Below are 72,089 nucleotides of genomic sequence, written 5' to 3'. Positions count from 1 at the left end.
TCCCCTCACTTCTTCAGCTTGCTGCTTAAATGGCACCTTATCTCAGAGTACTTCCTTAACCACTATATACAAAAGGATTCTATCTCTGCTTTATTTTTCTTTGAAACACTATCACTACATGATATACTAAATATTACACATGCACACAAACATAAAAATTACTCTAATATGAATTCCATGAGAGGAAGATGTTCACTAATCTATTCCCAATGCCTCTTGGCACTAAATACATATTTAAGTATTTGTGAAATAAAAAAAAAAATGCATGCCTTTCATTATGAGTGAAGTCGACCATATTTTCATACATTTACTGACCATTTTGTATTACCCTATTTTGTGAACTGCTATTCACATGCTTTGCCTATTTTCTTTTGGATTCATATTGACAATAATAAGTAACACTTATATGGTGATTAAAGTATGCCAAGAGTTGTTTATTAAATAGGTTTGACACTCTTTACAACTTTTGGAAGTAGGTTCTGTTATCATCCTTATTTTACAGGTGAGAGAATTGAGGCACAGAGAGGTAGAGTGACATCCAAGATCACACAGCTAGTAGATGATGGACCTCAGATTTAAACCCAGTAGTTGGAATATAGACTTTCAACTCTTAACTACTAAACTATTAGTCCTTTGTCTGTCATATTCTAGCATAAATAAATAAATAAATAAATAAACAAACAAATCCATTTATCATTTGATGGTTGTATTTTATTTCATTTTTACCATATGATGATTACTATTATTATGTAATCAAGATTTACAAATTTTATAAATAAAAGTTTTGGATGTTAGGAAATGTATTTCACTAATATATGTATTAGTTAAATATATATGTATTCTGGATATTAGTGTCTGGGTTTTTTGTTTCTTTTTCTGATTATAAAAAATGTAGAGCAAATGCAATGGTTCTGAGACAACAAAAAAAGACTGATAATTTTAAGAAATGAGAATAAGGTCAGAATGGCTTGAATTTTGTTACCAAGGAGGACAGTGGTACAAAATGAGGATAAGGAAAGATATGTACTCAGGGACCAGATCACCTGGAACCTTGTAGACCACAATATAGGATTAGATATTGCCTTAATTGTCATGGCGATCATTTAGAGGAGGTGACAAGAGAATGACTTATGATTTACTATTAATATATAATAATTATCTAATAATAAAACAGTAACTAACACTTCTTTTTTATTATTTTATTTTAATCATTGTTCAAGTACAGTTTTCTCCCTTTTACTCCCAATCCAGCCCACCCTCCCAACCCTCCCCACTTCCCTCCCATTACCACCCTCCCCCTAGTTTTTGTCCATGTGTCCTTTAAATTTGTTCCCACGAACCCTTCCCATTGTCCCCTGAAATTCCCTGTTCTCTCCCTGCGGTCACTGTCAGCCTGTCCTCTGTTTCAGTGTCTTTAGTTATATTTTGCTTGTTTCTTTGTTTTGTTGTTTAGGTTCCTGTTAAAGGTGAGACCATATGGTATTTGTCTTTTCACTGCCTGGCTTGTTTCACTTAGGATAATGCTTTCCAGCTCCATCCATGCTGTTGCAATGGGTAGCAGCTCCTTCTTTCTTTCTGCTGCATAGAATTCCATTGTGTAAATATACCATAGTTTTTTGATCCATTTATCTGCTGAAGGGCATTCACACTATTTCCAGGACTTGCCTATTATAAATTGTGCTGCTATGAACATTGGGGTGCATAGGTTCTTTTGGATTGGGGTTTTAGTATTCTCAGGATAGAGTCCCAGCAGTGGAACTCGTGGATCAAAAGGAAGATCCATTTTTAGTTTTCTGAGGAAGTTCCAAACTGCTTTCCATAGAGGTTGTACCAGCCTTCAGTCCCACCAACAGTGCACTAGGGTCCCCTTTTGTCCACAACCTCTCCAACACTTGTTGTTTGTTGCTTTGTTTATGATGGCCATTCTGACTGGTGTGAGGTGGTATATCATTGTGGTTTTAATTTGCATCTCTCTGATAGCTAGCGATATTGAACATCGTTTCATGTGTCTTTGGATTTTCTGTATGTCCTCCTTGGAGAAGTGTCTGTTCAAGTCCTTTGCCCATTTTTTAATTGGATTCCTGTCTTCTTAGAGTGTAGTCGTGTAAGTTCTTTACATATTTTAGAGATTAAACCCTTATCTGAGGTATCATTGGCAAATATGTTTTCCCATACAGTTGGTTCTCATTTAATTTTCATACTGTTTCCTTTAGCTGTGCAGAAGCCTTTAATTTTGATGAGATCCTGTCTGTTTATTCTTTCCTTTATGTCCCTTGCTCTAGGGGACAAGTCAGTAAAAAAGTTTCTGCGTGAAATATCTGAGATTGTCCTACCTACGTACTCCTCTAGGACTTTAATGGTGTCATGTTTTATATTTAAGTCTTTTATCCACCTTGAATTTATTTTTGTATATGGTGTAAGTTGGTGCTCAAGTTTCATTTTTTTGCACGTGGCTGTCCAGTTCTCCCAACACCATTTGCTGAAGAGGCTATTTTTACTCCATTTTATGTTGCTTCCTCCTTTGTCAAATATTAATTGACCATAGAGGCTTGGGTTTATTTCTGGGCTCTCTGTTCTGTTCCATTGGTCTATGTGCCTGCTTTTATGCCAGTACCAGGTTGTTTTGATTACAGTGGCCTTGTAGTATAGTTTAGTGTCAGGTATTGTGATCCCTCCTACTTTACTCTTCTTTCTCAAAATTGCAGCAGCTATTCAGGGTTGTTTATGATTCCATATAAATTTTTGAAGTGTTTGTTCTATGTCAGTGAAATATGCCATTGGTACTTTAATAGGAATTGCATTGAATGTGTAAATTGCTTTGGGTAGTATGGACATTTTGATGATATTAATTCTTCCAATCCATGAACACGGTATATGTTTCCATTTCTTTGTGTCTTCCTTGATTTCTTTCCTCAGTGTTATGTAGTTTTCTGAATACAGGTCTTTTACCTCTTTCGTTAGGTTTATTCCTAGATATTTTATTTTTCTTTTTGCTATTTCAAATGCGAATTTTTCCCTTGATTTCTGCTTCTGCTGCTTCATTGTTGGTGTACAGAAATGCCTTTGATTTCTGGATATTGACTTTGTATCCCACTGATTTGCCAAACTCATTTATTAGGTCAAGCAATTTTTTTTGTGGAGTCTATAGGATTTTCTATGTATACTACCATGTCATCTGCAAACAGTGACAGTTTTGTTTCCTCCTTTGCGATTTGGATGCTTTTATTTCTTTTCCCTGTCTGATCACTGTGGATAAAACTTCCAGTACTGTATTGAATAGAAGTGGTGAAAGTGGACAGCCTTGTCTTCTTCCTGATCTTAGTGGAAAATATTTTAATTTTTGCCCATTGAGAATGATGTTGGCTGTAGGTCTCTCATATATGGCCCTTATTAGGTGGAGGAATGCTCCCTCTATTCCCACTTTGCTGAGTGTTTTTAACATGAATGGGTGCTGTACCTTATCAAATGCTTTTTCTGCATCTATTGATATGATCATGTGATTTTTGTCTTTGCTTTTGTTTATGTGATGTATTGCATTTACTTTTTTGCGAATATTGTACCATCCTTGCATCCCTGGAATGAATCCCACTTGGTCATGGTGTATGATCTTTTTAATGTATTGTTGGATGCGGTTTGCCAGTATTTTGTTGAGGACTTTAGTGTCAATGTTCATCAGTGATATTGGCCTGAGGTTTTCTTTCTTTCTTGTGTCTTTATCTGGTTTTAGAATTAGGATGATGTTGGCGTCATAAAAAGAGTGTGGGATTCTTCCATCTTTTTGAATTTTTGGAAATAGTCTGTGAAGGATAGGGGTTAGTTCTTCCTTAAATGCTTTGTAGAATTCTGCTGTGAAACCATCTGGCCCAGGGCTTTGTGTGTTGGGAGTTTTTTGATTACTGCTTCAACTTTTTTTGTTGTTATTGGTCTATTCAGGCTTTCTGCTTCTTTTTCACTGAGTTTTGGAAGATATTTTTCTAGAAATTTGTCCATTTCACCTAGGTTTTCAAATTTCTTGTCATACAGTTCTTTGTAGTAATTTCTTACAATCCTTTGTATTTCTGTGGTATCTGTTGTAATCTGTCCTCTTTCATTTCTGATTGTGTTTATTTGGGTCTTCTTGCTTTTTTTCTTGATGCGTCTGCTTAAAGGCTTGTCGATTTTGTTTATCTTTTCAAAGAACCAGCTCTTGGATTCATGGATCCTTAGAATTGTGCTTTTAGTCTCTATGTCATTTAATTCTGCTCTGATCTTGGTTATTTCCTTCCTTCTGCTTGCTCTGGCCTGCCTTTGTTGTTGTTCCTCGAGTTCTTGTAGACATAGGGTCAGGCTGTTTGTTTGGAATGTTTCTAACTTGCTTAGGTGGGCCTGTATCGCTATGAAATTTCCTCTCAGGACTGCCTTGGCTGTGTCCCATAAGTTTTGGGTTGTTGTGAGTTCCTTTTCATTTGTTTCCAGAAACCTTTTGATTTCTTCCCTAATATCATTCTTGACCCATTCATTGTTTAATAGCATGCTATTTAATCTCCATGATTTTGAGTGTTTTTGTTTTTTTTTCCTTGGGGTTGGTTTCTAGCTTCAGTCCCTTGTGGTCCGAGAAAATGCTTGGTATGATTTCAATTTTCTTGAAATTCTTGAGGCTTGTTTTGTGTCCTATCATGTGATCTATCTTTGAGAATATTCCATGTACATTTGAAAAGAATGTATATTTAGCTTCTTTTGGATGGAGGGCTCAGTATATATCAGTAAAGTCCATTTCCTCAAGGGTATTGTTCAATGCCACAATATCTTTGTTGATATTTTGTTTAGAAGGTCTGTCCATTTTTGATAGTGGGGTGTTAAATTCCCCCACTATATGTTTTGCTGTCCATATCTTTCTTGAAGTCCTCTAAGATTTTCTTTATGTATTTTGGTGCTGCTATGTTGGGTGCATGTATATTTACAATATTTATGTCTTCTTGGTGGATTCTGTCCTTGAGTATTATGAAGTGACCTTCTGGGTGTCTCTTTATGGACCTTTTTTGGAAGTCTATTTTGTCTGATATGAGTATTGCTCCACTGGCTTTTTTTTCCTGTCCATTTGTTTGGAAGATTTGTTTCCAGCCCTTCACTTTCAGCCTGTACAGGTCTTTTATCCTGAGGTGGGTCTCTTGTAGGCATTATATATGTGGGTCATTTTTTTCTTTTCCATTCAGCTATCCTATGTCTTTTGATTGGAGCATTTAATCCATTTACACTTAAGGTTATTATTGATAGGTACTTATTCATTGTCTTTTATGTACGAGTGTTCCTCTCTCTATCTCTTTTCCTTCTCTTTCTTAAAGCAGTCCCTTTAGAATCTCTTGCAGAGCTGGTTTGGTGGAGGTGTATTCTTTTAGACTTCTTTTGTCTGGGAAGCTTCTTATTTGGCCTTCTTTCTTGATTGAGAGCCATGCTGGATAAAGTAGCCTTGGTTGCAGACCTCTGGTTCTCATTACTTGGAGTATTTCTTGCTATTCTCTTCTGGCTTGGAGTGTTTCCATTGAGAAGTCAGCTGTTAGCCTTATTGGGGCTCCCTTGTATGTTACTTCCTGCTTCTCCCTCGCTGCCTTTAAGATTCTCTCTTTGTCTTGAAATTTTGCCATTTTAATTATGATGTGTCTTGAGGTGGGCCTCTTTGGGTTCCTCTTGATTGGGACTCTCTGTGTTTCCTGGATTTGTGTGACTTTTTCTCTCATGAAATTAGGGAAGTTTTCCTTCATTACTTTTTCAACTAGGTTTTCGATCCCTTGTTCTTCTCCTTCTCCTTCTGGTATCCCTATTATACGGATATTATTATGTTTCATATTGTTTTGCATGTCTCTTAATCCCTCTTCATTCTTTCTGTGCCTCTTTTCCTTTTCCTGCTCTTTCTGAGTGTTGTTTTCTACTTTGTCTTCTAGCTCGCTGATCTGATCATCTGCTTCATCAATCCTGCTTTTCATTCCTTCTACTGTGTTCCTCAGTTCAGAAATGCCATTCTTCATTTCCTCTTGGCCCTTGTTGAGAGTTTCTATTTCCTTTTTCATGTTTATATAGTTTGGAGTGAGATTGTTGTATCTTCCCTCTAGTTTCTGATAGCTCATTGTGAGTTCATTGAACTTCTGGATAATTATTGTTTTGAACTCAGTATCTGATAGTTCAGTTGCCTCTATTTCATTTAGCATTTTTCCTGAGGCTTCCTCCTTTCCCTTCAATTGGGGATTGTTTCTTTGTTTTCTCATTGTTCGTGGGTTTCTGCTTGTTAGCCTCTGTTTCTTAAATTGATCTGTTCTGGTTCCCTGTAATTATGGTGTGAACATCTGTGGTAGACTATCTCCTTATCTCTTGCTGCTTCTAGGATTCTCTCCTTCATTTTTACCTTGCCTAATGTAATTATGATATGCCTTGGTGTGTTTCTTCTTGGGTCCAACTTCTTTGGGGCTCTCTGAGCTTCCTGGATTTCCTTGAAGTCTATTTCCTTTGCCAGAATGGGGAAGTTCTCCGTTATTATTCAAATACATGCTCAATCTGTTGCTTTTCCTCTTCCCCTTCTAGTACCCCTATAATTCGGATGTTAGAATGTTTAAAGATGTTCTGGAGGTTCCTTAGCTTCTCCTCATTTTTTTTTTTGAATTCTTATATCTTCATTCTTTCCTGCTTGGTTGTTTTTTTCTTCCTTCTGGTCTACTCTATTGTTTTGAGTCCCAGTTTCCTTCCCTTCACTATTGGTTCTCTGTGCAACTTCTTTCATCTCTTTTATGGTAACCTGCATTTTTTCATGTAATTTGCACCCAAAATCAACCAGTTCTGTGAGCTTCCTGATCACTAGTGTTTTGAACTGTGCATCTGATAGATTGGCTATCTCTTGGTCGCTCAAAAGGATGAGTCCTGGGGCATTAATCTGTTCTTCTGTTGGAGACATGTCTCTCTCTCTCTCCTTTTTTTTTTTTTTTTGGTCTGGTCACTCCTGTTATGGTGAGGGGCAGAGCCTTAGGTGTTTACCAGGGCTGGGCACCCCAGTCGCTAGATTGTGACATTGTATGTGGGGGCGGGGACAGGAGGGAACAATGGTGGTAGCTCCGCTCTCTTGGGACCCCAGTACCACCCCGCGATCCTGGGTTGTGCGCTCTGCCCTGGTCCACAATGCCGCCTCACTGGGTCCGCCAGCCGCTGCTCGCGTACTCAGGGTCCACTGCTGCAATCTTGCGCATCCTGGAAGGCTTATGTGCTCCCAGTTGCCTTATGCGCCCAGTTCTCCCTGATCTGCGCGCGCCGGCTCCTCCTCTCCACCCCTCCTACCGGACTGGATGAATGGGTCTTCTTAAACTTCTTGGCTGTCCGACTTCCATTCAGATAAATTCTCTGTCAGTTCTGGGTGTTATTATGCCTCTAAATTGTTGTTGTTCCAATCTTGGTTGTGCGTGGAGGTACGGTGTGTCCGCCTATGCCTCCATCTTGCCGGAAGTCACCGTTACTAACACTTCTTCATTGCTTACTATATCTCAGGTACTATTTTAAAAGTACTTTACTAAGTACTTAAACCCATAACACACTGATAAGGTAGGTACTAATATTATTCTCACTATACAATGAGTCAACTGAGCCACAAAAATATTAAGTACCTTGAATTTCCTTATGTTTACTGTCTACTTCTATATCTGCCCCCATTCAGAATACATCTACCTTCAACAATGAGGTATCTGATGCCTACTTTGTCTAGGCCCCTGACATCCTACTAGTGGTTGGTGAGTCTTCACTGGACTAATGGGAAAGGAAAAATGGCAAACCCACTTAGCACTAGGGCCCATAGGTCTGGGAGTTGGTCAAGTGGGCTCTCCCACCCCATTTGGACCATGCTGAGCCACCATAAACTCAGCAATAGCCAACCTGTTGGCCCATTCATGACAAAAGTAGCCAGCTCAGCAGCCCCTGCTTATCACTGCAGCATGACAAGGTTTTGTACCCACAGTCCCATCCCATATCAGCAACCAGGGAACTGAAGAATGAGCTCATCAGGACCCACCACAGGCTTTCAAGAGATGCCAGCTTTGCAGAGGGAGGCAGCAGGCCTAGTGGTGTGGAAGGTGCAGAAAATGGAGGAGCTCAGGACACCCATGAGTTTCCAATGGCCTGGGCCTTTCTCTGGCTGAAAGAAAGGAAAGACTCAGAGAGAGCAAAGTCTTGCTTGTAAGGGATGACAGCAGATATGTAGGTTACACTGCATCATATCTTAACCAGCCATTTATCCAGTTTTTAGCACATATCACTTCTAGTAGTCTCTTAGTTTCCCTCAGTCTTCAGCAGCTCTGACTGTACCCCTTCAGACTACTTCTCCTTTGATTTACACTTTTGATTGTTTACCCATCTGCTTCATGTCATGAGTTTGAGTCAGCTTCCTCCATGCTGGCACAGCACCTGGCCAGCCACCTATCTTACCCCAGCCTTTTAAGAAAATCCTGGAAACCCCAAATCTGTGTCCAGTGCTGGAGGTTGGTCTTGTAGGATACAGCATGGCCCTGGGGATGAGCTTAGAATGACAATGAAGAAGACATTCTCCAAATTTACTCATCAAAGTGTGGAATTTGATTTCTTGTATTTGTCCTAAGTGTCTCTTTCAATTTTGAAGGGTGGGAAGGGTAGATCTTGCTATATTGTACCAAAACTGGAAGTTAAAAATTATAATCACACTTTTTTATTACTTTTCAAAATTCTGCTCCTTTTAAATTTATTTTTAAAACATTTATTATTTTTTTAGATTTTATTTACTTATTTTAGAGATAGGAGAAGGGAGGGAGAAAAAGAGGGAGAAACATCAATGTGTGGTTGCCCCTCATACACCCCCCATCAGGGAACCGGCTTGCAACCCAGGCATGTGCCCTGATTGGGAATTGAACTGGCAACACTTTGGTTGGCAGGCTGGCACCCAATCCACTTAGCCACACCAGCCAGGGCTAAAACTTTTATTTATTTTTATTGAAATATGTTTGACATAGGATATTGTGTAAGTTTAAGGTACATAAAATGTTGACTTGATACATTTATATATTGTAATATGATTGCCATTGTAATAGTAGTTTGTACCTCATCACATCACATAATTATTATTTCTTTTTATGCTTGGAATAATTAAAATTTAATTTCTTAATAAGTTTGATGATTATAATACAACATTTTTGTCTATATTCAGTATACGGTGCATTAGATCTCTAGGGCTTGTTTACTACTAGTTACAAGTAAATCTTATTCCTTTTAAAGCCACAAAAAGCAATACAGATACATTTATATAACCTATATAGAGAACAATTTAGCATTGTTTAACAAAATTACATGTGTATCCACTATTTTACTCAATAATCTCATTCTAGGAATCCAATCCAAAGATACATGAGCAAAAGTACAAAATGACATACACACAAGGACATTCATTGCAACTATGTGTAGTTACAAGACTGGAAAAAAATCCACAATTAGGGGACCAGTTGAATAAATTATATTGGGGACATAAAATGGAAAGCTGGATAAAGGTGGGTTTTTTTAAATAAAATAAAGTAGAATACTATGGAATGAGATGGAATGCTACATAATGATTAAGAATAATATCTAGGGCCCTGGCTGGTGTGGCTCAGTGGATTGAGTGCCGGCCTGTGAACTTAAAAAAAAAAAAAGAATATTATGTAAGGTATATTGATAAGTGAAAAAAGCAAAGTATAAAAATTGTATATAGTATGCTACATTTGTGTAAGAAAATTGGGGAAATACAATATTTATAGAAATATAAACTTATGATTTATTTATTTTTCTCTTTCTAAAGTATAAATATTCCCTAGCTTTGTCCACTGAAAATACATATCAGCAATGGTAATATGGTGGCAATGATGTCCATGTTGTGGTCTCTAAAATAATTTCTTACCAAACAAAACTAATCCTCCTTGAAGAAATAATTATGTACAGGTCTCTAACAGGACATGTACAAAATGAACGTGGGACATCTTGTTTTGCCAAAAAGCAAGGGAAACATCAAACTAATGTAGTCATGTCAAAAGAACATGGGATCCGAGGGACTTCAGGCAAGATGGAGGAATAGGTGGACGCACCATACCTCCTCGCACAACCAAGACTAGAACAACAATAATTTACAGATAGAATAACACTCAGAACTGATAGAGGATTTATCTGAATGGAAGTTGGACAGCCAAGAAGTTGAAGTAGACCCGTACATCCAGACCGGTAGGAGAAAACGAGCCGGGCGGGTGTGGGGCTGGCGCGGGTCGGCGGCACGTGGAGGTTGGGGAAAATTTGGCGCGAAATCGGTGTGACAGCCATCCAGGGCGCAAGAACACAGCAGTGATCCCTGAGTACGCAAGCTGCGGCTGGCGGACCCAGTGAGGCAGCGATTGTGGACCAGGGCAGAGCTCGCAGCCCAGGATCCCAGAGACGGGTCTGAGCCCAGGAGAATGGAACTACTGCCATTGTTCCCTCCCGTCCCCGCTCCCACCCCCGCCCCCACATATAACGTCACAATCTAGCGACTGGGGTGCCCAGCCCCGGTGAACACCTAAGGCTCTGCCCCCCACCGTAACAGGAGCGACCAGACAAAAAGAGAGAGAGAGAGAGAGAGAGAGAGAGATGGCTCAAATTGAAGAACAAATCAGTGCCCCAGAACTCATCCTTTTGAGTGACCAAGAAATAGCCAATCTATCAGATGCGCAGTTCAAAACACTGGTGATCAGAAAGCTCACGGAATTGGTTGATTTTGGGTGCAATTTAGATGAAAGGATGCAGGTTACCATAAAAGAGATGCAGGAAGATATACGGAGGAGAGCCAATAGTGAAAGGAAGGAATATGAGTCTCAAAACAATACAGTGGACCAGAAGGAAGATAGAATCAACCAAGCAGGAAAGCATGATGAAATAAGAATTCAAAAAATCGAGGAAAAGCTTAAGAGCATTCAGGACACCTTTAAACGTTCCAACATCCGAATTATAGGGGTACCAGAAGGGGAAGGAGAAAAGCAACAAATTGAGCACGTATTTGAACAAATAATAAAGGAGAACTTCCCCATTCTGGCAAAGGAAATAGACTTCCAAGAAATCCAGGAAGCTCAGAGAGCCCCAAAGAAGTTGGACCCAAGAAGAAACACACCAAGGCACATCATAATTACATTACCCAAGGTAAAAATGAAGGAGAGAATCCTAGAAGCAGCAAGAGATAAGGGGACAGTAACCTACAAAGGAGTTCCCATCAGACTGTCAGCTGATTTCTCAAAAGAGACCTTATAGGCAAGAAGGGGCTGGAAAGAAATATTCCAAGTCATGAAAGACAAGGACCTACATCCCAGATTGCTCTATCCAGCAAAGCTCTCATTTAGAATGGAAAGGCAGATAAAGTGCTTCTCAGATAAGGTCAAGTTAAAGGAGTTCATCATCACCAAGCCCTTATTTTATGAAATGCCAAAGGGACTTATCTAAGAAAAGAAGATAAAGAAAAGACATGTATAGTAAAAGGTCAGCAAACTCACAATTATTAACAACCACACCTGAAGCAAAACCAAAAGAAACTAAGTAAACAAGTAGAACAGGAACAGAACCACAGAAATGGAGGGCACATGGAGGGTTAGCAGCAGGGGGGGGGGTGGGAGGAGGAGAGGGGGAAAAGGTATAGAGAATAAGTAGCATAGAATGTAGGTTGAAAATAGATAGGGGGAGGGTAAGAATAGTATGGGAAATGTAGAAGGTAAAGAACTCATAAGTATGACACATGGACATGAACTAAAGGGGGGAAACGTGGGTGGGAGAGGGGGTACAGGGTGGAGGGGAGAGAGGGGGGAAATGGGACAACTGTAATAGCATAATCAATAAAATATAATTTAAAAAAAGAAACCTAAAAAAAAAAAAGAACATGGGATCCAAGATGAAGGGGAGTTCCCACTTGCCTATATTGGGACAATAAGAGCATCAAAAAGAAATCTGCAATAATCAAGCATAAATGTATAAAATACATGAGTTCATAATGACATTAAAAACATTGCTCATCCCTAGATGATGCTGGGCAACAGATTATTGTTACAAAAATTAATAAAAGGAAAAACCAAGAATGTATTCCACCTTTTCTATATGAACTATATTTTAATGTAACCAAATAGTTAATGATATTCCATTTTATGCAACAATTCCAAAGAGCAAATGCAGAAGGAGTGGTAGAATTAGTATATCATCATTTACAATTGCTAATGAAATAATACACATAGGCCATGCTTTCTCAACTCCAGCACTATTGATATTTGGGGCCAGATAACTCTTTATTTGGAAGCTGTCCTATGTTTTTTAAGATTTTTAGCAGCATCTCTGGCCCCTACTTCCTAGATGCCATTAGCATACTCCTTCCCTTGTCATGACAATCAAAAATGTCTTCAGAAATTGTCATATGTCCCGTAGGGGACAAAATCATATCTAGTTGAATACTACTAATCTAGGACAAGTATAATGAATGGATAAAAACGATTAGGTGAAATGATGATGGGGAAATTTATAATGGGGGGATCAATTTGATACCACTTGAACCCACTGATCAATTTTAACATCACTAAGACTAAAACAGCTACATATGTGCCTCCTGATGTGATGCAGTAGGAAGCATACAGTGCCACCTATGGTATTTTGATGGCAAAAATAGAAATAAAACCTAAATCTATTGAAACTATAGCTCTAACTCCCAGTTTATGGTGAACATAGGAGATAGAAAAACAAATTTAGTATCACCACTAAGAAACAATCAACCAAATACAGAATTTGAAATATTTTATAGGAAAAATTATCTATTTTCTTTAATGATAAATGACATTTTAAAGAGGATGAGGAAGTCCATAATATCTGATCTTGAATGTACTAGAAAAATATCTTGGCATCTTGGCAAAAACTAAAAAAACAAGGAAGGGAAACAATAAAAGAGGATGAGAAAAAATGAGAAACTTACAGATTTTTCCCACCTTTATTGCTGTATAATTGACAAATAAAAATTGTATATATTTAAGGTGTACATCATGTTGTTTTGATGTACATGTAAATTTTTAAAAAGAGACTTAAAAGAGATAAAAACCAAAATGCAATGTTACATTTGGTTTGGATCTTACTTTGAAAAAAATCAATTTCAAAAATATTTCTTGAACCAATCAGGAAAATTTGATCATGAATTAGCATTTAGTTATATTCAGGCATTATTGCTAATTAGCAAATCATAATAATAGCATTGTAGTTATGTTAAAAAAATTAGTTTCCTGGCCCTGGATGGTGTTGCTCAGTGGGTTGAGCACCAGTCTGTGAACCCAAAGGTTATGGGTTCAATTCCCAGTCAGGACACATGCTTGGGTTGTGGGCCAGGTCCCCTGTTGGGGGTGTTTGAGAGGCAACCAATTGACATTTCTCTCACACACTGTTGTTTGTCTCCCTCTGTTTCTCCTTCCCTTCCTCTCTCTCTAAAAAATAAGTAAACAAATTATTTTTTTAAATAAATAAATAAAATATTAATAAAAATAAATAATAAAAATAAAATATTAATTTTCTATTACAGATATACACTCACATTGAGTAAGATAATATTATATCTAGGATTTGAGCTAAAAGACTCCAACAAAACTTGGAGTAGGGAGAATACATAAAAAAAGATTGGCAAAATGTTGAAAATTGTTGAAGCTGAGCAAAGAGAATTCATTCTACTAATTTTTATATTTTACATGTATTTAAATTATTTTCATAAGAAAATGAAATTTTAAAACAAAAAGTGAGGCTTCTGCTTCTGGAAAGTTGTAATAGGTGTACTTTTCCCTATTTTTCCAGTTAAGCATAGTTTAAAAAATGGGCATTGTATATACAACAAATATCAGAGGATTCTGAAAAGTAGACAGAAGAAGGCAGACCAGTTATAGACCTCAGAATCCAAGGAACAACACAGCAGTGAGGTCCTTGGCTTTTTCTTTTCTTTTCTTTTCTTTTCTTTTCTTTTCTTTTCTTTTTTCTTTTTTCTTTTCTTTTCTTCTCTTTTCTTTTCCCTAGACTAGGTACTGGAAAAGCTAAAAACCTGAAGACATCAAAGGGCATACAACAACAACAACAACAACAACAAAAACCTCAGCCCTGGCTGGCATAGCTTAGTGGATTGAGCGTGGGCTGCGAACCAAAGTGTTGCAGGTTCGATTCCCAGTCAGGGTGCATGCCTGGGTTGCAGGCCATGACCCCCAGCAACCGCACATTGATGTTTCTCTCTCTCTCTCTTTCTCCCTCCCTTCCCTCTCTAAAAATAAATAAATAAAATCTTTAAAAAAACCTTCAAGAAAAGAATGCCCTCTCTATTCAAAGGACCAAAAAGGAGGACAACCTTGCAAGACAGAAAGTTTTAATAACCACTCTACTCCAACCAAACATTACAGAAAAAAAAAATGCAGTACCACCTATTCCAACAAAAGTCAAGTGAGGAACTTATACTTCCACACTGGTCAGATTGTAAGAAGCCAAAACCTCTGCCAGGACAGAGTCAGAGAAGGGCAACCTGAGTGTCAGAACTTTCATTCCTATTGGGAAGTAACAAGCCCCCTCTCACACAGTGTCAGTGGAGACTATGTGGGAAGTCTGGACTTTATGCCCACCTGGGGTGGTGTCAAAGGATTCCCAGTGGAAAATCAGCACTTTCACCACCATCCAGCTGTAACAAGCACAACCCCAACCATGGTGTCAATGGGGGATATGAGAGGAACTATAACAAGGCATCCCTGCTCGTCTTAGCCAGAGTGGTATCAGCAGAGGCACAGGGGAGTGCCTGCACTCCCACCTTGCCAAGCAGTAATGAGAAGACCCCTCCCAGGCGTCAGTGAAGGCTGAATAAGAAGCCTAGACTTGCACACTACCTGGAAGCAATGAAGTGGTATTCATTCCCTTTCTCCTGCCAGAACAGTGTCAGAAGAAGCATGATAAAAACAAAAGATTTAAACAAGATCCAGAGCTTCATAACATAATACCCAAAATGTTCCGGTTTCAATGAACAATCACTCATCATAGCAAAAACCAGAAAAATCTTCAATAAAAGACACCAACAACAAGATGACATGGAAGTTCATAAAGATGCTTCAACATGCAATTACACTCATAATAGAAACAAATGAAAAGTACAAGTTCTCATCAAAGAAATGGAATGTATGAAAACAAAATAGGGTTTTTAAAACTAAAACATTCAATAACTGAAATTTCAAAAATTAACAGATGGGCTCAACAGCATAATGGAAGAGACAGAGGAAAAAAATCAATGAAACATAAGATAGAACAATAGAAATTATCCAATGTGAACAACAGAAAGAAAATAACCTGGTGGGGGAATGTGGGGAAATGTGGGGAAATGAACAGATCCTGAGGAACTTGTGAGACTATAACAAAAGACTGAACATCTGTGTCATCAAAGTTAGGAAAGGAAAGGATTAAAAAGGTAAAACTAAAAAAATATTGAAAGAAATAATGGCTGAAGTTATCCCAGATGACATTAACCTACATATTCAAGAAGCTAAACCCCAAACTGCATAAACATAAAGAAATCCATGCCATATGAACATGGTTCTTCATTCACAAAAAGTGATTTGTATAAATTAAATATAACCCCCACGTCAGCTATCTTGGCTGGAACTCTGCTATTTCTTGGCCACCATATATTGTCCTGCTGGCACAATGAACCTGATTGGCCAATATTCTTCTTGGCCACTAGGAACCATCCAGCTTGGAAGGATGAAATGGGCAACTGGTTTCATGAAATCACACTGTAGCTCAAGCAAGGTATTTAACCTGAATCTTACAACCTGGAGTTGAAAGCAGTAGAAGATACAGATGCTTTGTTTCTTTCTACCATCATATAGGCCTCTGTGACTTTTATCTAAAAACAAACAAACAAACAAACAAACACAAATTTCATTTTCCCAGTTGTAAATTGATCCTTTTGAAAAATTATTATTTTTCAAAATTTATTTTTCAATTATAGTTTGCATTCAACCAAAAATTATTTTTTGAGTGAAAATTATTGTGGCAGCAGATCAGAATCAGGCAAGCCTCAAGTCAGCAAATATATATATTGGGAAGACCTCCCACAGAATTGAAGAAAACCTCTAACATTTTCACAGTATCCATATGCGTTTGGGGAGCCCTAAGTATGGTAGAAAAATCTGCAGCCAAGAAATGTTATATGGAGGGAACCCACCACCTGAGGAAATTTTGGAGAGTATTTTACTAAAGAGTGGAGGTATAAACGGGATGGGGTTTCCTAAGAAAGATGTATTTTAAGTTTGTTCCTAGGATGAACTCACTTAAAATGAGATTAAGAAAGATTGGAGAGGAGTGGGCAGAAGATTCTAGAACTACATTCTCTTGGGTGAAGACCATGTTATCCCTAGGGTGTGGCAAAAAATCAGTAAGGTTAAAAACAGAGAGAAGGGAATTACATCACCAGAATTTGTGACAGAGCTTTTCCTTTCCATGAGGTGGAAACAGGGAGCTGTAACAAACTAAAAAGTGTGGTACAATACTGATCAATTTTTTTGTGGACAGATGAAAGTGGCAAGTCACTCAGTTTCAGTATTAAAGGTCAAAGGACAACAGCTCTAACAAATGGAAAATTGTAGAAAGATGGAAGATAATCTCAGGGATTCACTAGGGACTCTGCCATAAGAAGTAAATGGAAAGAATCTGTCTGAAACTTGATGAGGTATTTGAGGAGTGCCAAGGCAAGGGACGAACCTCTGTCATTATGGTACACCCACTGGCAGTTGAGCTTCACTAAAAGGATAAGTCTATACATGAGTCTGTTAAGATGACTCAAACAAGAAAGATGATTTGCAAGGTAGACAATAAACCTGCAAGAGGGAGTTGGGACAAAGCAGCCTGAAGCAACCTAAAAAACGTACTCTGCTCAGCGATCCACCGACCCTGAAGTACGATGGACATTTATCATCAAAAATATTGAAGTCCAATGAGTCCAAGAATATTTTCAATGCCAGGAAAGATGTCATAAGAACTGAAAAGTTTTCCAAGTGGCTGATGCAAATGAGCTAAGGTACGGGTCAACAAAACACTGGAGACAAGAGGAAGTTGTAAGGGCCTTTGCTCAGGCAGTTGGTATGGGGATATGTAGGAGGTCAGAGAACATACAGGGAGCATTTAAGAATTGGGCTAATTACAAGGCAATGGTGAATTGAGAGAGAAAGAGAGAGAGATCCTCATGAGAATCATGAAGAAGATATTTTGCTGGTCATCACAATGGCTAGATGCTGTACAGCAACTCTATTCAATTAGTATGGAACCCCTGGGTTTATCAGCCCCAGGAATGGCAACAAACACTAAAAAAAACCCTTCAAAATTCAGCACTTGACCCTAATAATGTGAAATAAGGAAAGATATGATTTCCTAATTATTGCAGCCAAAAGAACAAGAAAGTCAAAATGAAATGGTTGATGCTGATTACTTTCTAGAAACCATCTAGTAAACAAACTTTTGGTGGTGAACTAAATGCATAGGGACTGTGAATCCTTGCAACAAACCAATAACAGTATTTACCTCTTCAGAGAGGAGTGGGAAGAGACTGAGGAAGAATAAGAGGGTGTCAAGTTTTTTTATGTAGTCAAATATACATTTACCACATGATCCTACAATTTCACTCCTAGGTATTTATCCTAGAGAAATAAAATTTACATTCATACAAAAACCTGTACATGAATTTTTATAGAAGTCTAAAACTGGAAACAACCCAAGTGTCCTTCATGGGTGAATGGACAGACTTCAGTATGTTCATACAAGAAAGGGATAATAATTGTCAGCAATACAAGGAAATGCACTATTGATACACATGACAACATGGATGAATCTCAAATGCATTGTTCTGAATAAAAGAAGCCAGAATCACAAGGCTATGTGCTATATAATTTTATTTATATACTGGAAAAGGTAAACTATGAGGATAGAAAACAGATCAATGGTTGTCAACAGGTGGGGGCAGGGGAGAGGTGTTGACTACCAAAGAGCACAAGGGAACTTTTTATAGTATGGAAATGTTCTGTATCTTGATTTTGGTGGTGGTTACACAACTGTATACATTTATCAAAACTCATGTAACCATACTTCTTAAAAGGGTAAAGCTTACTGTATATAAATTATACCTGAATAAACCTGACTAAATTTTTAATCTGATTATCCAAAGAGGCTACATTGGAGAAAATAGGCTGTTCTGGTTCATTCCTGTTTGGACCCGGTTTCAGATCAAGGGCAGAACCCTAACTGTCCCCCCCCCAAAAAGAAACCTCACATGAACTCAACTATCATCTGCAAGAAGAGACCAGTGTCTCTACTCTTTAGGGAGAAAGGGTGTATCCTGAGGCACAAAGATGAGTAATAAATTTTGCCTTCCTGTTATTTCACTTTACATATGAGACTCTGTATTGAAGGAAAAATGGAAGAAGTTGTTTTGGTTCCAAACCATAAATATTTAGAAACATCTGACCATTCTGCCCTCACAAATTTCAAACTAATAAAGCAAGAGTCATGGGTTCCAAGAATGTAATTATTTCCCAAGGCCACACTGGGCTTATTGGGGAAAATACAGAAGGGAATAGATATCTGGAGTTCCCCACTAAATTCTGGGTACAAATCTGATTTATTTTAAAAATTCCTCAACTGTAGGCATTGTTTGTGGGGTGGGAGAATTTGCAGAAGTACATGAAATACCACAGTTAGCACCCAAAATTGAATTGGTTTAAAGTGGGCATGTTTTAGGAACCTCAAGAATTTCTTCTTTTTCTTCTAACCTAACAAAGTCATCAATTTTTGTAATGCTGTTTCAATGCAACTAATTTTGATGAGTCAGCTGGATGGTAAAGCTCATCAAAAGGGTCACATGTGAGCTCAAGTTGGTATAAAGACTATGGCTACCTAAAATTCCAACAGAAACTTTTTTCCAATGCTATTGATATCATAAAAGAAATGAGGACAGTAGTCCAAAAACTGTTGACTTGGAAGTAGAGCTATTGCCAAGGTTCATACATAAACATTCCTGTCTAATTTGGAAACCAAATGGAACTTGAACAACTATTCTCCATTATGGAGATTTCAATCTGTCCATAGGCACTAGTAGTAACCTATGACTATTAACTGAGGGGAGAAATTCTTGAAAAACCCCAAACTTATCCATAGGAAGTTGCTATATTAATATCAATTGATGTCTATGTATCTTTAATAATTATTATTATCCTCTAACTAAATAATCTTGGAGAGAATTACTAACTGCAGGAGTAAACAAAATATACTTTGAGGTTGACTCCTTTCCAAAAGGGAAAGCTGGGTGTGAAATCTAAATAAGTTACCTTGGAAGATAAAATTGGGTCAAGGAGGTTGAAATTGTTGCCTTTGGAATTCCAAAGGAGCAATCCATTTTGAGGATGTCCAGACACCATGGTAACAAACTCAGCCTATTTATTTCTAATAGTCAATAGGCTGTTGGATCAGTTGAATATCGAGTATTTGGTGAACTCTATTTGGTACCACTTCTGCTATTCTTCCTATGAGAAAAGAAAGCAGTCTTACATAACAGGTGCACAGATTTTGGAGCCATTTTTGCCAGTATTCAAATCCTATCTGCCATTTCCTAGCTATGAGAACTTGGGCAGATTATTTAACACCTCTGTGTTTTAATTTCTTCAACAGTAAAGGTAGATATAGTAATAACAATTACTTCATTTTAGCACTGTTGTGAGTAGTGACTTCATAAATGTAAAAGCACTCATAACAAGCAATAGTTCTTATAAGTATTATCTATTAGTATTACTATTTTTATTTCTAGGGGTCCAAAGTATGAAAGTGAGTGGAGAGCCCTGGCTGATGTGGCTCAGTGGATTGAGCACTGGCCTGCGAAACAAAGGGTTGCCAGTTCGATTCTCACTCAGGACACATGCCTGGGTTGCGGACCAGGTCAAATAAAATCTTGAGTGGTTTTTTAAAAAGATTTTATTTATTTTAGAGAGAGGGGAAGGGAGGGAGAAAGAGAGGGAGAGAAACATCAATGTGTGGTTGCCTCTTGTGCACCCCCACACCCACTAGGGGTCTGGCCTACAACCCAGTCATGGTGCCCTAGACTGGGAATCAAACAGGCAACCCTTTGGTTCACAGGCTGGCATTCAATCCACTGAGCCACAGCAGCCAGGGCTAAATAAATAAAATCTCTTTTTTTAAGTGAGTGGAGAAGTAAGACTTGGGAACATTGGATGCCTTGGCCAAAGTGTTCAGTGAAACTCCTAACTAAGATTTCAAAACCAGAGACCTGAGCTGGATCCTCTTCTCTATATTTTTGTTCCTGGCCAATACTATGTGGAGGAGGGAGGGCCAGGGACACCAAGGTACTGCATACATCCCTCTCTGATGGATAGGTCTCAGTTTCCCTTTTATATTTCTGGAAACCCCTGCCATAACTAACCTAAATCAGCATAAGGATCGGTATTAGTTTCCCGGGGGCGGCATAATTAATTACCACAAACTAAGTGGTTTTAAACAACAGAAATTTATTCTGTCTTATTTCTGGGGAATAGATGCTTAAAATCAAGGTGTACAAAGTGCCATTCTTTCTTTGAGGGTGCTAGGGGAGAATATGTTTCATGTCTTTTTCTTACCTTATGGTGTTGCTGGCATTCCTTGCCATTCCTGGGCTTGTAGACACATCACTCTAATCTCTGCCTGTTATCACATGGCATCATCCCTATGTGTCTCTGTCTTTGTGTCTCTTCTCTTCTTAAAAGAATAAGAGTCATATTGGATTAAGGGGCTACCCTAATGACCACATCTGCAAAGATCCCATTTCCAGATAAGGTTAAGTTCCAAGGCATGGAGGATTAAGACTTCAACATATATTTTGGGAGACAGAATTCAACCCATGGCAGGATCTAAGACAATAAATATTTTAGTATACCTGAAATCATGATGCTGTCACACATTGGATGGTGGAAAGAAGTAAATATTGGAGGGGAGGACTGGTTTTCTAGTTTACTAGAATGCTCCCCTCAATGGTCCCAAACCAGCTACTCTAAGAATTTTTTTTCAGGAGACTTCTAGCTGAGGACATAATTTTAGGTAAACTTTGCAAAACACTGCTCAAGTTGGACTCTTCTTAGTGGTAGTTCATAGCTATTCTTGTTGAATTGAAGCCATTCCAATTATGAAGTAGGATGCCCTCAACCACTGCAAACCATCCAATTAAGATATTTTGCTGCTAAGGCAAGAGTGGGGGAGATACTTCCAACTAAGAAATGATGTGGAAAATAGCAAACCTCACAGATATGGATGGACAGTCACACATCTAACATCCCCAACCCTATGGGCATTGTAGAGAGAATGAATCAGATTTAAAGGTTGAACTGCCTAGAGGCTGAAATGTCATAAGGTCTACTTTGGCTAAACTCCTTCCTTTTAGGTTAATTAATTAGCCTGTGGAAGCAAAAACCATACATATTAAGGCCTGACTGACAACTTTGTGTGGAGGCATTAATACATTGGGGTTCCAAGAGTGGGAATCAGAGATAAAACACAATTTGGTAAAGAGTTACAACAGTTAGGTTAGGGTTTTAAATTTTAAAACTATCAGTTATATGATAGAGTCCAGGCCAGGGCTATATTCAGGCCACAGACAAAGCCTGAGAATTGATTGAGAATTAGTCATGTCATATTGTCAGATTCTATTCCTGTTCCTAAACTTGAGTGGGTTGTGGAGGATGAGGAATCCATTCACAATAATGTGCAAGTTTGTACTGAATATATACAAGTGGGATAATAGGATCAATCCGCCCTGGTATGTCCATGCATTGCAGTTAAAGAGGCATGAGCAGAAGTCCTCAACCCTTTTCCTTGGGAGTCAAAACCAGAGACAAATGCAAGAGTTACTCATAGAATGCCATCTGTAGTATACATAAAAATGTATCACTGAAATATCCCGTTACAGGAAGGATAGTTGGCTAATAGCCCCAGTTTCTACCTGTCGGTCCACCACCATATTTGTGTCAAGACCATGCTTCCAAGACAAACGATCGATATTTCTCTCCCTTTCTCTCTCCCTCCCTTTCCCTCTCTCTAGAAATTGCATAGGTAGACCACCTATAGATAAATAAAGTCTTTTAAAAAACAAACAACAAAAAAAAAGACCATGTTTCCCCCAGGTTACCAAAAGTCACTGACTAAGAATGGTGCAAGTACTAGTACTGGCCCATTCTGTGGAACACAAGATTCTTCTAACCAATCTTCCTGGCTCAAACTTTCTTCAAACTGCACTATGGGCCTGGAATCTTTCTAGCCAATCCTTTCTCCTTCCCTCCTTTCACAGGTATCAGAACTGGATTGTAGTCTGAAGGCTCCCCCTGCCTATTTTTGCCTCTTCCTCTTTATAACCCACAGGCATTTCTCCCATTAAATTTCTTGCACATCTAATCCTGTCTTGGCATCTGCCTCTTGGAGGTTTTGAATAGACACAAATTGTATTGTTGATAGGGTCCAAGAAAGCAGATGATTAGATGGAATTTGGGGACTGGATTACTCTCTACCTGCTGGACAAAGAGGATGCCATTCTGAGTTGTAGATAGGAACAGATATTCCTTTTCACAAGATGGTGACCCAAATGCTGAAGATTTCACCTGGGGAAATGCCCAGTAGAAGGGGACACCCTTGCAGGTATGATGATTCTGGCAGTTGAAAGCTAGGTCAACAAAGTTACTAATTTGTGTTTATGTTCTACAAATAGATAATGAGATTGAGTGTTGTTAACAAGCAATTATAAATATAATTGACTAAGTGTAAGAGCCAGAGAATCTTGTTGATATCTTATAAAGATGTCCATTTCTCCTTCTGTAGAAGAGCAGACACATCAGAAGAACAGATGCAGGACTTGAGAGTAAGAGCCTCAAGATGGTTAAATGCTCATCCCAGGCAAGTCTGTCACACTAAAGTCAGAGCCCTGGTTGAAAAAAACCTGGGGCCAGGCAAAACAGAATGGTGACATCTGAATAGATACTCCTAACATGTTGGCTCTGTAGATTTCCCTGGATTCACAGAAATTGCATAGGTAGCCCACCATTCCCTAATAAGAGCTAGGACTTCTCTCATGCTAGAAGATGTCAATGAGTCCTCACCCCACAAAATAAATGGTTTTCCCTTCAAAAACTGCCCTAATATTTTGTCCTGGCTGCCAGGCTAATAACCTGAGTTAAATCCCAGCATACCCCAACTGGAGATATGTTGAGCCTGATAAGAAAAGAAACAGATTATATAGAAGGAGCTGCAAGAATTAGGTAACACATAGTGGAATGAGCCAGATGAGTACCCTTGGGATTGGATTTTAAGGTATTTGATCAAGGCAGCTAAAACATAACATTGAAGAAGCAAGAATTTATCAACTTGAAGATTCTTTCTTGGGAGGTGGATTTAACATCTTGGCTAGAATCCCAGGGATTAAGCAAACTCACTGCTAGGGTGGCTCTTAGATGCTTGGAGTAAGCGTGGGCCCATGCTGAGTGAATTAGAAATGTCTGCATTTCCTGAAGGATGGCAGAAGAAGGAATAAAGAGGCTGACAGAACTGGACATGATGGAATGGATATATCATGTGAGGTCAGCAACACTACCAGACTATGTTCCATGGGAGGCCCAGAAAACTCATTATTCACTAAAGCCATCAGGAATGTACTGGTGAGAAGGGCACCAGCATTACTAAGAAATTCAGCAGTGGCTCTTACCTACCAGCTAAGGCTAAGTGTAAGAGAGATGGTCACAGAGCTGACCTCATTAATGTTCACAGGATCATGGATCCTTGAAGTAATAGAGGCTAGGTGACAACAAATAATGTCAGAAGCTAAAAGGTTGCAGGCACATAATAACTGGCAATACTTTGTCAGAAGAGGAGCCAAGGGGGCTCGTTGTATAGCACTGTGGCATGCTTAGAAGACAAAATAGAGGGGCAGCCAACAAAAGTTCTACTTACATCTGCAACCAGAAAATAACCAGAATAGACAAGGAAGCTGAAGTCAGTTGCCTTAATAAAAATTGTGACTATAAAGGGGCAGCATGAGGGAGATCTTTGTGGTGACAGAATCCTTCTGAACCTTGATTGTGGTGCTTGTGATACAAATATATACATATGATAAATGTCATTGAATGATCTACAAACATGCAAAATAAACAAGTGTGAAAAAGAGGTAAAATCTGCGTTAATATCTGTAGTCTAGTTAATTGTATTGTGACAACTGATTTCCTGGTTTTGACAATGCACTATAAATTATGTAAGATGTCCTCATTGCGGGGAGCTAGGTGATGAGCATGTGGAACCTCTCTCTACTATTTTTGCAACTTCTTGTGAATCTATATGGTTTTCTCAAAAATGAAAAATAAAGAGATTTGAAGCAAAGTTCAACACTCAGAGGCATATTGGCATACGGAGTAATGGCAGCCCTCAGGCTGGAAATGCTGATCTGCATAGCTGTGGTTTATTATGAAGCAATAGGTACCTGAAACATGGTTAAATTGTTGCAATTCCACATTTTTTTAATGCAGAGCAACAACCAAGTGTATTTTGAGCCTAAAGCAATGAAAATACCTACAAGTAGCTCAAACTCTGCTATGTTTTTTTATTGAGATAACAGGATTGTTCAACAGAATTGTTTTTCACAAACCAAGGAAGAAAGTCCACGTGAAAACTTGTAACATGGAAGAAAATCCCTGGAGAGTAGTTAGTCTTCTAAGAAATGTGGCATCACCAACAATCTTGATGGCATAGAGGACAGTATAATGTGGAAAAACATGAATTCCAACTCTGAGCTGAGATGTGATTTAGAATCATCAAGTTATAGATGTGAAGAAATTTTAGAAATACTTTAAAAGCTATTTATATTGCTATATATTATATATATTCATAAGAGCTATATATGAAAAAATACTATGTCTACATAAGAATAACTTTCAATAGGTAAAAATTAAAAATTATAAGTGCAAAGACAACATTATGGCATGATTTCATTGGCAGTCTTTTTACTTTGTTAGTGTAGTGATACCTAAAATAATGGTACACTTTACATTTGATGACATCTTGGATTTGATGGAATACAGTATCTGGGAATAACCCCTGGCCAGCCTGGATGAATATCTTAGCCCCCAACAGCACAGCTCTAACTATGCATTCACTTCTGCCTTTTGCACCTTGAAGGTGTTCATGCCCACATTAGGACCCATATATTGGCCATTCCTGAAATGAGGCAGCTCACCCCAGATAACTTTCACCTCACCATGGCATAGCTCCATTCCAAACTAGAGCCCTAACTTCTGCTCTCCACAACATGAGGCACTTGACCTCTTCAACCTGCTCCAACTCCCATACCATGGACTTTACCTTTCTCCATCAACACCCCACCCAGTTGCTTCAGATTTTGGCCTGTACATAGAAGATATTCACAAATACTAAAGAATCTCCAAGTCACCTCCAGTAGCCAGCAAAAAAGGAAAAAGACCAAGGTTGACTATCATCACCCAACTGCAGAAGCCATCTGAGAGGGGAAACAGGTAGAGTTTTCTTCCTGTGACATCAGTATGATCTTGCACTACCACAAGCTCTGTAAAAGGCTTCTGTTTCCATTCAGGGAAAGAGAATTCTACTGAGGGGGAGGGAGCCCTAGGTCTAGTTGGGAACTGTTGGGGGTACTTCTTGATCCTTGTTGTGGGAAAAGGCTATTTCATGATGGGACAAGCTGACCTGAAACCTTTGGTTTGGCAAAGTTATTTCATGGTGTGAAGGACAGAAACCAGAGCCCTGATCTTTGTGTGATCTGTTTCCATTTATAATTGCTAAAGGGATGCCTCCTGGCCTGCTCTGCAGCTGCTTAATTGTGTTGAAGACTTAGTTTGAAAAGAATACAGGAGAACTTGGGAAAGAAGACATTTTAGAGGGTGCCATTGTACAATTTGGGCAAAATTATAAAATTTTAAATTGGTTTAAAATGAAATATTGCTAATCAACAATTAGGATCTTTCAGTAAATGTGAATGGCTTTTCAATGATTTTTATGAGTCAAGTTAGATGTGTTTTAGGTTTTTATAAAGTTGTTTCCTTGTTGTGGTTCTTTTGATATTTTTTATTTTGATTTCGATTTCCTTTTAAAGGTAAGTAATTTTATTCTGTTCAGTTTTTGAAGTTTTCATAAACCTTTGGAAATTGGCTGAAAATGAATATCTCCTAACAGCAGTTTATACTTTGTAACAATTGACCATGTTCACTTTTAAAGTATTTTAGGTTACTGTTCTAGCCACTTTTGGGGGATGTGAATTTTTAAACATACATTTAAGAGTAAAAGGGGGGATAAATGGTGATGGAAGGAAACTTGACTTGGGGTCATCAACACATAGTACAATATTCAGATAATGTATTCCAGAATTATATACCTGAAACCCATATAATTTTATTAACCAATGTCACCCTAATCAATTCAATAAACATAAAATAAAATGTTTCAATGATTTCTCTTTGTGTATTATTTTCATATTCAATAAACTTTTAATTTGCACAATTTTTATCAGGCTTCGATATTATTTTGATGTCATAATCGTTCTATCAGAATTGAGAATGTGAATATTCCAAGGTGTTCCAATTTGGACATTTAATTAATTTTTAAACCCTGTGTGGCATTTTCTAAGCTTTTTTTTGGGGGGGGGTGGATGATTCCAGCTTTTATTTTTCCTCTTTTCACAAAACAAAGAAATAATAACAATACAGGATTAAAACCACAAAAGTAGTTAAATTGGTAGACCATGTATATAAGAAAAAAATCCAGATAAGACAACAGGCTTATTTACAATGAGGAAACACATGTAAATTAAGGTAGCTTGTAGTTTTCATATGAAACATTAAAAAAAATCAAATGTATGCCTCATGAGGGACTTCCAACCAAGATGGAGGCATAGGTAGACACACTGTGCCTCTTAACACAACCAAAAGAAGGACAACAATTTAAAAACAAAAACCAACCAGAACTGACAGAAAATCAAACTGTATGGAAGTCTGACAACCAAGGAGTTAAAGGAGACACACTCATCCAGACCGGTAGGAGGCGCAGAGACCAGTGCGCAGAGAGGACTCGCAGCAAGGCAGTGGCTGGAGAACTGGGCCAGGAAGGTGGCGGCTGGCAGACCCAGTGCTGGATTGTAGAGCAGGGTGTGCAAGGCTGCAGCCGGGCAGCAAGTCTATGGTGGCGGCTGGTGGAGCTAGCAGTCCCACATTTGCATGCAGATAAACAGGGAGGAATAATTAAGGGGCGAGACAGACCACGCAACCCAGAGCTCCAGCACAGGGAAATAAAGCCTAAAACCACTGATTGAAAACACCTGTGGTGGTTGAGGTGGCAGCAGCGGGAGAAACTCCCAGCCTCACAGGAGAGATCGTTGAAGAGACCCACAGGGTCCTAGAACATACACAAGCCAACCCACATGGGAATCAGCACCAGAATGGCCCTATTTCCTTGTGCAAAGCAGGGGAAGTGACTAAAAGCTGGCAGACAGCTGAGCAAGAGCCATTGTTCCCTCTCAGACCCCTTCCCCACATACAACGTCACAACGCAGTGACGTGGGTTGCCCCTCCCTAGTGAATACCTAAGGCTCTGTCCCTCACTATGAAACAGGTGTATCAAGACAAAAAAAATGGCCCAAATGGAAGAACAGATCAAAGCTCCAGAAAAAAACAACTAAGTGATGAAGAAGTAGCCAGCCTATCAGATGCACAGTTCAAAGCACTGGTAATCAGAATTGGTTGATTTTGGTCACAAATTAGATGAAAAAATGAAGGCTACAATAAGTGAAATGAAGAAAAATACACAGGGATCCAATAGTGATGGAAAGAAAGCTGGATCTCACATCAATGGAGTGGACCAGAAGGGAGAAAGAAACAACCAAACAGGAAAGAATGGAGAAATAAGAATTCAAAAAAATGAGGACAGGCTTAGGAACCTCCAGGACACCTTTAAACATTCCAACATCCCAATTATAGGGGTACCAGAAGGAAAAGAGGAAGAGCAACAAGTGGAAAACTTATCTGAACAAATAGTGAAGGAGAACTTCCCCAAACTGGCAAAGGAAATAGATGTTCAGGAAGTCCAGGAAGCTCAGAGAGTCCCAAAGAAGTTGGACCCAAGGAGGAGCACACCAAGGCACATCATAATTACATTACCCAAGATTAAAATGAAGGACAGAATCCTAGAAGCAGCAAGAGAAAAGGAGACAGTTACCTGTGAAGGAGTTCCCATAAGACTGTCAGCTGATTTCTCAAAAGAGACCTTACAGGCAAGAAGGGGCTGGAAAGAAGTATCCCAAGTCATGAAAGGGGAGGACCTACATCCAAGATTCCTCAATCTAGCAAAGTTTTCATTTAGAATGGAAGGGCAGAGAAAGTGCTCCCCAGATAATGTCAAGTTAAAGGAGTTCATCATCACCAAGCCCTTATTATATGAAATGTTAAAGGGACTTATCTAACAAAAGAAAATAAAAAACATGTACAGTAAAACAACAGCAAACTCACAATTATTAACAACCACATCTAAAACAAAAGCAAAAACAAACTAAGCAAACAACTACACCAGGAACAGAATCATAGAAATGGAGATCACATGGAGGGTTATCAACAGTGGAGTGGGAGGAAGAGAGAGGGGGAAAAGGTACAGAGAATGAGTAGCATAGATGGTAGGTAGAAAATAGACAGGGGGAGGGTAAGAATAGTATGGGAAATATAGAAGCTAAAGAACTTATACATATGACACATGGACATGAACTAAAGGGGGGAATGTAAGTGGGAGAGGGTATACAGGGTGGAGGGGAGTGAAGGGGGAAATGGGAGAACTGTGATAGCATAATCAGTAAACTATATTTTAAAAAATAAAAAACTAAATAAGTAAATAGAGAATGGAAGTACAGATAAAGTGCTTCTCAGATAAGGTCTAGTTAAAGGAGGTCATCATCACCAAGCCCATATTACAGGAAATGTTAAAAGGACTTGTCTAAGAAAAAGAAGATCAAAAATATGAACAGTAAAATTACAGCAAACTCAGAACTATCAACAACCGAACCTAAAAAAAAGCAAAAACAAAGCAAACAGCTAAAACAGAAACAGATTCACAGAAATAGAGATCACATGAAGGGTTATCAATGGAAAGGGAGAGAGGGGAGAATGGGGGGAAAGTTACAGGGAATAAGAAGCATAAATGATGGTACAAATAGACAGGGGGAGGTTAAGAATATAGTATGGGAAATGAAGAAGCCAAAGAACTTATATATATGACCCATGGGCATGAACTAAAGTGGAGGAATGATGGTTGGTCAGGGTACAGCACAGAGGGGAATGAAGGGGAGAAAAAAATTGGACAACTGTAATAGCATAATCAATAAAATATATTTTAAAAATAAATACATTTTCTTATAAAGCAGTGAGGCAAAATTTTCCTGAAAATAAGTTAGAAATAAACTTTCTTGGTATCTGACAATAAGCCCCAAATGTAAAATCAACATGAAAAGTTTTAAGAGTTTTTCATGATGCATAAAAAACAGCACCCTCACTCCTTACTAACATTTAAATAATTGGGTACAAAGGCTGAAAGGTAAATATTGTTGAGTAAAAGTCCCAAGCTCCTTCTTGACACACCCATTTTTCTTTTTTTTTAAGATTTTATTTATTTATTTTTTAGGCAAAGGGGAAGGCAGGGAGAAAGAGATGGAGATAAACATCAATGTATGACTACCTCTCATACCACCCCCACCAGCAACCCAACCCACAACCCAGGCATGTGACCTGAACAGGAATCGAACCAGCAACCCTTTGGTTCGCAGGCCAGTGCTCAATCCACTGAGCCACACCAGCCAGGGCTCTTCTTTTTCTCTTTTTCTTTTTACAGATCCTGTCTCAGGTTTATTTGCACAGATGACAGGAAGACCCCAGCCCCATGCAGACAGCAGCCCAGGGGGCATACCAATCCTTTTGTCCACATGTTGGCAGACGGAGGCCTCTACTGTGGAGACTTCACAGGAGCCTAGGCACCTTTGGAAGCCTGAGACTGAGCTGGAGCTGGAGTCTGAGCCACAGCCACATCTGCAGCCTAGGGCTTGGTTTGAGCCTTGGTTTTGTCCTTTGGCCACCAGAGCCTGAGACCCATGGCAATGCAGGCATGAGAATGTTTCCTGAGCTTGGTGTGAGCAATGTAAGCAAGTCAACTGAGCTTGTGGCTGCTGCCCTTTGGGATCTTGGGCTTAACCTCCTTGGGTTTGACCAAGGCCTTGATAGCCTTGTCACATGAGTTCTTGGCCTTGGCGCTGTTGGCCTGCAACTTCTTCAGGCCCTTCTTGTGCTTCTCGGCAAAGCACATGTTCCTCAGGAACTTGGAGTCTACTTTGTTAAAAGATTCATATCTTTGTTATCGGGATTTCTTGATGCCATTTCTGTGCCATTTTCAGGACTGGTTGTGCATGGTGTGGTTCTCAGACTTGGCCATCTCTGCACCCAAGCCTGCAGCTCTCAAAGCACCTGGGACTGGAGAAGAAAGCACATTTTTCAAATATGTTAGAAACACTGGTAATGAAATGATTGTTGACTCTATGGGTTCCCTGCCACCACCTAATGTATACCTATTTCTTCTGACAAACTGTTCTTCCAGTCAGGCAAGACTGTCCTCAGCAAGGGTCTATACCTCCTGGGCAGCATCTCTGATGAACATAAAGCCCAGGCCTACTCCTGGGTAGTCAGCTTGAGGAGAAGTTCAAGGATCCTGTAGACTCAAATTGGAGGAGACTCTATCCCTGTCCTCTCTGTGCCTCTCTAGCCTGTGATCCTCAAATTAGACTAAGTAAATACCCTGCACCTCAACCTAACCAATAAATGCAAAACACTAGGTCTTTCATGCAATGATATCCCTTCCCTTCATTCATACAAGAGTGAATATAAACCACATGCCTGCTTCCCTGACCCACAAGCTCTCTTTTTCTCCATATCTAAATCTTGATGCCAGATTTTGTTCATATTTGCCAAAGAGAATCCAGTTCCATCAAACAGTGAGCCTCATGGAATTAAACAAAGATTTCCCAAGGGAGATATGTTTGAAGGATTGCTCCAACAGAATTTAGCTAGAAAGTCCCCAGGAGACATTATTTTTTTTCTCCTAAATCTTTCTTTTCAGTCTCCAGAGATCATATTCCTCTCTTTCCTACCACCTGCACCATCTCAGAAACAGCCTTTCATTTTCCTTGGCTTTGTTCCCTTCCTCAGAGATTTTGCCCAGGTTCTCTTGATCTTTCCTCTTATTCTTTCAGGGAAATTTAAGTCTCTTCTAGCTTTTCCCTCCAAACTTGTATACTCCACCTACTACTAAAAAAAGAAAAACCCTCAGATCTGTGACAGATCACATTAAGCCTGATGACCTGGTCCCTAGCTTCCACCCCCTAAAAATCTTCTGCTAATAGGGCCTATCCTCCTTAGAAAGTTGTAGGATAATATATCTAGTTTTCTCTTCTACTACCTACACAACAAAAACCTCCTAGTATAGTTCTGCTGATTTATAGGGAACAAAGCATGTTTTAGGGCACAGTAACTGCAAAAACCATTCATCTGGACCTCATCAGATATTGAATGAGGAGGAAATAAAAATTATGGACCAAGTTGAATGTAAAACATATACGGCATATTTTGACCAAAAGGTGGCCAATGTACCCATGCTGTGAATGAAAATCACTGACTCACACTTGAAACCTAAGAGTCCACAAGGGAATTCAAACCCCTGCAGTTGTGTGTCTACTCTAGCTACCGGAATCAGAAAAGTACAATATTCTCTCAGGTGAAGTTGTATGGTGGCACAGATTACTTTAAGAATGATTAATTTAAAAACTGGTTAGTGGCTAATATAAAAGTACTAAAGTCACATACATGGTAGAACTGACTAAGAATATGAAAGACTATGATGAGGGCAGTGTGTTTGAGTTGTGTTATGAAAAAAAGTAAAAGAAGATAACTTTGAAAGAAAGATGCTGCCTCATATAAGACATTCGCACAGGTGATTCTTAGCTCCCAAGTCTCCCTTGGATTGTAGAAAGGTCATAGGGTCCTAGTCCTGGGAAGGAAAGGGCATGGGAGCCAGCCTAGAAAGATGTGGGCTGGGCCTGTACAACCTGAGAAAAAAAAATTCCTCAGCTATATCCTTCCAGTCTAGAGAAATTGAAGGGCAGAAGAGCAGTCTTGAAAACTGACCTCCCTGAACTGCTATAAAAACTGACAGGGGCTTGTTGTGAATGTCCACCAGTGAGAAAAAAACAATAAAGCTGCTCCTGGGGAAGGGATAAGTTCTGTGCTACAGTAGACTCCATGAGTTTCTGAAAATGGATTGTAGGCATCTCTTCCCAACTCTACATTCTGTTCAAAGACATGTTAGTAGCTTAAAATTTGTCATAGTAGGAATATGTAAACCATGGAAATAGGCAAATGCTACAAATCAGGGTTTTTCTCACTCTGAGAACTGTTTTACCAGCACACTATCACCTGTGGGTATCTGTTTATCTAGAGAGGAGATGGACATCCCCAGTACAAGCCCCTTTGAATGCACAGCGCCCACCTACCCACTACCTGGAGTGAACATCTTTTATTGATTTATTCTGCCTCTGCTGCTCCCCTATTTGTCTTTCTTTTGGTAATAACACCCCCTGTTCTTTTCCTTGGCCCTGATCATTTATAAAATTCTGTTTTACTCCATAGATTTTCATTAGGCCCACTCTTTCTATATATCAAGGCAAGTGGAACATAACTATACAAACTAAATCCAAACTGGCTGCTACATCAGAGCATTTTACTGCAGAACAAGAAAAGTTATGGTTTCACCACCCCCCATCTCCCGTATTAGAATAGGTTACAGCTATTGAGCACCTACTATGTGCAGGTGCTTTAAATTGAATTTCTCCCTCCATCTTCACATCCACTCTAGGAGCTGACTATTATCACCCCTTTAGCTTGGGGACACTGAGACTCAAACAGGCTTCTAAGTGAATAGTTAAAGAACACACCGAGCCAAATATGGAGTCAGAATTTAAACCCAGGGCTGCATGACTCTGAATCTCATGTTCATAATCACTTTGTTGCTCTGCTCTCAACTCATCTATCAGGCACCATGGTAAGAGCACTGTGAGGGAAGGTAGAAAGTGCTTGGAGACCTACATACTCCTTTGCCCAGCCTCGGTCTCATTATACTTCAGACAGTGTGTAGTGAGAGTGCTGAGGGAAAGAGCTAGCTGACACATGGGATTGCCAAGCAACAGCTTATGAAACGAACTCAAACCATGGCAACCAAACACTGCAGACCCAGTAATAGCCTCATTTCATTTACAAGAATAAGAGGAGGGCTTTGTCAACAACCGATGAGATATTGTAAATGAGAAGAGTACAGGCTACACATGTACAAGGAATTATCATTATCAGAATCATCATTATTTTTAAATCCCACAATACCAAATAATCTATGAAAAACATTCCTTGAAAAATAAAGGATTAAATACATCATTATGTAACATATAAACTATGTACACATACATTTTTGAAAAATGTGTATCTCTGCTATCCGAACTCTTAACCAATTGCTCTTTATGTAATAGAGCCATTCATGGGGGTGATAAGGGAGGCTGACACATGAATGCCCTTCATTTAAAAATCAATTTATTTATGAAGAACCTTCTAATTAATTCCTCACAATAACTCTGTGTGCTTGGTATTGTTTTCCCCACTCCAAGGGATTGGGAAATGAGTGTTCATAGGGTGTGCAGTTAATAAAGCACAGATCCAGAACACCTTCCTGCAAAAATGTCATAAGTCTCTGAACCCCCTCAGAAACTGATCACATCTACAACCCCTCTCCCTCGAAAAATGCACAAAAAGCAACTTATACACTGCAGTTTGCCTGTATAGGCATGCCTCATTTTATTGTGCTTTGTTGTGCTTCACAGGTGCTGCATTTTTTTTTTTTTACAAATTGAAGGTGAAACCCTCTATCAGTAAATTACACATAGTTTTATTGTGGTGGCCTGGAACCAAACCCACATCTCCAAGATGTGCCTGTGATTCAGTGGGTTCCTCTTCATGTACATCCATGCAACCCAGCTGGAGGAACAATATTTGCTTTTAACCATGATACACAGTGCTTTCAGGCCATTAAGCATCCCCCAAATTCAGAGGGTTTTTAAGCTAGAAACCATTGAGGGTTAGTAGTTGCAGACAGAAGGGATTGAACATCACTGAGTTGTTAATCATTTTAATCTGCCCCAATTTTAGTCCCTCAAAATTCCATCCTGAACTCATTCTTTGTTCACTCCCTTGGACAGGCATGCATCCACCAGAAATGTTGGGGGGGTGTGGATATTTCTCAGTGAACAGCTGACCCCAGAGCAAGAGGCCAGAGAGAGAATATGTGGAGTGTGTTTTTAAGGCTCAATGGGGTCTAAGATGAGGGATGGGATCCCCTGGCCTTGAATGTCATCAGCAACTCTTGGCCTCCCTTTCTGCCCTCCCTTCAGTCTGTGGGAGGTTTATCTAGTCTGGGATGACTGGAAATCCTTTGTACAGACCACATATTTATCTATTTCTCAGTATTCAAAAAACTTAAACTGCTACAACTTTAAAAGCCTTTCTTTTAGTCCTGTTTTATCTGTGTAAATTTTCTGAAGTCTCTTCTGAAACACAATAGCTGATCTTGGGATCTTTGATTCTATTTGCATTTCTGCAAAATATCTCTACCCTGGGACAGAAACCTTGGACCTGCTGTGTCTGAGGCAGGGCCAGGAGTACAAGGGCAAGCTGGAGCTGGGGGTGAAAAACAAAGGTTAATAATTCACAATGTCAAACTTTAACAAAAAGAAAGCGAAATAAGGTTTTCAATAAAGAGGTAAGTGTTCCAGAGGGGAGAAAAAGACCAAATTAGATATAAAAATTGAGCTTCTGCCTCCTATTTCTCCCCCAAGAGGAAGCTCCATGTAGAAATAGAAGATTTTAATCTAGGTTTTGTTTCCACTGGATGTTCCATCTCCTAGCACCCTAGTCATTATGATCTGGAAGGTATGGTCTTACCCATGCGTTATGTGCGCATTTAAATCTGTATGATAGTGGTGTTTTAAATCTCATTTAAAGTGGTTAAATCTCATTTAACCACTTTAGTGGTTTAAATCTCATTTAAATCTGTATGATAGTGGTGTTATACCTCTGAGTAGATGAGAAATGAGAATGAGAATAAGTAACTTGCTCTTGCTTTCTGCCAAGTCTGATGCTAACAATCACCATGACCTAACAGTTTCTGTGTCCTTGGTTCCTATCAGGGTTGAAAGTTGGGGGAGACAGCCCTGTGCCACCCTCATATTAGAGTGTGTCTGGGGCATAAGGGCCTCTTTGTGGGCTGGGCCCTGGGTCCAGTTGTGTATGAAGTCCAAGACATTACAAGCACAATATGGCCACATGCTATTGGAATCATAATGTCATCTTTAGATATGCATGACTGTGAAGAAAATGACTAATATATCACACCTGGGGCTGTTGTGTTTAGAAAGGCCTGATTTCAAGGTTGGCCCTTTTCTGGCATCTGGGAATTTGGCACTTGCAGGCACAGTACTGGCTACCTAAAGATGTCCATATCCTAATACCTAGAACCTATGAACATGTTACTTTACATGGCAAAAAGGATTTTGCATATGCAATTAAGGTTAATGACTTTGAGGTGAGAAGATTATTCTAGATTATCTGAGTATAATGTAATCATATGAGTCCTTAAAAATGAAGAACTTTTGCCCTGGCCGGGTGGCTAAGTTGGTTGAACATCATCCCATGCCCCATAAGGTTGTGGGTTCAATTTTGGTCAGGGCATATATCTAGGTTGCGAGTTCAATCCCCAGTCAGGGTGTGTGTGAGAGGCAACCCATCAATGTTTTTCTCTCACATCGATGTTTCTCTCTCTCCCCCTTTTCCTTTCTCTCTAAAAATCAATAAACATATCCTCAGGTAAGGAATGAAAAAATAATGAACCTTTCCCAATTGTGGCCAGAGAGAGGAGAAAGTGGAAGAGGGGCCAGAAAGATGATACTTGAGCAGGAGTCAACTAACTGTTCTGACTTTGAAGATGGAGGAAGGAGGTCACAAACCAAGGAATGTGCTGACCTCTAGAAGCTGGGAACAAACTTCAGTTTATGGCCTGCAAGAGAACAGGGACCTCTGAACTGAACTCTGCTAACAACTTGAATGAGCAGGAAATATATCTTCCCTTGGAGCCTCAAGAAAGTAATGCAGCCCTGTTGAAACCTGGATTTTAGCCTGGTAACACCTGTGCTGGACTTCTGACTTACATAACTGTGAGATAATAAATTTGTACAGTTGAAGCCTCTAACTTTGTGATAATTTATCACAGCAGTGGTAGAAAACTAATATAGCACTTGACCTGTTCCCTAATTGATAAGGATGGTTCACTATACCAAACTTGTATGTACAATGTCTTTTATGCTGAATACCTGTTTTCCTTCTGAGAATCTGGAATTTTGGTATGTGCTAGGTATAGGGTTCCTAGTGACCATCCCTCAAGAGATTAGGCACTGAAATGTCTCCCTGGGGCAAAAACATTGCCCACACATTGTGCATTTCTACTGCCAGGAAAGAGTGTGCTTGGTGTACCCTGTCACGGGAGAGTAAGCATAAGGAAGCCTGTGGGTGCATTTCTCCAGATCCCACCTGTCTTTTATTCCTTGCTGATATTATTGTATATCCTGTTGCTGTAATAAACTTTAGCCATGAATACCATCATATATTGACTCCCATGAGTCCCAGTGAATTCACTGAATATGAGTATGGTCTTGGAGACCCCTGAAATGATGAGGGATGACAGGCCACATTTCAAATGGTGAGAGTAAGATCCAAAGTGCTTCAGTCGATGTGACCTGAAGACAAGTCTTTACCTTCCATGTCTCAGGTGACTGTAGAGGCATGGGTCCTTGTACCACTGGCTTCCCTGTTGCTGAGCAACGGTGGTGTTTTTCCAGAGCACAATTTGTGAGGGGTGGTCCAAACAGGAAAGGCCATTATCCATCACAACAGAGGCACGCTGCTCCCTCTGGTGGTCTGTGCCTTTCAACAATTGCCTCTGGAGATGGGGACTTGGCATTCAATGATGGATAAAGCAAATGTTGAAGACACTGGCTGAGCCTACCACTAGACGTAGAAGTTCTATTCCAAAACGCCTTCAGATGCAGCAATCTTGAACAATTTCAGCATCAGAATACTTCATGCATTCCTCCAGGAAATATGTCCTGAGCACAGAATTTTTTCAAGAAAGTAGCTGGTTGGACAGTAAAATCTGTAGGCACACCCTTGATTGTCCTTCCCCTCTGAATGGAGATAATGAATGTAGACAGAACCCTTCTGGAGGGGAGTTAGAAAACCTACATGAAGTTGTAGTTTGGTATGAGTAGAACTACCTCTATTTTGATCTCCCTTGTTTGATAAAACATCCTCAGAGCGGCATCTCTTAGGATTCTCCTGAGATTAGGGGCCCTAAGTCTCAGTGAAAATTTATAACTACATAAGGGAAGGTAGCAAGCTTAATTTGTTTATTAATTCCATCATTCTTTCATTCATGTACTGAGGCACCAAACTAGCTGCTGGGAAACCAGACAGACATGGTCTATTTTTAGAGAGATGGGAAGGGAGGGAGAGAAACATCAATGTGTGACTGCCTCTCACCCACCCCCTACTGGGGACCTGGCTCAAAACTCAGACATGAGCCCTGACTGGTAATCAAACTGGCCACCCTTTTGTTTGCAGGCCAGAGCTCAATCCACTGAACTACACAAGCCAGGGCATATCCAGCCTCTTCTGAATAATCTTTCTAAATTTGGGGAATGTCCAAGTTATGAGTACTGCCTCCCTAAGGTGGAAACCAGGACTGAGCCTAGGTGAGAGGTGTAATCCCTAAGCTCCATCAGTCATGGTCCCCATCAAGACTTTGGGTCAGAAGACAGAAATAGAAGACAATTGTCCGGTGGAACCCATGCCTGCTAAAAACGGTCGAGTATGGCCAAGAGATACCAAGTTTTCACAGGTACCTTTAGTAGCTATCCTAATGGAACAGTCGTGAGTTCAGCCTCAGCAGCAGTTGTTTCCAGTGAAACTGTGATTGCACCAACTTGTGGGTGCCTAGACCCCAAGTGAGATTTTCTCAACTGTTGGAGACATCCTTGAGCTCTACCTAATAGCTACTTTCCAAAAAATCCCTTTTCTACTTAAAGAAGCTAGAATGGATTCTGTGCCTGCAACTGAGAAGCCTGATGGATAAAGAGAGACCCTAAGACAAACAGGAGGCAGTCAATGTGCTTTTTCTCATTGACACTTTTGGGGATGGGTATCTGGATCTGGAAGCAAAGATTACTAGTGTAGAGGGCTATAAGTCTCATCTAGCTACCTATTTATAAAGTTATTTATGTGTTTGTCTATACTCTTCTTAAATTATATTTTATTGATTATGCTATTACAGTTGTCCCAATGTTTATCCCTTTACCCCCACCACCCAGCAACTGTCATGCCATCAGACAATTCCAATATCATTGTTCATGTCCATGGGTCATGTGTATAAGTTCCTTGGCTACTTCATTTCCTATACTGCACATTACAGCCCCATAGCTACTCTGTAACTACCTATTCCCCCACACCTACTTCCCATCTGGCAACTATCAAAACCTTCTTCATATCCACAATTCTGTCTCTGTTCTTGTTTGCTTAGTTTGTTTTTTAGATTCAATTGTTAATATACATGTGTTTATTACCGTTTTATTGTTCACAGTTTTGATCTTCTTTTTCTTAAATAAGTCCCTTTAACATTTCATATATTAATGGTTTGGTGATGATGAACTTTGTTAGTTTTTTCTTGTCTGGGAAGCTCTTTATCTGTCATTTAATTCTTTTTTTAAGTTAAATATTTTATTATTGTTTTATTACAGTTGTCCCATTTTTCCCAGGTTGCTATCCTCCACCCCACCCATTCCCCACTCCCACAGTCAATACCCACCCTGTGGCCCATGCCCATGGGTCATTCATACCTGTTTCTTGACTAAACCCTTCCCCTTCACTCCACCATTATCCCCTTCACACCTCCCTTCTGGTCGCTGTCAGTCTGTTCCTTGTTTCCAAGCCTCTGGGCCTATTTTGCTCATTTGTTTGGTTCATTAGGTTTCTATTATAGGTGAGAACATATGGTATTTGTCTTTTGCCACCTGGCTTATTTCACTTGGTATAATATTCTCCAGTTCTATCCATGCTGTCACAAAAGGTAGGAGTTCCTTCTTTCTGCTGCATAGTATTCCATTGTGTAAATATACCATTGTTTTTTGATCCACTCATTTACCAATGGGTACTTAGGCTGTTTCCAGCACTTGGATATTGTAAATAATGCTGCTTTGAACACAGGGTTACATATGTTCTTTTGAATTGATTTTTCAGGATTCTTAGGGTATAATCCCAGTAGTGAAATCACTGGGTCAAAAGGCAGTTCCATTTTTATTTTATTTTATTTATTTTATTTTTTTTTCCTGGCCCAACCCCCACTTTTAGTTTTTTAAGAAAATTCCATACTGCTTTCCACAGTGATTGCACCAGTCTGCATTCCCACCAACAGTGCACTAGGGTTCATTTTCTCCACACCCCCGCCAGCACTTGTTTGTTGATTTGTTAATGATGGCCATTCTGACTGGTGTGAGATGATATCTCATTGTGGTTTAATCTCTCAGATGGCTAGTGATGCTGAGCATCTTTTCATATGTCTCTGGGCCATCTGCATGTCCTCATTGCAGAAGTGTCTATTCAGGCCCTAGGCCCATTTTTTAAATTGGATTGTTTGTGTTCCTGGTGTTGAGTCATATGAGTTCTTTACGTATTTTGGAGATCAAACCCTTGTCCAAGGTATCAATATGGTTGGATCCGTGTTCATTTTTATTATGTTTTAACCAAGGAGGTAAAAGATTTATAATCAGAAAACCACAGAAAACATAAGAATGAAGTTAAAGAAGATACAAATAAATGAAAGCATATGCTGTGCTCATGGATTGGGAGAAATAACATCATTAAAATGTCCATACTACTCACAGCAATCTATAGATTCAACACAATCCATATTAAAATACCATTGGTATACACACAGATCTAAAATAAATATTTCAAAAACTTACATGGAACAAAAAATGACCCTGAATAGCCTCAGCAATCTCAAGAAAGAACAAAGTAGGAGGGATCCCAATATCTGATATCAAACTATATTACAAGACCACTGTAATCAAAACAGTCTGGTACTGGCATAAGAACAGACACATTGACTAACGAAACAGAATAAAGAGCCCAGAAATAAACCCATGTCTCTACAGCCAATCAATATTTGACAAAGAGGGCAAGAGCATAAAATGGAGCAAAAATAGCCTCTTCAACAAATGATGCTGGGAGAGCTGGAAAAGTGCATGCAAAAAAAAAAAAACAAAAAATAAAAAACTGAAACTAGACCACCAACTTACACCATACACCAGAATAAACTCAACATGAATAAAAGACTTAAATATAAGCCATGACACCATAAAAGTACTAGAGGAGAACATAGTAAAATTTCAGATATCCAACACACCAATATTTTAACCAATATATCTCCTAGGGCAAGAGAAATAAAGGAAAAAATAAACAAATGGGACTACATCAAATTAAAAACCTTCCACTCTTCAATTCTAAATGATAGCTTTGCTGGGTAGAGCAATCTTGGTTGCAGGTCCCTGTTTTTCATGACTTTGAATATTTCTCCCCAATCCCTTCCAGCTTGAAAAGTTTCTATGAGAAATCAGCTGACAGACTTATGGGAACTCCCCTTTAGATAACTATCAGTTAGGTAACTGCCTTTCTCTGGCTACTGTTAAGGTTCTTTCTTTATGTTTAACCTTTGGCATTTTAATTATGATGTGTTTGGAGTTGGCCTTTTTGCATCCATCTTGTTTGGGACTCTCTGTGCTTCCTGGACTTGCATGTCTATTCCCTTCATGAAATTAGGGAGGTTTTCTTTCATTATTTTTTCAAATAGATTTCCAATTTCTTGTTCTTTCTCTTCTCCTCCTGGTACCCCAATGATACTAATGATGGACCATTTGAAGTTGTTCCAGAGGCTGCTTATACTATCCTCATTTGGGGGGATTCTTTTTTCTTCTGTTGTTCTGATTGGTTGTTTTTTGTTTCCTTATGTTCCAAGGTACTGATTTGATTCTTGGCTACATCCACTCTACTGTTGTTTCCCTGTAAACTTTTCTTTATTCCAATTAGTGTATCTTTCATTTCTGAATGGATCTTTTTTGTTGTTGAGGTCCTCACTAACTTCCTTGAGCATCCTTATAACCAGTGTTTTGAACTCTGCATCTGAGAGATTGCTTATCTCCACTTTCTTTAGTTCTTTTTCTTAAGTTTTGATATGTCCTTTCATTTGGGCCATGTTTCTTTGCCTCCTCATTTTGCCATCCTCCCTGTGTTTGTTTCTATGTATTAGGTAGAGCTCCCCATCTTGGAAGCATGGCCTAATGTAGTAGATTCTTATAGCATCCAGTGGCACAGCCTCCCCTGTAACCCAAGCTGGGTGTTCATGGTATGCTCTTTGTGTGAGATGACTACATCCACCTCTTATAGTTGAGCTCTGATTGCTGTTGGCACATCACTGGAAGGGATTTACCCAAGCCAGTCAACTGCAATGACTGGCTGTGACCACGGAACCTCTGTCCTCTATGGAGGATCAGCTGTGCAGGGGCAGGTGGTTGTGCTCAGACATGGTCTGTATCTGTACACTGAGTGCTCAGGCCCCAGGATTTCCCAGGTGGTACAGGTCAAGTTCAACTCCCACTTGTGTTTTGCCTAGGACCACCCTGCATGAGCTATAAAGCAATCTGAAGATGTCTGCTACTTGTGCTGGGCTTGTAGATTCCCAAGTGAAGCCAAGTTGTGAACTTGGCTGGACGCTGCTACTGCTGTGCCTTGGGCCACTTTGCAATAAGTATGGGGGTTGGGGGCTCACTGAGGCTGGCTGTTGCTTGTTTGAGAAGATTTAAGAAGTTGTGAAGCAGGATCCAAGATCAGACATTCATAGGGAAAAGCCACTGTTAACAGCTTGGGTGGGCCCATAATTTTGGTGGGACGGAGCCTTGGGGGATCTCCAGGGTAGAGTAAACAGTGTGAGCTAGGTTGATAGAGGCTCAGATATGGCACCCACCTCCTGACTCTGTGGTTCAGTGGGGGGAGGGTTCAGAAAAGGAGCAATAGCCCCTGCCTACCTTTCTTTATGAGAGAAAGCTGTCCGCCAGCTCTTGCCTTGATGCCAGACACAGTCATTTCTTCCTGTATACCAATAGTGCCTTTCAAGCTGCTACCTTGTTGCAGGAGCTCAGAGGGAGTGAGTCTGGGTAAGTCCTTGTGTGGATTCTTTAAGAGGATCTTCCTGAAACTCTACAAGTGTCTTTAACCAACTCAATCCCCACTGTTTTTGCAGCCAGAAATTATGGGAACTTATCTTCCAGCACTGGAACCCTGGGCTGGAGGTCCTGGTATGGAACTGGGGCTCTTTGCCCCCGAGATATCCCTCTTGAATTTTATCCACCAAATGTTGATGTGGGACCAGCCCATTCCACATCTCTGCCCTTCCTACTAGTCTGGATGAATGTGTTTTCTTTAATTCCATAGGTGTCAGACTTCTATTCAACTTGATTTTTAATGGTTCTGAGTGATGGTTGTTCTATAGTTTAGTTGTAATTTTGATGTGCTTGTACAAGGAGGCAAGCTGCATTTATCTATGCCACCATCTTGACTGGAATTCTATATTCTTTTTGATATTAAAAGTCATAGGTCCAGCACCCCATAAGACCAGAACTCTAATACTTATGCAGAGTGTTAAAAACATGCTTGCTATTAGCATTAATTTCCCTGCATGGCATACACTGACCACAAGATGGCGAAAGAGATGATCACATCAGGTCAACGTATCTTACTCCACACCATTATTGCACTCAAGAAAACATTTATTGAGCACTTACTGTATGCCAGGAACTGTTCCAAGGGCTCAAATACATTAGGTCATTTAATGGTCATAATAAAATCCTATTAAATAGGAGTTATTTCATCTGTGAGGAAAATGAGACACAGAGATATCTGTGTCTGTCTGTCCATCTCTACTTCATCTTTATCTATTTATTTTTTAAATAAGTGTGTTTCCTTTTTTAAAAGATTTTATTTATGTATTTATTTTAGAGAGGGAAGGGAGGGAGAAAGAGAGAGAGAGAGAAACATCAATGTGTGGTTGCTGGGGGTCATGGCCTGCAACCCAGGCATGTGCCCTGACTGGGAATCGAACCTGTGACACTTTGGTTCGCAGCCAACACTCAATCCACTGAGCTATGCCAGCCAGGGCCATCTTTATCTATTTATATATCAATTATCTACCACATTTTACAGTGTATAATGCACACTTTTTGCCCAAATTTTTTAGGGAAAATAAGAATTTGCATTATACATGGTAGTACTAATTCTGTGTCCATATAAATGATTTCAATTATTTTATTTTTGCTTATCCATTAAGAGTATAACTCTAGAAGCCAATAATGACATTTGTATGCAAAATAATAGCATGGAATGCAATAATCAGTTTTTTATATAAACAAAAAATTGAATTAAAAAATTAAAACAATGCCCTGGCTGGTGTGGCTCAGTGGATTGAGTGCCAGCCTGCAAACCAAAAGGTCATCAGTTAGATTCCCAGTCAGGGCACATGCTTAGGTTGCCAGCCAGGTCAGCAGTAGGGGGTGCATGAGAAGCAATGACACAATGATGTTTTTCTCCCTCTCTTTCTCCCTCCCTTTCCCTCTGTATAAAAATAAATAAATTATATTCCAAGCAAACAGACAGGGAAAAAAAGCTGGGGTAGCAATACTTATATCAGAAGAAAATAGACTTCAAAACAAAGGCCATAAAAAAGAGACAGAGAAGGACTCTTCAAAATACTCAAGGGAATAATCCATCAAGAAGACATAAATATTGTAAGCATATATACACCCAATGTAGGAACTCCCAAATACATAAGAAAAATCTTGGAAGAATTCAATAAAAGTATAGACAGGGAGTTCTGGCGAAGATGGAGGATTAGGTAGAAACCCTTCACTTCCTTGCACAACCAAATGGAGGATAAAAGCCAATCTAAAATGAATAAACAACCAGAAGCACCAGAAAATCAAACTTCATGCAACTCCGACAACCAAGGAATTAAAGAAACAGTCAACCAGAACAACCAGACCGGTATGCTGAGAAAGGGATATATGGCCCAAATGAAAGAACAGGGCAAAACTTCAGAAAGGGAGCTAAGCAATGAGGAGATAGTCAACCTATCTGATGGAGAATTTAAAGCCTTGGTAATCAAAATGCTCACAGAACTGATTGAGCTTGGTCAAAAAATGAAAAAACAAATGAAAGATACCCAAAATGAAATAAAGCAAAATATTCAGGGAACCAACAGTGACAGGAAGGAGACCAGGACTCAAAGCAATAATTTGGAACAAAAGGAAGAAATAAACATCCAACTAGAACAATATGAAGAAATGAGAATCGAAAAAAAAATGAAGAGAGGCTGAGGAATCTCTGGGACAACCTGAAACATTCCAATATCCAAATTATAGGGGTGCCAGAAGGAGAACAACAGCAAGATATTAAAAATTTATTTGAACAAATAATGAAGGAAAACTTCCCCAGTCTGGTGAAGGAAATAGACTTCCAGGAAGTCCAGGAAGCCCAGAGAGTCCCAAAGAAGTTGGACCCAAAGAGGAACACACCAAGGCACATCATCATTAAGTTACTCAAGATGAAAGATAAAGAGAGAGAATCTTAAAAGCAGCAAGAGAAAAGGAGACAGTTACCTACAAAAGGAGTGTGCATAACACTGTCAGCTAATTTCTGAAAAGAAACCTTGCAGGCAAGAAGGGGCTGGAAAGAAGTATTCCAAGTCATGAAAGGGAAGGACCTACATCCAAGATTGCTCTATCCAGCAAAGCTTTCATTTAGAAAGGAAAAGCAGATAAAGTGCTCCCCAGATAAGGTCAAGTTAAAGGAGTTCATCATCACCAAGCCCTTATTATATGAAATGTTAAAGGGACTTACTTAAGAAAAAAGGATCAAAACTATGAACAATAAAATGACAAAGAACTCATGAGTATCAACAAATGAACCTAATAGAAAAGAAAAACAACGAAAACAAAAACTAAGCAAACAACTAGAACAGGAACAGAATCAGAGAAATGGACATCACATGAAGGGATTTCAGTGAGGAGGGGGAAGGAAGGAATAGGGGGGAAAGGAGAGGGAAGAAGAAGCACTATTAGTAGGCACAAAATAGGTGGGGAGAGATAAACGCTGATATAGGAAACAGAGAACTCAAAGAACTTATATGTACAACCTGTGGACATGAACTAAGAGGTGGGAATGCTGGAGGGTTAGGGGTGGAAGGCAGAAGGGGGATAAAAGCGGGAAAACTTTAGTAGCATAATCAATAAAAATACTTAAAAAAAGAAAGATGTAGACAGCAAAACAAGTATAGTAGAAGATTTTAACACCCCACTATCAACAATGGATAGATCTTCCAAACAAAATACCAAGAAGGAAATTGTGGAACTGAATGACACATTAGGTCAAATGGACTTAATTCATTTATGTAGAACCCTTCATCCCAAAGAAGCAAAATATACATTATTTTGAAATGCACATGAAACATTTTCAAAGATAGACACCATGATGGGATACAAAACAAGCTTCAGCAAGCAAATTTAAGAAAATTAAAATCATATCAACCATTTTCTGAGACAATAAGGGCTTGAAACTGGAAACCAACCGCAAGGAAAAAACAGGAAAACATTCCACTCACGGAGACTGAATAGCATGCTATTACACAATGAATGGGTTAATAATGAAACCAAGGAAGAAATCAAAACGTCTCTGGAAACAAATGAAAATGAACACACAACAGTCCAAAACCTACGGGACACAGTGAAGGCAGTCCTGAGAGGGAAGTTCACAGCAATACAGGCCTACCTAAAAATTTCAAATAAACAGCCTAACCCTACCTCTACAAGAACTGGAGGAACAACAACAAACAAAGCCCAGAGCAAGTAGTAGGAAGGAAATAATCAAGGTCAGAGCACAGTTAAATGACATAGAGACAGAATGAACAATCCAAAGGATCAATAATTCCAAGAGCTAGTTCTTTGCAAAGATAAACAAAATTGACTAGCCTTTAACCAGACTCATCAAGAAAAAAAAAGGTAGAGGGTCCAAATAAACAATCAGAAATGAAAAAGGAGAAATTACAACTGATACCATAGAAATACAAAGGATTGTAAGAAATTACTACAAGCAACTATATGCCAAGAAATTTGAAAACCTAGGTGAAATGGACAGATTTCTAGAAACATATAATCTTCCAAAACTGAATCAAGAAGAAGCAGAAAGCCTGCACACACCAATAACAGCTAGTAAAATCAAAGCAGTAATCAAAAAACTTCTGGCACACATAAACTGTGGACCAGATGGTTTCACAGGAGAATTTTAGAATACATTTAAGGAAGAGTTAACCCCTATCTTTCACAGACTATTCCAAAAAAATCCAAGAAGAGGAAAGACTCCCAAACTCTTTTTATGAGGTCAGCATCATCCTAATTCCAAAACCGGATAAAGATACAAGAAAGAAAGAAAACTACAGGCCAACATCACTGATGAACATAGACACTAAAATCCTCATCAAAATATTGACAAACTGCATCCAGCAATACATTAAAAAGATCATACACCATGATCAAGCAGGATTCATCCCAGGGATGCAAGGATGGTACAATATTCACCAACAAATAAACATAATACATCACATAAACAAAGGAAAGACAAAAATCACATGATCATATCAGTAGATGTGGAAAAAGCATTTGATAAGGTACAGTACCCATTTATGCTAATCGCTCTGCAAAGTGAGAGTAGAGGGAGCATATCTCAATACAATAAAGGCTGTACATGAGAAACCTACAGCTAACCTCACACTCAACATGCAACAACTAAAAGCTTTCCCACTAAGATCAGGAACAAGACAAGGATATCCACTTTTACCACTTCTATTCAACATAGTATTGGATGTTCTAGCCACAGTGATCAGACAAGAAAAAGAAAAAATGGCATCCAAGTTGGAAAGGAGGAAGTAAAATTGTCATTGTTTGCAGATGACACAATAGTGTACATAGAAAACCCTATAAACTTCACCAAAAAATAACTTGACCTAATAAGTGAATTTGGCAAAGCAGTGGGATACAAAGTCAATATTCAGAAATCTAAGGTATTTTTGTACACCAACAATGAACTATCAAAAACAGAAATCAGAATCTACTTGCTGTAGCAACAAGAAAAATAAAGTACCTAGAAACAAACCTAACCATGGAGGTAAAACACTTGTACTCAGAAAACTACACAACACTGAAGAAAGAAATTAAGGAAGACACAAACAAATGGAAGTATGTACCATGTTCATGGATTAGAAGAATTAACATAATCAAAATGTCCATACTACTCAAAGCAATTTATAGATTCAATGCAATCCCTATTAAAGTGCCAATGACATATTTCACAGATATAGAACAAACATTTCAAAAATTTATCTGGAACCATAAACATCCCCAAATAACTGCAGCAATTTTGAGAATGAAGAACAAAGTAGGAGGGATCACAATACTGGATATCAAACTGTATTACAAGTCCACAGTAATTAAAACAGTCTGGTACTGTTGTAAGAGCAGACATATATACCAATGAAACAGATTAGAGAGCCCAGAAATAAACTCAAGTCTCTACAGTCAATTAATACTAGACAAAGGGAGCAGAAGCATAAAATGGAGGAAAAACAGCCTCTTCAACAAATGGTGTTGGGAGAGCTGGACAGCTACCTACAAAAAAATGAAACTTGAGCACCAATTTACACCATACACAAAAATAAATTCAAGGTAGATAAAAGAAATATAAGTGACAATGCCATAAAAGTCCCAGAGGAGAACATAGGCAGGAAAATCTCAGATATTCCACACAGCAATATTTTCACAAATATGTCCCCTAGAGCAAGGGACATAAAGGAAAGAATAAACAAATAAAATCTCATGAAAATAAAAAGCTTCTGCATGGCTAAAGGTAAGAGCATTAAAATAAAAAGAGAACCAACCGTATGGGAAAACATATTCGCCAGTGATGCCTCAGACAAGAGTTTGATCCCAAAAATATATAAAGAACTCACATGACTCCACTCCAGGAAGACAAATAACCCAATTAAAAAATGGGCAAAGGACTTGAACAGACACTTCTCCAAGGAGGACATACAGAGGGCCCAGAGACATATGAAAGGATACTCAGCATCACTAGTCATCAGACAGATACTAATTAAAACCACAATGAGATACCACTTCACACCAGTCAGAATGGCCATCATTAACAAATCAACAAACAACAAGTGCTGGTGAGGTTGTGGAGAAAAGGGAACCCTCATGCACTGTTGGTGAAAATGCAAACTGGGGCAGTCACTGTGGAAAGCAGTATGGACTTACGTGAAATAATTAAAAATAGGGCTACCTTATTACCCAGTGATCCCACTTCTGGGAATATAACCTAAGAGTTCCAAAACATTAATTTGAAAGATTATATGCACCCCTATATTCATTCAGTGCTATTTATAATAGCCAAGATCTGGAAACCTCCCAGCTGCCCATCAGTAGATAAATGTATAAAAAAAGCTGTGGTGCATTTACACAATGGAAGACTACTCAACTATAAAAAAAAGAAGAAAATCTTACCCTTTGCAACAGCATGGATGGACCTGGAGAGCATTATGCTAAGTAAAATAAGCCAGGCAGTTAAAGACAAATACCATATGATCTCACTAACATGTGGAATCTAATGTACAAAATCAACTAACAAAAAAAAAGAACAGGTCTAGCTCCTTCCTTTGCTAATGCTTATTTTTTTATCTCATTTAGTCTGTATGGAAAACATATGAGGTAAGAATTATCTCCATTTTACAAGGAACAAAGCTGAGACTCAAAGAACACATATCATTTACATCTTACAGGTAAACACATAGCTTTTAAGAAGGAGAACCAAGAGCCAACTCAGTTCCTTTCATTCTCATCCAGGGCACTGCACGCTGTATTCCAGCAAATGTCTCTGGGGACATTTTTAATGTCTCTGGGGAGACATTACATGGTTGTACTCCATGTAATGTTCTTGGAACACAGGCTTTGCATCCCCTTGTACAGCCATGACCTTCCTTCCTCATCCTTCCTTTCATCTAGGCAGCTTCCTCCAGCACTGCGGGGCTGGGGACACAGGGATAACCAAGTCCAGAAACACCTCTGGGACTGTGAAATGTCCCCTAGAGTCTGGGTCCTGAGCAGCGCAGTCAGAAGCTGTGACAGAACATCATCTCTGCGGCTGAGCCTACCACTTGAGCCAGTCTCAGGCTTCCCTCCTGTCCCAGGTTCTGCCCCCTTCCTAGTAAGTATGAAGCCCCAGATCCATTCTGAACCAAGCCTGGACACCAGATTCCCAGGGGCAGAGCTCCCAAAGCCACTGGGCCTGAAGAGGCACATCCTTTTGCCTATCAGCGCTCTGCAAAGGCTGTGCCTGCTTCTCCTCATCTCCTCCTTGGACTCCCAAGGCCATGAGTGGGTTGAAGGTTTGGCAGCCAGCCTTTAGGCCCAGCAGATGTTGAGCAACCCGAGGAGGGCAGCAGGAGAGACCAGACACAACAAGGCCATGCTTACAGTTAGTACCCCCCTATGGCTGAGAGGCCTAAACTACAGGACCCCACCCCAGGACCCTCAAGCACTAGCAGAGTCCCAGGTCAGGCAACAGGTGGTCACAGGGGTACGTACTCCCTGGGTTTGACTGCAGTAGTTCACTGTCAGGAATCAGAAGCCCCTAAAGAGGATGGGATGCCTGCTTCCATTCAGGTTGCCTCTGCTGCTGCTTCTAGAGTGCAAGGAGGTTTGCCACTCCTATGGAAAAGTAGATAGACAGGGGTGTCATAGTCTCTGTGCTCTGGAGTTTTGTTCCACACACCTGGGCAAGAGGGACAAAACCACTACAGCTGACATTCCCAAAGCTGCTCTGGTCCCTTCCCTTGCTAAGCCAACTCTTGCTTCATTTATTTGAGGCAGCCTATCATCCTTCCAATTTATGCCTGCTTTTGGTGGCTTGCAATGAAACACTCAAATTGGTTCCTTATTATCATGATGCACCTAGTTTGAGGCCCTTCCTATACATCTGGCAACTCTCTCTCTCATCCCCAGATATCAGATGTGCAAACTGAGCATAGTGTCCAGGTTGTATTAGATTTCCTTGCATCTAAAGCAATCTAGTACCTGGCGATGGACTGGGAGGGGTGAAAAATCTGAAGGAAGGACCAGAATCAATGCTAGATTACCCTAAAGGCCGCCTAAGCAGATGTTTAGGTCACTGACTGGGAAGGGACCACTGGCAATTAAAAAAAATAATTGGAAACATTTGATATTTAAATTTGCTATTCACAGCAACAGCAAAATCAACATTATGGGTAAAACAAAAAAGTTGCCATCAATTTTTAATGAAATTCAAATGCTAAATAGGAATAAATAATTGTGTGGGAAAAAAATATGAATTCAGTTGCTGAATACAGAATTCTATATATTTCCATTAGGTAAAATTTGTTAATCATGGTGTGCAAAGCTTATATATCCTTACTGATTTTAGTCTATTTATTGTTACTAATTTTTCCTTGCAGTTTTGACAATTTTTTCAAATTATATTTTATTGATTATGCTATTACAGTTGTCCTGATTTTTTCCCCTTGGCCCCACTACGCCCAGCACTCCCACTCCCTCAGGCACTCTTCCCACCATTGTTCATGTCCATGGATCATGCGTTAAGTTCTTTGGCTACTCCATTTTCTATATTGTACTTTACATCCCCAGGGCTATTCTGTAACTACTTATTTGTACTTTTTTAAAGACTTTATTTATTTTTAGAAGGGAGGAAAATATGAGAGGACAACATCAATGTGTGGTTGCCTGTCACAGGCCCCCTACTGGGGACCTGGCCCACAACCCAGGCATATGCCTCAACTGGGAATCAAACCAGCGACCCTTTGGTTCACGGACTGGCACTCAATCCACTGAGTCACACCAGCCAGGGCCCTATTTGTATTTCTTAACCCTTCACCTCTTTGCCCATTCCCGCACACCCTCCTCTCATCTGGCATCCATCAAAACACTCCCCTTGTATCCATGATTCTGTCTTTGTACTTTTTTGCTTAGTTTGTTTTTTAGATTAAGTCATTGGTAGATATGTATTTTTTATTTTTATTTAATTTTCATTGCCTTTTTATTACAATTTAGTCCCCTTATACACACCTTCCCCAGCAATCACCATATTGCTGTTCATGTCCATGAGTCCTATAGATACGTATTTATTGCCATTTTATTGCTTATAGTTTTGATTGTCTTCTTTTTTTTTTAGTCCATTTAACATGGCTTTTCATATAATAATGGCTTGGTGATGGTGAACTCGTTTTGTTTTTTCTTGTCTGGGAAGCTCTTTATCTGCCATTTGATTTTAAATGATAGCTTTGCTGGGTAGAGCAATCTTGGCTGCAGGTCCCTGCTTTTCATGACTTTGAATATTTCTTGTCAATCCCGTCTAGCCTACAAAGTTTCTATGGGAAATTAGCTGACAGTCTTATGGGAACTCCTCTGTAGGTAACTAACTGCTTTTTTCTTGCTGCTTTTAATATTTTCTCTTTAACTTTAAGCTTTGGAATTTTAATTATGATGTGTCTTGAAGTGGGCCTTTGCATCCATCTTGTTTTTGACTCTGTGTTTCCTGGACTTGCATGTCTATTTCCTTCACCAAATTAGGGAAGTTTTTCCTTCGTTATTTTTTTAAAGATTTTATTTATTTATTTTTAGAGAGAGAATGGAGGGAGAGAGAGAGAGAGAGAGAAAGAGAGAAACATCAATGTGCGGTTGCAGGGGATCATGGCCTGCAACCCAGGCATGTACCCTGACTGGGAATCGAACCTGCGACACTTTGGTTCGCAGCCCGTGCTCAATCCACTGAGCTATGCCAGCCAGGGCTCCTTCGTTATTTTTTTAAATAGATTTCCAATTTCTTGCTCTTTCGCTTCTCCTTCTGGTACCCTTATGATGCAAATGTTGGAATATTTTAAGTTGTCCCAGAAACTTCTTATACTAACCTCAATTTTTTTTTATTCTTTATTCTTCTTGTTGTTATGATTGGTTGTTTTTTGTTTCTTTATCTTCCAAATAATTCTTTCATTCTTGGCTTCATCCTCTCTACTGATGTTTACCTATAAATTGTTCTTTATTTCAATTTGTGTATCCTTCATTTCAGTCTGGATTTTTTTTATGCTGTTGACATACCCAATGAGTTCCTTGAGCATCTTTATAAGCAGTGTTTTGAAGTCTGAATCTGAAGGTTGCTTATCTCCATTTCACTTAGCACTTTTTCTAGAGTTTTGATCTGTTCTTTCATTTGGCCCATGTTTCTTTGTCTCCTCATTTTGGCAGCCTCCCTGTGTTTGCTTCTATGCATTAGGTAGAGCTTCTTTGTCTCTATGTCTTGGTACTGTTGCGTGGGGGAGCTTCATCCAGCAAAGCTCCCCCAGTTGTTGCAGATGAGAATAAGTCTACCAAGACATAACGTGCTTGGGGAGAAAAGGCTGACCAGTCTCTCAGAGAAGAAAGGCCTTGAGCCTGTTTTTCAATAAGCTTTTATTGGATTTAATTTGCATAGGAATACAGGGCATAAAGCTCACCAACCATTGTCAGGTAGTAATGATCAAGGAATAGATAACATTCAAAGAACTGTAAGGGCTTATTCTGAGTCAGGGTCAGATAGCCAAAGGGCCAAAAAACTATGGGAAACAAACTCATTTTATGCTTGGACCCTTAACATTTAAATTGAGGGCATTCTTAGAAGAGCAGGTTTCACAGAATTTTAGGCATTCCTTCTTAGGCCTGATAGCCACCCTTCCCCCACCGAGATCCACCCTTTCCAGCACAGGGCTGCAAAATCCTCTGGCATTGTTTCAGGCCTGAATAAGGTGGGGAATGCAGGCAGCCAAGAGATTAGGAGACTTTTTACAGATAGAATGAGAACTCAGCCTATGACAAAGCTGAGGAGTGAGGGTCCATACCCCCTTTTTCTATAGTCCTCTAAGTCCTTCCCTGATGGCCCCTTAGCTAGCAACTGTACCTGTCTTAGATTGTCCCTCCCTTGAGGAATCTTACTCATAATTGACTATCCAACCATCCTACAGGAGCCAAGCAGGGTGAAATAAAGGGGGCAGAGGCTGCGCCACTGTCGGGTGGATGTTTTGTCTCATTAGGGGATTATGGTCCCAAGGCCTTAGCCATGGTGGGTTACAGCTTCTGAAATCAGGCAGGGAAGTTCCCAACAGCGCTGCCTAATGTAGTAGGTGTCTTATAGGGTCCAGTGGCACAGCCTCCCATATCACCCAAGCTGGGTACTCGAGGTACACCCTTCATTTGGGCTGATTATATCATTCTCCTGTAGTTGAGACTTGCTTGCTGTTGGCAGGTCAATGGGAGGGATTTACCCAGACCAGTCAGCTGCCAGGGGGCTGTGACCACTGACCACCAACCTCCATCCTCCATGGAGGATCAGCTCTGTGGGGGCATGGTGGTGGTGCTCCGATATGGTCTATAGCTACCTACTGGGTGCACAGGCTCTGGGGCATCCTGGATGGTGCAGACCAAGATCAAAGATAAGCCCCCACCAGTGATTTGCCCAGGGCACCCTACATGAGCTATAAAGCAATATGAAATGGCTGCTACCTGTGCTGGGCTTGGAGAGTCCCAAGGCAAAGCCAAGCTGTGAACCTAAGCTGAGTGTTGTCAGTGCCGGGCCTGGGGCCACTTAGCTAAACGTGCAGGGACTGGGGCTCACTGAGGCTAGTTGTTGCTTGTTTGAGAGGCTTTAGGAAGTTGTGAAGCACGAGCCAAGATGAGCCATTCATAGGAAAAGAAGCTTGGGTGGGCCTGCAATTTGGGTAGGACAGAGTCTCTGGGGATCTCAAGGGCAAGGCAAACAGTGTTAGCCAGGTTGATGGAGTCTCAGGTATAGTATCTGCCTGCCAGTTCTGTGGCTCTGTGGCGGGAGGGCTCAGAAAATGGATAATGGCCTCTGCCTGTGCCTTTGTCCCCCAGCTCTTACCTTGATACCAGACACTCCAGTTTCTCCTTGTATGCCACTGGTGCCTTTCAAGCTGCTACCATAGTGCTGGACCTTAGAAGAAGTGAGTCTAAGTCTATGTGTGGGTTCTTTAAGAGGAACTGCTTGGGGCTTTTAAAGTTTCTTCCACCAATTCAATCCCCACTCATTTTTGCAGCCAGAAATTATGGGGACTTATCTTCCTGACACTGGAACCCTGGGCTGGGGGGCTTGGTGTGAGGCTGCAGCTCTTTTCTCCAAAGATATCCCTCCTGAATTTATTATCTACCACATGTGGACATGGGACCAGTCCATTCCATGCCTCCACCCTTCCTACGAGGCTGGATGGATGTGGTTTCCTTCATTGCATAGTTGTCAGACTTCCATTCAACTCCATTTTGTGATGGTTCTGAGTGATGGTTGTTCTACAGCTTATTTGTAATTTTGATGTGGTTGTACAAGGAGGTGAGCCTTGTTTACCTAGGCTTCCATCTTTACCAGAAGTCCTTCTTTTTCATTTCTATTTATAGCCCCAGCACCTAATACCTTACCTGCCACAAAGCAGGCCCCAGTAAATGAGTGAAACGTATTTAAAATAGTAAAATGAGACAAACCCGAGATGAGGAACATTTTACAAAACAACTCATTTGGACTTCAAAAATTTCAATCATAAATGACAAAGAAAAACTAGGAACACTTCCAGATTCCAGGTTAAAGGAATCCAAAGAGAGATGAAAACTAAATGCAGTAGGGACCTTGGATTTGCTCCTGAATCAGGAAAAAGATACTATAAATGGCATTGCTAGCCAACTGACTACATATTACATAATAGTGTTTCCTAAATGTTACATTTTCTGAATTTGATCATTGTACTAGGGTTATGTAAGAGAATGTCCTTGTTTTTAAGAGATACATATTGAATTCCTTAGAAAGTAAAGGCTTATACTTAAAATTTACTCTCAAGTGGTTTAGCAATAATAACATGTATTAATATGTAAAGAAAGGACAATATGTGGCAAAATGTTAGTAATTGGTAAATTGAGGTACAGAGGATAGAGGAGTACACTTACTTACTTATAACTTTTCTGTAAATTTTATATTTCTCTCATTAAACTTTGTTTTAATGGATTTCAAACTTCTGTGACACATTTTTTATCATTTCCATTAAAAAGTACTGATTTTAAAAACTAATAACTTAAAAACTGCCATGCACAAAAATATTAATACATCCACAAAACATTCTCCATTCTTTCTGAAGGTTTTATGAGACATTGTAATCATTAACTAGTCTTTTACTATTAAACTTAAATGTCCAATTGAAGCCAACAGTTCTGAGATTGTTCTTCTATCACTGATGAAAACTGGGGTGGCAGGTGTTGGGGATAATGTTCATTTAGATTTCTGAGCTTTCTGGGCAGACTTGATGACTTTGCCAGCTCCAGCTGCCTTCTTGTCCACTGCTTTGATGACACCCACAGCATCTGTCTGTCTCATGTCATGAACAGCAAAGTGGCCCAGAGGAGGATAGTCAGAGAAGCTTTCAACACACATGGGTTTGCCAGGAACCATATTGATGGTGGGCCATCACCAGATTTCAAAAACTTTGGGCCATCTTCCAAGTTTTTCAGAACGAAAATCAACCTGCTCCTTCAGCTCAGCAAATTTCAAATATGAGCTATGTGACAATCCAGCACAGGTGTATATTCAGCACTTGTCTGGCCTGGATGGTTCAGGATAAACACCTGAGCTGCAAAGCCATCTGTTTCAATTGGTGGATCATTTTTGCTGTCACCAGCCACATTGCCATGGCAAACATCTTTGACAGACACGTTGTTGATACTGAAGCCCACATTGTCCCCAGGAAGAGCTTCATTCAAAGCTTCATGGTGCATTTCAACAGCCTTTACTTCAGTTGTAACACTGACTAGAGCAAAGGTGACCACCATGCTAGGTTTGAGAGCACTAGTCTCCAGTCAGCCCACAGGGACAGTACCAATGCCACCAATTTTGTAGAAGTCCTGGAGGGGCAGACACAGGGCTTCTCAGTTAGATGAGGTGGTGGAGGATGCAATTCAGAGCTTCAAGCAGCATGGTTCCACTGGCATCACCATCTTTACAAGTGACTTTCCATCCCTTGAAACCAAGAGATGTTAGCACATGGCTCCAGCATGTTGTCGCCATTCCAACCAGAAACTGGCACAAATGCTACTGTGTCAGCATTGTAGCCAATTTTCTTAATGCAGATGCTGACTTCTTCAATAATTTCCTCGTATCTCTTCTGGCTGTAGGGAGGTTCAGTGGAATCCCTTTTATAACACAAACAATCAGCTGTTTTATACTCAGTGTGTAAGCCAGAAGAGCATGCTCATGTGCCTGCCCATTCTTGGAGATACCTGCTTCAAACTCACCAACACCAGCAGCAACAATCAGGACAGCACAGTCAGCCTGAGGTGTGTCAGTGATCATGTTTTTGATGAATTCTCTGTGTCCTGGGGCACCAATGATGGTCACATGATACTTTCTGGTCTCAAATTTCTACAGAGAGATATCAATGATGATACCACACTCAAATTCAGCTTTCAGTTTATCTAAGACCCAGACATACTTGAAGGAACCCTTCCCTATCTCATTAGCCTCCGTGTCAAACTTTTTTATGGTTCTTCTGTCAATCCCACCACATTTGTAAATCAGATGGCCAGTAGTGATAGTCTTGCCAGAATCTACATGTCCAATGACCACAATGTTGATATGGGTCTTTTCCTTTCTATTTTGGCTTTGATTTAGTGGTGATTTCCACATCTGTGTTCTGATTGGAAACCTGTTGCGAATATGCAACTTTTCTGTAAGTTTTAAATCTTTTCTAAGCATAAAGTTTTTTTAAAGAATATGTGATGATGAGATTACGACTCAGAAAGGCAAAAATATTGAAGACTAAAAGGAAACTAAGAAAGGATTTTACATTTTTATTTCTCTATATTACGAAGTTTTTTTAAAAAATCACAATCTTCCCTGGCTGGTGTGGTTCAGTGGATTGAGCACCAGCCTGTGAATGAAAGGTTTGCTGGTTCATTTCCCAGTCAGGGCACATGCCTGGGTTGCAGGCCAGGTCCCCAGTAGGGGGCACCCAAGAAACAACTACACATTGATGTTTCTCTCCCTCTCTTTCTCCCTCCCTTCCCCTCTGCCTAAATATAAAATAAATGAGTGGATCAAAAACTTCGGTACATTTACACAATGGAATACTACACAGAAGAAAGAAAGGAGCTCCTACCCTTCATTACAGCATAGATGGAACTGGAGAGCATTATGCTAAGTGAAATAAGCCAGGTGGTAAAAGACAAACATTATATGATCTCACCTATAAGTGGAACCTAATCAACAACAACAACAAAAAAAAACAAGCAAGCAAAATATAACCAGAAACATTGAAATAAAGAACAAACTGATAGTAACGAGAGGGGAGGGGGATAATGGGGAAAAATAGGGGAAGGTCCATCAAGAAACATGTATAAATGACACAAGGACAAAGCCAATGGGGGTAGGTTCCAGGGTGGTAGGCAGGGATCGGTAGGAGGCTGTGGTGGGGTGAAAATCTAGACAACTGTACTTGAACAACAAGAAAGAAAGAAAGAAAGAAAGAAAGAAAGAAAGAAAGAAAGAAAGAAAGAAAGAAAGAAAGAAAGAAAGAAAGAAAGAAAGAAAGGAAGAAAGGAAGGAAAGAAGGAAGGAAGGAAGGAGGGAAGGAAGGAAGGAAGGAAGGAAGGAAGGAAGGAAGAAAGAAAGAAAGAAAGAAAGAAAGAAAGAAAGAAAGAAAGAAAGAAAGAAAGAAAGAAAGAAAGAAAGAAAGAAAAATAAAGAGCTTCCCAGAACCCCACAAAAAAAATCTAAAGGGGTATATTTACACCAAACCAGCATTGAGAGAGATGCTAAAAGGAGTGCATTAAGAAGAAGAAATAGAGAGAGTGAGGAACACAGTTACAAAGGGGAAAAATGGCAATGAATAAGTACCTATCAATAATACCTTTAAATGTAAATGGATTAAATGCTCCAATCAAAAGATATAGGGTAACTAAATTTATAAGAATATACACCCATGCCCTGGCTGGTGTGACTCAGTGAAATGAGTACCAGCCTGAGAACTGAATGGTTACCAGTTTCATTCCTGGTCAGGGCACATGCCTGGGTTGCAGGCCAGGTCCCCGGTTGGAGGTGTGCAAGAGGCAACCAATCCATGTATCTGTCACACATTACTGTTTCTCTCCTTCTCTTTCTCCCTCCCTTCCCCTCTCTCTAAAAGTAAATAAGTAAAATCTTTAAATACAAAAAAGAAAACACATCTGCATATGTGCTATCAAGAGACCTACTTCAGAACAAAAGATTTGCCCAGACAGAAAGTGAAGAGATGGGAAAAAATTTTTTCTATGCAAAAGGAAACCAAAGGGGAAAAAAGCTGGCATAGCAATACTTATATCTGACAAAATAAACTTCAAAACAAAGACCATAACAAAAGGCAAAGAAGTTCACTACATAACACTAAAGGGATCGATCCAACAACAGGATATAACACTTGTAACTATACATATACCCAATATAGGAGCACCTAGATATATAAAGAAATTCTTGGAGGACTTTAAGAAAGAGATTGACAACAATAGTTATTGTTGGGGATTTTAACAACTCACTGTCACCAATGAATATATCTTCCAGACCAAAAAAAAAAAACAAAAAAAACCCTGCTACCTTAAATGACACACTAAATCAAATGGATTTCATTGACATTCAAATAACATTTCATCCCAAAACAACAGAATACACATTCTTTTCAATCACACAAGGATCATTCTCAAAGATAGACACATTGTAGGACAAAAAATGAGTCAACACACTCAAGAAAATTAAAATCATATCAAGCATTTTCTCACATCACAATGACTTGATGTGAGATCAATCAATCAATCTCAACTTAAAAAAAACCCCTCCAAAACATTCAAATACATGGAGGCTAAATAATATGCTATTAATTAATGAATGGCTCAAAATAAGATGAAGGAAGAAATCAAGAAGTATGTGAAAATGAACACACAACAATCCAAAACCTATGGGACACAGTGAAGGCAGTCCTGAGAGGGAATTTCATGGCATTACAGGACCACTTAAAAAAGATAGAAAATTCTCAAATAAAAACCTAACCCCAAATCTAAAGACTAGAAATAGAACAAAATGCAAAGCCCAGTGTGAGTAGATAGAAGGAAATAATCAAGATCAGAGCAAAAATGAATGACATCAAAACAAAAAAACCCTCTAAAACAAACAAAAAAAAAGAAATGAATTTAGGAGCTAGTTCTTTGGAAAGATAAATGAAATTGATAAATATTTAACCAGACTCATCAAGGAAAAAAAGAGAGGACCCAAATAATAAATTCAGATATGAAATAGAAGTAACAACAGATACCACAGAACTACAAAGTATTGTAAGAAAATATACAAACAATTATATGCCCAGAAAGTGGACAACCTGAGCGAAATGGAGAAATTTCTAGAAAGATACAACCTTCCCAAACTTAATCAGGAAGAAGCAGAAAATCTGAATAGACTGAAAACAGCTAATGAAATTGAAGCAAAGTAATTAAAAAATTCCCAGCAAACAAAACTCTTGGATCAGATAGCTTCACAGGCAAATTTTACCAATCATTCAAAAAAGAACTAACACTTATCCTTCTCAAACTATTCCAAAAAACTGAAGAATAAAGAAGACTTCCAAACTCTTTTTAGGCCAGTATTATCCTAATCCCAAAACCACATAAAGATACAACAACGAAAGAAAATTACAGGTCAACATCCCTGATGAATTTTGAGGTTGAATCCTCAAAAAAATATTAGCAAACTGGATCCAGCAATACTTTAAAAAGATCATACACCATGATCAACTGGGATTTATTCCATGGATGCAAGTTTGGTATAATATTCACAAATCAATAACTGTAAGACAAAAACCACATGACCCTGTTGATAGATGCAGAAAGAACTAAAATACAGCTGCCATGTATGATAGAAAAAACACTGAGCAAAGTGGGAATAGAAGGAGCATACCTCAACATAATAAAAGCCATATACAAAAAGTCTACTGCCAATATCATATTCAATGGGAAAAACCAAAAACATCTCCTTTAAAATCAGAAAAAAATGAGGTGTATCTACTTTCACCACACTTTTTTTTAAGTTTTATTTTAATCATTGTTCAAGTACAGTTTTCTCCCTTTTACTCCCATTCCAGCCCACCCACCCAACCCTCCCCATTTCCCTCCCATTACCACCCTCCCCCTAGCTTTTGTCCATGTGTACTTTAAATTTGTTCCTGTAAACCCTTTCCATTCTCCCCTGAAATTCCCTCTTCTCTCCCCTCTGGTCACTGTCAGCCTGTCCCCTATTTCAGTGACTTTGGTTATATTTTGCTTGTTTCTTTGTTTTGTTGTTTAGGTTCCTGTTAAAGGTGAGATCATGTGGTCTTTGTCTTTCACTGCCTGGCTTATTTCTCTTAGCATAATGCTTTCCAGCACCATCCAAGCTGTTGCAAAGGGTAGGAGCTCCTTCCTCCTTCCTGCTGCATATAATTCCATTGTGTAAATGTACCATAGTTTTTTGATCCATTCATTTACTGATGGGCATCTAGGTTGCTTCCAGCACCTAGCTATTGTAAATTGTGCTGCTGTGAACATTGGGATGCATAGGTTCTTTTGTATTGGTGTTTTAGTGTTCTTAAGATAGAATCCCAGCAGTGGAATTGCTGGGTCAAAAGGCAGATCCATTTTTAGTTTTCTGAGGAAGTTCCATACTGCTTTCCATAGTGGTTGTACCAGTCTGCAGTCCCACCAACAGTGCACTAGGGTCCCCTTTTGTCCACAACCTCTCCAACACTTGTTGTTTGTTGCTTTGTTTATGATGGCCATTCTGACTTGCGTGAAGTGGAATCTCATTGTGGTTTTAATTTGCATCTCTCTGATAGCTAGCGATATTGAACATTGGTTCATGTGTCTTTGGATCTTCTGTATGTCCTCCTTGGAGAAGTGTCTGTTGAAGTCCTTTGCACATTTTTTAATTGGGTTGCTTGCCTTCTTAGAGTATAGTCATGTATGTTCTTTATATATTTTGGAGATTAAACCCTTGTCTGAGGTATCATTGGCAAATATGTTTTCCCATACAGTTGGTTCTCTTTTAATTTTAATACTGTTTTCTTTAGCTGTGTAAAAGCTTTTTATTTTGATGAGGTCCCATTTGTTTATTCATTCCTTTATGTCCCTTGCTCTAGGAGACATGTCACTAAAAAAGTTTCTGCGTGAAATATCTGAGATTGTCCTACCTACGTACTCCTCTAGGACTTTAATGGTGTCACATTTTATATTTAAGTCTTTTATCCACCTTGAATTTATTTTTATATAAGGTGTAAGTTGGTGCTCGAGTTTCATTTTTTTGCATGTAGCTGTCCAGTTCTCCCAACACCATTTGTTGAAGAGGCTATTTTTATTCCATTTTATGTTGCTGCTTCCTTTGTCAAATATTAATTGACCGTAGAGACGTGGGTTTATTTCTGGGCTCTCTGTTCTGTTCCATTGGTCCATGTGCCTGTTTTTATGCCAGTACCAGGCTGCTTTGATTACAGTGGGCTTGTAGTATGATTTAGTGTCGGGTATTGTGATCCCTCCTACTTTACTCTTCTTTCTCAAAATTGCAGCAGCTATTCAGGGTCATTTATGGTTTCATATAAATTTTTGAAGTGTTTGTTCTATGTCTGTGAAATATGCCATTGGTACTTTAATAGGTATTGCATTGACTGTGTAAATTGCTTTGGGTACTATGGACATTTTGATGATATTAATTCTTCCAATCCATGAACACAGTATATGTTTCCATTTGTTTGTGTCTTCCTTGATTTCTTTCCTCAGTGTTCTGTAGTTTTCTGAATACAGGTCTTTTACCTCTTTCGTTAGGTTTATTCCTAGATATTTTATTTTTTCTTTTTGCTATTTCAAATGGGATTTTTTTTCCTTGATCTCTGCTTCTGCTGTTTCATTGTTGGTGTACAGAAATGCCTTTGATTTCTGGATATTGACTTTGTATCCCGCTGTTTTGCCAAATTCATTTATTAGGTCAAGCAGTTTTTTCACCGAGTCTATAGGATTTTCTACGTACACCATCATGTCATCTGCAAACAGTGACAGTTTTGTTTCCTTCTTTCTGATTTGGATGCCTTTTATTTCCTTTTCTTGTCTGACCGCTGTAGCTAAAACTTCCAGTACTATATTGAATAGAAGTGGTGAAAGTGGACAGCCTTGTCTTGTTCCTGATCTTAGTGGAAAAGATTTTAATTTTTTCCCATTGAGTATGATGTTGGCTGTAGGTCTCTCGTCTATGGCCTTTATTATGTTGAGGAATGCTCCCTCTATTCCCACTTTGCCGATTGTTTTTATCATAAATGGGTGCTGTACCTTATCAAATGCTTTTTCTGCATCTATAGATATGATCATGTGGTTTTTGTCTTTGCTTTTGTTTACGTGACGTATTACATTTACTGATTTGTGAATATTGTACCATCCTTGCATCCCTGGAATGAATCCCACTTGGTCATGGTGTATGATCTTTTTAATGTACTGTTGGATGTGGTTTCCCAGTATTTTGTTGAAGATTTTAGTGTCTAGGTTCATCAGCGATATTGGCCTGAAGTTTTCTTTCTTTGTTGTGTCTTTATCTGTTTTTGGAATTAGGATGATGTTGGCCTCATAAAAAGAGTGTGGGATTCTTCCATCTTTTTGAATTTTTGGAAATAGTCTGTGAAGGATAGGGGTTAGTTCTTCCTTAAATGCTTTGTAGAATTCTGCTGTGAAACCATCTGGCCCAGGGCTTTTGTGTGTTGGGAGTTTTTTGATTACTGCTTCAATTTCTTTTGTTGTTATTGGTCTGTTCAGACTTTCTGCTTATTTTTCACTGAGTTTCGGAAGATGATATTTTTTCTAGAAATTTGTCCATTTCACCTAGGTTTTCAAATTACTTGGCATACAGTTCTTTGTAGTAATTTCTTACAACCCTTTGTATTTCTGTGGTATCTGTTGTAATCTGTCCTCTTTCATTTCTGATTGTGTTTATTTGGGTCTTCTCTCTTTTTTCTTGATGAGTCTGCTTAAAGGCTTGTCGATTTTGTTTATCTTTTCAAAGAACCAGCTCTTGGATTCATGGATCCTTAGAATTATGCTTTTAGTCTCTATGTCATTTAATTCTGCTCTGATCTTGGTTATTTCCTTCTTTCTGCTTGCTCTGGGCTGTCTTTGTTGTTGTTCCTTGAGTTCTTGTAGACGTAGGGTTTGGTTGTTTGTTTGGAATGTTTCTAACCTTTTTAGGTGGGCTTCTATCACTATGAACTTTCCTCTCAGGACTGCCTTGGCTGTGTCCCATAAGTTTTGGGTTGTTGTGAGTTCGTTTTCATTTGTTTCCAGAAACCTTTTGATTTCTTCCCTAATATCATTCTTGACCCATTCATTGTTTAATAGCATGCTATTTAGTCTCCATGATTTTGAGTGTTTTTGTTTTTTTTTCCCTTAGGGTTGGTTTTTAGCTTCAGTCCCTTGTGATCCGAGAAAACGTTTGGTATGATTTCAATTTTCTTGAAATTCTTGAGGCTTGTTTGTGTCCTATCATATGGTGAATCTTTGAAAATATTCCATGTACATTTGAAAACAATGTGTATTTAGCTTCTTTGGGATGGAGAGTTATGTATATATCAGTAAAGCCCATTTCATCTAGGGTATTGTTCAATGCCAGAATATCTTTGTTGATATTTTGTTTGGAAGATCTGTCCATTTTTTATAGTGGGGTGTTAAAATCCCCCACAATAATTGTGTTGCTGTCCATATCTTTCTTGAAATACTCCAAGATTTTCTTTATGTATTTGGGTGCTCCTATGTTGGCTGCATATATATTTACAATATTTATGTCTTCTGGTGGATTTTTCCCTTGAGTATTATGAAATGATCTTCTGGGTATCTCTGCTGTGGACTGGGTTGTGGGGATGCTCTCCCTGCACAAGCGCCCACGCGCCCATGGCTGGGTGGCAATGAGGCTGGAGTGACTGATCACTTTAGGAGAATTCCCCAAACAGTGTCTGTCTATTCACTCATTCCTCTTGAGAAATTCCTCCTGTTCAAGCCTGCCGCTCCCCACAGTGGCCTGGCTTCTCCCGCCACCACCAAACTCTTCAGCCAGACCAGTGACTGTGGGGGTCAGGGACTGCTGCACGACCCAGCCTCTCCGGTGTCCACAGCTTCCAAAGGTGCTCACAGCCCCTGTGTGTTTGCTAGCACCTGGATTCCTCCCAGTGCCGCTCAGACCTTGTTTGGCGGGGGGAGGGAGCAGTTTTCCCGGCTCTCTCCCAAGGACTCTTGTGGCAAACCCAGCAGCGGGCCCTGGGCCTGGGCTGCAGCCCCCCGACCACACGCTGGTCCCTGGGACCCTACCTTGTTGCAGCACTCTTCTTACGGTCCAGTTTTTCAGTTCCACCACAATCCTTGGTCCCCTATTTTCACATATGCTAAAGTATGTTGGTTGCTTGCTTCTCTACTCCGTAGACCGGTCAGGATATTCTCCCCTGAGCAGAGGGAAGCTGAATCTGCTCCTTCCCACTCCGACACCATCTTAGCCCCCCACACACACTTTCACCACTCTTATTCAACATAGTACTGGAAGTCCTAGCCACAGCCATTAGGCAACAAGACAAAATAAAAGGAGGGGACCATCCAAATTGGAAAGGAGGAAGTAAAACTGTCCTTATACACAGATGACATGATATTGTAAATTGAAAACTCTATAGGATCCACCAAAAAACTACTTGACCAATAAATGAATTAAATAAAGTAGTGGGATACAATGTCAATATTCAGAAATTGATGGCATTTTTATACAGCAATAATGATCTCTCAGAAATAAAGACTAAGAAAACAACCCCACTTACAATTGAAACAGAAAAAAAAAAAGAATGTACCTAGGAATAAATTTAACCAAGAAGGTAAAAGTCCTGTGCTCTGAAAACTATAGAACATTGAAGAAATTGAGGAAGATATGAATAAATGGAAGCATATAATGTGTTCACAGATTGGAAGAATTAACATTATTAAAATGTCCATACTGCCCAAAGCAATCTATCTATGGGTTCAACGCAATTACTATTAAAATACCAATGGCATACTTTATGGATTAGAACAAATATTCTAAAAATTTATATGCAACCCAAAAAGACCCCAAGACCCAAGATGGCAGAGTAGTAAGTGTAAGCTACACTAAGCTCCTCCAGGGACCAAACTGGAATTACAACTAAATTCTAGAAAAAATCACCCTGGATATCCAACTGAACACTAGCTGGAGAGAAGCCTCATGGCCACAGACAAATGGAAGAAGCCACATCACCACTATGTGCCTGGAAGGGAGTGAGGAGGAGGCATAAGAGGGCTGACTGGACGCCCACAGGCAACTGCTAAAGTTCCAGAGAGATATTTCAAAGGCTTGAGGTTTCCCCATGAGAGGTGTGGGTCTAAACCCCAAGCTTGCCTTCCCAGCCTACAGTGCCAGAACTGGGAAAGGAACCCAGCTAACATATGATTGTAAAAAACAGCAGGGTTTCTGTCCATCAGAGAGAGATAGCTGGAGAAACAGAGATCCTCTTAAAAGGCCAACACAAAAAATTTCATTCGCAGCCACTTACCCTGGGCTCCAGCAGAGGGAGGGCAGAGTGGACTAGAGACACAAGAGGAAAGTCTGGAGCTGGTGGCTCTGGGGAGAGATCTGAGAGAGTAGCCACCAGAATCTCTGTGCTGTGTCATTGCACATACTGCAAGAACCACCTTCCTCAGGCAAAGCACTCCCCTCCAAGTGGCAACATCCATAGAGGGACAGTAGCCCCACCCCCATGAGATATTCTTTTGCACCCTGTGGTATTTAAGCCCTGCTGCTGAGGAGCATAGCTGGAAGACTTTACTCTTTAAGCCTAAAAGAATGCCTGCAGACAGAGGCAGATCTTTGGGAGCTCTGAGACTTTAGCTGACCCTACTCCAGGCCTGGTGCTGATAAAAGCCAGGATTGGTGAGCAGCCTGGTTCTTTCTGCTCATACCCAGACCCAGGAGAGGGAACCACATGCTGAGGATCTCTGATAGATCCAAACAGGTTGCTCGGAGCCATTCATATGTAGGGTTTGAAAATGGCCTACAGAAGAGTTTTGTAGACCTACCTAATACATAGAAACAAAGAGGAAGCCAAAATGGGAAGACAAAGAAACCAACCCCAAATGAAAGAACAAGAAAATTCACCAGGAGAACAAATACATGAAATGGAGGCAAGAAATTTATCTGATAGAGAGTTTAGAGTAATGATTATAAGGATACTCAACAGCATGAAAAAAGACATAGAAACCATAAAAAAGGACCAGTCATAAATAAAGAATGTAATGTCTGAGATAAATAATACACTAGAAAGAACAAACAGTGGGTTAGATGAAGCAGAGTATTGTATCAGTGATTTGGAAAACAAGGTAGAAAAATATACAAGCAGAGCAAACAGAAAAAAATAATTTTAAAAATTAGGGAGAGCTTAAGAAACCTTTGGGATAACATGAAGTGTAACAACATCTGTATCATGTGAATACCAGAAGGAGAAGAGAGTGAACAAGGAATCAAGAACCTATTTGAAGAAATAATGACTGAAAACTTCCTTAATCTGGTGAAATAAAAAGACACACAAGTCCAGGAAGCTCAGAGTACCAAAGGAAGTGGATGCAAAGAGGCCTACACCAAGACACATCATAATTAAATGGCAAGGTTTAAAGACACAAAGAGAGTTTTAAAAGCTTCAAGAGAAAAGCAGGTAGTTACATACAATGGAGCACCAATTGATTGTCAACTGATTTCTTAACAAAAACATTTCAGGCCACAAGGGAGTGGCATGAAATATTCAAGGTGATGAAAAGCAAGGACCCACAACCCAGGCTATTTACCCATCAAGGCTATCTTTTAAAATGGAAAGAGAAACAAGGGGCACCCCAGACAAGAAAAATCTAAAGGAGTTTTTTTTTCTTTTAACAGCAAACCAGTAGTGCAGCAAATGTTAAAGGACTTGCTTGAAGAAAAGGAAGAGGAAGAAGAAGGAGGAGGAGGAGGAAGAAGAAGGAGGAGTAGAAAGAAGAGGAGGAGGAAGAAGATGAGGAAAGGAGAAGAGGAGGAAGAAGTGTCTATCACTAGATGAGTGGATAAAACAACGATAGGACATTTACGTTATGTAATACTCCTATGGCCATACCACCCTGAACACACTCAATATCAGAATGGAATACTCTCAGCTATAAAAAAGAAGAAAATTCTGCCCTTTGCAATAGTATGGATGGACCTGGAGAACTGATGCTAAGTGAAATAAGCAAGTCAAAGAAAGATAAATACCATATAATTTCACTCATGTGTGGAATCTAATGAACAAACTGAACTAACAAACAAGATAGAGACAGACTCATAGATAGATAACAGGATGACAGCTAGGTTGTGGGGAGGGTAGAGGTTGGGTAGATTGAGCAAAAAGGAAAAAGGACTCATTGACATGGACATCAGTATGGTGATTGCTGTGGGGGGAGGGGGTATAAGGGACTAATTGGTAATAGAAAAAATACAATAAAAAAGACCCCCAAAAGCCTCAGCAATCTTGAAAAAGAAGAACAAAGTTGGAGAGAACACAATACCTGATATCAAACTATATTATAAGGCCACTGTAATCAAAACAGTCAGGTACTGGTATAGGAAAAGACACATAGACCAATGGAACAAAATGTAGATCCCAGAAATAAACTAAAATCTTTATGGTCAATTAATAATGAAAGGGAGGCAAGAGCATAGAGTGGAATAAAGATAGCCTCTTAATAAATGGTTTTGGAGGAACTGGATTGGTACACGCAAAAAATGAAACTAGACTATCAACTTATACCATACATCAGAATAAACTCAAAATGGATAAAATATTTAAATATAAGTTATGATACCATAAAAAATACTAGAGGAAAACATATACAGTAAAATTTTATATATCTCACATAGCAATATTTTGTCAATATGTCTCCAATGCAAGGGAAATAAAGGAAAAAGTAAACAAATTGGACTACATCAATTAAAAAGCTTCTGCACAGCTAAAGAAACCATCACCAAAATGAAATGGGAGACTTCTGGTCAAAATAGTGGTACAGGTAAACATGGCTTGCCTCCTCCCACAACCACATCAAAATTACAACAAAATTATAGAACAACCATTACTCAGAACCATCAGAAATGGAGTTGAATGGATGTCTGACCACTACAGAATTTAAAAAAAAAACAACACATCCACCTAGACTAGATGGAGAATAGATAAGGAATGGGTTGGCCCCACATCCACATGTGGTGGATACAAATTCAGAAGGGATATTTCAGGGGAAAGGAACCCGAACTCCACACCAGGCCCCCTAGCCCAGGGTTCCAGTGCCAGGAAGATAAGTCCCCATAACTTCTGGCTACAAAAACCAGTGGGGATCAGGTCCTGGGAAGAAACTTCTGGAGTGCCAAGCAGTTCCTTGTAAAGAACCCACACAAGGACTTACTCAGATTCACTCCCTCTGAGCTCCAGCACTGGGGTAGCACCTTATAAGGCACCAATGAATACACGGATGAACTAAAGTGTCTGGCATCAAGGTGAGAGCTAGGGGATAGCTTTGTCTCAGACAGAAAGGTGAGTAGAGGCCATTGTCCCTTCTCTGAACCCTCCACCCACAAAGCCACAGAACAAGCAGGCTAGTGCAATATCTGAGACTATATCAAACTGACTAACACAGTTTGCCCCACCCTAGAGATGCCCTAAGGCTGTTCCATCCAACTTACAGCTGTTAACAGTCTTGGCTCATTATTACCAACTTCCTAAATTCTTTCAAACAAGCAACAGCCAGCCTCAGTGAGTCCCCAGCCCCTATACCTCTTGCTAAGTGGCCCCAGGCCCAGCACTAACAGCAACCAGTCTAGATTCAAAGCTTGGCTTTGCCTAGGAATCTCCAAACCCAGCACAAGTGGCATCCATCTGCAGATTGCTTTATAGCTCAGGCAGGATGGCTCCTGGTAAAATACTTGGTGGGGGGCTGACCTTGGCCTACACCACCCAACCCCAGGGCCAGCATACCCAGCAGGCAACTACAGACCACATCAGAGCACCACCACCCTGCGTCTGCACAGCTGATGCCCCACAGAGGGTGGAAGTTAGTGATCAGTGGTCACAGCCAGTTCTTGTAGCTGACTGGCCTGGATGAAACCCACCCATTAGCCTGCTAAGACCAACCAAGTCTCAACTACAAGAGGAGGGTGTACTCAGTCCACAGGAAGGGTATCTTTAGTACCCAGCTTGGGTGGTAGGGGAGGCTGTACTGCTGGATGCTACAGGACATCTACTACATTAGGCCATGCTACCAAGGCAGGGAGCCATAGCAGCTCTACCTAATACATAGAAACAAACACAGGGAAGTGCCAAAATGAGGAGACAAAGAAACATGGCCCAAATGAGAGAACCAATCAAAATTCAAAAAAAAAAAACAAACAAACAAAGACAAGATAAATTAGCATTCTGTTATCTATTATCAGAGTTCAAAACACTGATTATAAGGGTGCTCAAGGAACTTAGTGGCGACCTCAGCAGGAAAAAAAATCACATCAGAAATGAAGGATACAATAACTGAAATAAATAACAATTTACATGGAAACAACAGTAGAGTGGATGAAGCTGAGAATAAAATCAATGCTTTGGAACATAAGGAAGAAAAAACAACCAATCAGAACAACAACAAGTAAAAAGAATTTTTAAAAATAAGAATAGTGCAAGCAGCCTCTGGGACAACTTCCAGCATTTATACATTCATATCATAGGGGTGCCAGAAGTAGAAGAGAAAGAGCAAGATATTGGAAATCTATTTGAAAATATAATGAAAAAAATCTTCCCTAATTTAGTGAAGGAAATATACATGCAAGTCCAGGAAGAACATAGAGTCCTAAACAAGATGGATGCAAAGAGGCCCACTCCAAGACACATCATAATTAAAATGCCAAAGTTTACAGATAAAAAGAGAATCTTAAAATCAGCATGAGAAAAGCAGTTAGTTACCTGAAAGGGAATTACCATAAGACTGTCAGCTAATTTCTCAAAAGAAATCTTGGACACATGGGAGGAAAACCTAGCCAATCTACAGAGGAACAGAACAAACAGCCAACAGTACCCCAGTATATATGAAAATAGGAGACCAAAGACTGTAGCAGACATTGAAAAACAAGACAGTAAGGAAAGTGCTTCAGGACATTAAGGTCCCTGGGACCAGCACGGGGACCAGGGTGGCTGCAGCCCCAGGCCCAGCACCTGCCGGGTCTGCCAGAGGGTTCTTGGGAGACAGCTGGGTTAATGGCTCCCTCCCCTGCCAAACAAGGTTTGACCAGCACTGGGAGAGACCTGGTTGCATGAAATCACAGAGAGGGGAATAAGGACTAAGTGGCAAACACAGAGGGGCTGTAAGTACCCACAGAGTCTGTGGACACTGGTTGGGGACAGTTGAGAGTTGGGCCACGACGGGCCTTGACCCCAATAGTTCCCAGTCTCATAGGAGAATTGGGCTGTGTGAGAGACCAGGCCTCTGTACAGAGAGGCTTGAGTAGGAGGAATTTCTCAAAAAGAAAAAGTGAAAAAAGAGACACTGTTTGGGGAATCCTCCTACAGAATCCATTCCAGCCTTCTTCCCACCCAGCCTGGTGGCACTCCTGAAGTGGCGCAGAAGGCCCTGCGCACACTCCCGTAGCCCTAGGAAGAGTGCACACCCAAACCTGAGGGACCAGAGGTGGCCTGGCCAAGCACACACACCTGCAACCTGAGGAGAGTGTGCTCTGTGGAAGGCCTCGAGCCCACATTCAAAGCCCCAGGGAGAGGCACCGGTATTCACACTCACACTCATAGCCCTGGGAAGAGTGCATGCCCAAACCTGTGGAACCTGAGGGACCAGAGGCTGCTGGGGAACCGGGCTGGAGGCTGACTGAGTGCAGATCAGGAAGGGAGAAAAGCAAAAATAATCGCCCCTCAGCCTGCTGCAGCCAGGAAGACCAGCAAAACTGGTTTGGCCAGTTTGAAGCCAGCAGAGGCTTTTTTCTTAAGTAATTTTTTATTTTTTATTTGTATTTTTTATCTTTCTACTCCTTTTTCCTCACTTTCCTTCTTTCTTGTTTTATCCTTCTTCCTTTATTTCCCATTTTATCTCTTCTTCCTTCCTTCTTTTTTTTTAATTCCCACGAGTGAGACAAAAAAAACCTGGAACTCTAAAAAGACCAGAGTTGGACCCAAAGAAGGGTCATCCCAACAACTGAGACAATGAGACAAATTTCATTTTGCTACTACAGAGAACCTGCAAGTTATTGCACATTCGTATTATTTTTTTCATTATTCTTACATCTTTTATTTTATTAGTATTTTTGTATTCCTCTTCTTTCTATTTAGTCTTCTTTGCTTGGCTGGTTAAATTTTTTTGTTTGACTGGTTTCCCTTGTTCTCTCTTTCATAGTGTATTGTTAATTTACTGTCTTTCACTTCACTTGTGTTCCATCAGCACA

The 72,089-nt window shown here is 39.7% G+C and overlaps 2 pseudogenes; both read right to left on the bottom strand.

Annotated features, from left to right (window-relative positions):
* Positions 1-30,072: 30,072 nt before the first annotated feature.
* LOC123832825 lies at positions 30,073-30,555 on the bottom strand (annotated as a pseudogene).
* Positions 30,556-55,805: 25,250 nt separating this feature from the next.
* LOC123832714 lies at positions 55,806-57,215 on the bottom strand (annotated as a pseudogene).
* Between the last annotated feature and the right edge of the window lie 14,874 nt (positions 57,216-72,089).

The sequence above is a fragment of the Phyllostomus hastatus genome, unplaced genomic scaffold (genome assembly GCF_019186645.2).
Source record: "Phyllostomus hastatus isolate PE091 unplaced genomic scaffold, TTU_PhHast_1.1 phas_scaffold_200, whole genome shotgun sequence".
Lineage (NCBI taxonomy): Eukaryota > Metazoa > Chordata > Mammalia > Chiroptera > Phyllostomidae > Phyllostomus > Phyllostomus hastatus.
This window is presented reverse-complemented; position numbering and strand designations above follow the sequence as displayed.